General features: G+C 39.7%; 1 protein-coding gene across 1 annotated transcript; it reads right to left on the bottom strand.

The window, feature by feature from the left end:
• Nucleotides 1-11,975: 11,975 nt before the first annotated feature.
• Nucleotides 11,976-70,333, bottom strand: PLOD2 (procollagen-lysine,2-oxoglutarate 5-dioxygenase 2; the record flags this gene model as incomplete). Its single annotated transcript, XM_080623816.1, is given in 20 exon segments — nt 11,976-12,131; nt 13,198-13,323; nt 13,559-13,705; nt 15,738-15,842; nt 16,779-16,844; nt 17,246-17,359; nt 18,732-18,794; nt 19,968-20,109; nt 21,258-21,383; nt 22,736-22,840; nt 28,999-29,120; nt 29,888-30,013; nt 38,288-38,389; nt 42,824-42,921; nt 43,619-43,682; nt 45,693-45,803; nt 47,049-47,217; nt 52,091-52,227; nt 53,690-53,781; nt 70,213-70,333. Coding segments are annotated over 20 exon segments (2,277 nt in total). The 5' UTR covers nt 70,319-70,333.
• Nucleotides 70,334-72,089: the final 1,756 nt, after the last annotated feature.

Genomic DNA, 72,089 nt, shown 5'->3' with positions numbered 1-72,089 from the left:
AAGGCAAAGTATTTTTTCTTTCCACTGTCTCCATCTGCTCATACTTTTATTAACTATGTCAAATACTTTAACCTCCCCACCAAATTACAGAAGAGAGTTTATAGAACAGACATATCAAAAAATTAAACTGAGAAAGGCCATTTCCAAGGCTCAAGTCAGATGTGCAGAAATTCAGCGATCTGCAGGCATGGCCCTAGAATAGATCTCACAATTTTATTGTTCATACATAGCGCTATTTTAATTATGCTATAAGTAATGTTAGCTCTATTTTATTTAACAGTTTTAAAAATCATTCTTGCAAGCAGCCTTAAGTAACCACCAAACAAATTAAATTATGTTGTTGTCATATATCTAGTCAATACACATCCAAGATAGCAGAATAAATGACCTGAAGCTTAGCAGACAGAAGGTTATTGTGGGACTACCCAAAATTCACTCCTAAATTACAAGCTTTTTTTTCCTCCTGTTATTTTTCTTGGTTTAAGTTCAGTGAATTTGGAATTCTTAACAGATTCTTAACAGCCTTCTGTCCCAGCTTCTAGAGAAAATGAGTACAGAAAGAACCATTAAATACTGTAGAGGGACTTCTTTTAGCTTTATGCGTTATCATTTAACCAAACCATAATGCACTCCAATTTGTAGAGGGCAGCGGTACAGTTCATAGAGTTCTAATGCTCCTTCAAATAATTTCCTGAGCAATACGTAAGTACAAGATTGACACTGTGCAAATTCATTAGTTCACTACCTATGCAAGTCTTTACACTGTCCTGAATCTATTAGAATTCTAAAAAGGAGAGGACAGTTTTTCTCTTGTATTTGGTTTCAGTATATTTATTTCTGAACTGAAAGAGGGATGGAGACAAAGAGTGGAACTGGAGCTTGAAGAAGCGTATCATGAAGAAAACACGTTCCACATTTAAGTAGCATTTATATTGCCAATGGTACTGGCTGTGCTGTTGGAGTGTTTTCTGTTTTCCCACAACACTCTATTATAAAGAAAAACATTCATAATTCAAAACTTAGGAGTAGGTTGGAAAGCTAGCTGAAAAGGATGAATATCCTCTTTATCAAGGTTCATTTTACACAGAGGGCTACCTACCAACATGCTGAACTAAAGCCAGGTGGGAACACAGAGAGAAGCTCTGTATCTAGAACCAATTTCCAGGAATCCAAGAGGAGAAGTGAAATGTTTAATAAAGTGGTAAGGAAGGACTGCAGGCATCTCTGTAATCGCTTTACCAGTGGACCACAGGCATTTAGGAAAATACTGGATTCAAGAAAGAAGTTGGCAAAAAGCATGGATAAATGCCATGTCTGAGTATGCTGCTTGTACCATGAGACATTCCACCAAGAAACACATATAGAAGGCAGCACTGTAAAGTCAGAAAATAACAAAAGTTATCTAAAAGCTGATGACAAGAAAACATAAAATGTAAGCTTAAGTTGGGGGTAGGAGGAACCTAGGAGTTCCTATCAGTTGCCTTTCAAATAATCCTGTGTTTTGTGTGGCCAAATGTGACAAATGACAGCAGAGATGTCTGTTGGGACTCATAGAATCATAGAACAGTTAGGGTTGGAAAGGACCTTAAGATCATCTAGTTCCAACCCCCCTGCCATGGGCAGGGGCACCTCACACTAAACCATGTCATCCAAGGCCTCATCCAACCTGGCCTTGAACACCGCCAGGGATGGAGCATTCACAACTTCCCTGGGCAACCCATTCCAGTGCCTCACCACCCTTACAGTAAAGAATTTCTTCCTTATATCCAATCTAAACTTTCCCTGTTTAAGTTTTAACCCATTACCCCTTGTCCTGTCACTACAGTCCCTAATGAATAGTCCATCCCCAGCATCCTTATAGCCCTCCTTCAGATACTGGAAGGCTGCTACGAGTCTCTTAGAGCAGAAAATAAAAGACAGCAATATATCTGATCACTTCTAACATGATCAGTATATTTCATTGTCCATTATGGCTTGGCAATGGGATTGAAAAAAGACACTACACTTAATGCTATTTTTATCATGAATCGTAGACCATAATATGTAATGTTGTCACTAGCTTACTCAATTCCACTGCCTTGCACTTCTTCTAAATTGTTACCTATACATGAAGATTTAAACTTTATTTTGTATACAATCACTTAGGTTCATTATGGGGAAAAAAGTTTTACTTCTTTATGAAAAGCAAAATTGAATCCCAAACCAGTTTTCTTTGGTAGTTTTTTTCAGATCTGCAAACTTCATTTGCAGAATGAAAAATGAAAACATGATTAGCAATAAATACTCTTTATCTCTTCTTAGATATTTAAAAAAGATAAAAATCCAGTAAAGTTTGCTGTAAGTTTTTATCCTGAGCAAATACGCTGTGGAAGACATTCAGTCTGGAAGAGCTTCCTTAGCTTGTCTTCGAAGAAAGAAGTAGCATTTTAACTCAGCATGCTCCACGTAAAATCTTCAAACTGAAAGAACAGAAGTATTTTTACATACAGGAAAGATAAAAAACAACCCCCATTTATAAAATAAAACTAACTGTACAGTAGCGGTCTTTATGTATGAGTTACTTGAAATAAATATGAGGGTATCCTTCTCTAAAGTTTCTTTGTGAAGTAAGGAAATATTTTTCAGCCTTGTGAGACCAATTCCTTTTGCATTAGCAAAGAGCTACAGTTTTATTTTGTGCACACTTAGCTCCATTATTCAAAGAAATTTTTTTTTTTTTTTCTGGAAATTTCCTTACAGAATTAATTTTGCTTACTGCAGACCTCCAATACAGGAAATTTACATTGGACCACTCAGATCATGTATTTTATCTATTTCCCTGAAAGAAAGAAATGCCCACTTCTCATGTATTAACACATTTCTGTAATTCTATTAATTTACATTGCTCAAGAACTGTATTAGCTTTCTTCATTCCCCAAGTTAAAAACAAAGGAAAAAAATAGAAAGGGTGTGGTAGAACACTGCAGATCAATGCTGTGGAAGAACCACACAGAATACGTTATCAGCCTCCTCTCTCCCAGGGGCTTTGGTCCATATCAGTGCCTCTACTTGGATGTGCATCAAGCCTACGGCTATTCTACAGCTGCTAGGCAGCTCCTACACAGAAACAGATGATGTTTCTGTGCATCAGAAACAGAGCGCTCCCACCGGATTTCTAAAATACTAAGACAAAAAAAGCTTTAGTCTCGCCCATAGGCAAGGAGGATGTCTTGAATTCCAAACTGTAAGAGCCAGGTGGTATGTCAGCATCCTTTGGGATAAGTCTTTCATTCAACAACTGTCTTATTTGAAATGTGGAGCTTGTCCAGGAAAAAGAAGAGAAAATTATGGTGGACATATCTCCTCTCAATCCTTGGCCTCAGTGGTTTCAACATAAAATTGCGAGACCTGCTTTGAAGGAAGGAGATAAATTAGCTCTTTAGGTGCAAATATTCTGCAAATTTGCTATTAGCTCTCAGGCATGTGCAAGTAAAAGATACTCAGAAGTCATACACACATTCTCATTCCAGCTGAAATTAATACTTACATCAGTAACTTCCATTCACAAATGCAGTAAGTTTCAATTCCTACATGAAATCTGTCAAAAAACTACCCCTCCATATACTTGTTTCTTTCCTGTTAACTTCCACAACTTAGTTGCCATATAGTTTTAATGCCAAGCATAAGACTTGGTAGGCATTAGAGCTACATGCAGTATTGCATGCTGGGGGCCCTCTCAGCTAATGATGACTAGGTTGGAAGTTTGGCCTTTTTTCTGAATATATACGCTTTAATGTTACCTTGCATTTTTGACTGTACATGAAGAAAAGACCCTTCAGGAACAAAGTCTGCAACTAGGAGCTCTTGCCATTTGTTTCTTTTTTTAGTATTAAGGAAAGTTAAATGTGTATTGAAATTAAAACAGGTCTTTAGGCTGTGGTATTTTGAAGACATTCCTCAAGTGCCTCTTTGGGGTTCTGGTCATAAAATACTTCATGTAGGGAGTAGTTTTGTTGTCTTAATGGCTGCAAAGTTTTTCTCTCCTCTGCAACATAATCTCCATTTATTTTCATTTTTTTATGAGCTTCTGATTCGCAGCATTTGAATGCTGCTATAGCTTTATAATGTGATTTTGATCCCTTCAGACTAAAAGTAAATAAGAATGAGAACAACTTGCCAAAAAATGGATCCATTTATTTGCTCAACCAGTATTTCAAGAACACCTGCACAGCTATTTTGGAAACACACTGGTATCTTCATTCAGCCTTTTACGTTTGTCTCATCCAACTTCAGGCAGATTATGCCTACCTAATGATGAAAAATGCACAGTGTTTCCTATATCCCTATCTTCAGCTAAAGAACATCTCATTTTCCTACTTTTGCCATCTGAATGACTTATATGGATCAATTCAATTCATGGAAAGTTCACATTCCCTTTGTGTCAATGATATTTAGAGAAAAATCAAGACTTGTCTGTATATTTTTCCATACACCATTATTTTCAGAATAAGGGAAACACTTTTTTTCAAGTGAGTAGCTCAATGAAAAACATCCTTTGTAGAGCAAGGCCAAGATACAGACAGGTTATGAAAAAGATCAAGCAGGAGTTTATGTTTCTAAACATACACACACACACAAACACATACATGTAATGATGAAGGCTAAAAAGCTCACAACAGTGAAACATTGCAGCAGTCACCTGCTCCAAAAGCCACCAGCGATGCCACAGATTGGGCTGAAAGACTCACCTGTGGGATCTGAGAAGCTGCACTCACCAGTGGCCCTCTATCTCCATCTCAGACCATTGGCTGTATAAACTACAAGAAAAAAATTTAATTGGGAAACACAATCTGTGCTTTTTTAAAGAGCATAACTAGTTGTACTTGATATACAACAGCTCCCTAGTTCTGATCCTAAGGCATCTCTCATTACCACTGTAGCTTAAAATTTACACTTCAAGAACACTTTAAAATAAAGTTCCCTTGTCTCTGCCTTCCCTGCTCCTGTCTGCATTTATGCAAATGCCATTGGCCATCTATGCCCGGTTGGTGGTTTTTTTTGGCTTTTTTTCGTCCCTGCTGGAAAGATGACATTTTGCAAACACGAGATGTGAAGGGAGCACAGTTTGGATGGAAACTGACATGCATGTGTATGCCTGAGTGATGGGGGCATGGGCAAGGAGTCTAGGAGAATAAAAAGTTCATACCTCATATGGCCAAAATGCTCTCATGCAGATTAACATATGTGACTGAAGTACAAGAACTGAGAATTTCCTCTTTTTGCAAGCAATGCGAAGATTCTTTGCAATGCTGTCAAGATCTCCATTCTACAATTCACGACTGCACAGTGAAGACAAGTCTGAGACAGTCAAATCTGGAAATTTTAAGGCAAAGCACTATTCTATATACCAGGACCTGTCCTACTTTACATGGCACATGTTTTAAAGAAGGACCAAACACTTGAAATAGCTCCCTGGTGAATCAGTTTGCAAAAGTGATTCAGAGATGACAAGTCTCTAAATTTGGATGTGCCAGAATTTCGTTGTTGCATTGTGTACCTGCCCGCCTCCTACACTCACCCAGTACTTCCAAAGATTAAAAACTAGCTTTTAGCAGCTTATACATAATACTTTTTGCCTCAGCTTCTCATACATCGTGTTTCCGTTATGCTAGAGAACGTTCCTTAAAATGATGCAATGTCCTTGTGCTTCTGGGACTTGAAACTCATTAAGGGACACCAAATCTTACAGAAATGCCTTCAGTTACCACCATGCCCAAGTTAAAACTCCTTCGGGGCGGTGAGGGGAGGAGGGAAGGGGTAGTTGAATCCCTCCAAATCCTCATCTCCTGTAAGCTAAGAAACTTGCTAGAATTCAGGAGCTAAAATACCAGAAGAGTTCATCATTACAAAGCACACTCCATCTTCTCCAAGCTCTTAACACACATCCTGGAAGCAAAAAGTTGGATCCAACTACAGCAAACCCCAAATTTCTCTGTAATCAGTGTGGTGAGTGCAACCTGGGACTGGAGCAGGATACAGCTGGCCCTCTCAGGTATCCTCACTAACTCCATCTCTCCATCCTCACTGCTGCCACAAGAGGATGGACAAAGACCTATCATTCTCATATTAACAGCAGCAGTTGGACACACCTTCCCCTTGCAATAGAGTAACTGTTATCAGCCACCAAGTTACTCTAAGGAACAAAGACCAGAGCAGTTATTGTGCTAGTACTATTGCTATTACACACTGAGAAGACAATTTACTTTATATGCATGGAGGAATATCCTTTAATTGAAAATTGGAAATTACTACTTTAAAAACAAAGTGGAAAACAGTGAGGTTGCAAGCCCTTTCACACACCGCCAGTGGATGACTGCATGTTGTGAGAGATTAGCAACGCAAGCCTGAAAAAGCTTAAAGCCTTAAGTATTAGTCAAACACACTCTGAAGGGTAGGTCATGATATCTTAAGGTATTAAGGATGGTAAACCATCTCAAAAGCGTAAAGTATTGCTCAAATTAACTGCATTCCAAATAAGACTCTGAAAATGCTATGTTTTCATGCCCTGTCTGTACTACAGATTTTGAAGTAAGAGGCTTATACTAAATTTATTTTGCTACCTTCCTCCTCTCTACTCCTCACTCCCAAAAGAGTGCAGAAACAAAATGGTGTAAAGCAATTAGTAGCTGAGCAACTCCTTCCACAAGTAAGCAAAATTCTTGGAAATCGAAGAATTCTAGTTTCAAGCCAAAAGACTAGATCCTGAATAAATCTGTCACTATGCAGCTATGCACCTTCCTTGCCAACTTCAGGCACCCTGAGACATTCAACAGCTGTAAACCAGTAGTAAGTAGTGCAGGCAAGCGCAAAGGGAACAACATTCAGAACCCAAAACACAAGGGAATTTTTTTTTTTTCCCAAGAAAATGAAGTTTTCTTAACTGCGAACGTGCCATAGCATCACTCAAAGCCCTGCCTACAATATGGCAAATATCCTCCACGCTGGCCAGGCTCTCAGCTTTGCTACTTCTGAAGTTGCACTGATGCCAATAAAGGCTGTAGCCATGCTGACTGAAATCCTACTTTTGAACTGTTGCCTTACTCTATGAAATATCTTAAGACAAAAATGCTTTTATCAGATCGCTGACCTTGTATTTGATTCATGTGCAAAATAATCCCAAGAGGCATAGCTTTAAACACTGCCAAAACAGCTTTTCTGAAGGGAAGCTTTAACAGCTCAGTGTCCACGTGGAGTCCAGCAATGTGCGGTGTCCCTCAGGGGTCAGTGTTGGAACCAATCCTGTTCAACATCTTTGTAGGTGACATGGACAGTGCGATGAATTGTTGAAGTAAAGTTCAAGGTCTTACATCTGGGTTGGAGCAATCCCAAGCACAGTTACAGGTTGGGCAGAGAAGAGATTCAGAGCAGCCCTGTGGAGAAGGACTTGGGGGTGTTGGTCGATGAAAAAATGAACATGAGCCGGCAGTGTGCGCTTGCAGGCCAGAAAGCCAACTGTATCCTGGGCTGCATTAAAAGGAGCGCGACCAGCAGGTCGAAGGAGGTGATCCTGCCCCTCTACTCTGCTCTTGTGAGACCTCACTTGGAGTATTGTGTGCAGTTCTGGTGTCCTCAACATAAAAAGGACATGGAACTGTTGGAACAAGTCCAGAGGAGGGCCACAAGGACGATTAGGGGGCTGGAGCACCTCCTGTATGAAGACAGGCTGAGAAAGTTGGGGCTTTTCAGCCTGGAGAAGAGAAGGCTGCGTGGAGACCTCATAGCAGCCTTCCAGTATCTGAAGGGGGCCTATAAGGACCCTGGGGAGGGACTCTTCATTAGGGACTGTAGTGACAGGACAAGGGGTAATGGGTTAAAACTTAAACAGGGAAAGTTTAGATTGGATATAAGGAAGAAATTCTTTACTGTGAGGGTGGTGAGGCACTGGAACGGGTTGCCCAGGGAAGTTGTGAATGCTCCATCCCTGGTGGTGTTCAAGGCCAGGTTGGACGGAGTCTTGGGTGACATAGTTTAGTGTGAGGTGCCCCTGCCTATGGCAGGGGGGTTGGAACTAGATGATCTTAAGGTAATTTCCAACACTAGCTATTCTATGATTCTATGATTCTACTGTTAGGGTGGTGAGGCACTGAAACAGGTTGCCTAAAAAAGTGCAAATGCTCCATCCCTGGCAGCGTTCAAGGCCAGGCTGGACAGAGCCTTGTGTGTCATGGTCTAGTGTGAGGCATCTCTGCCCATGCCAGGGGGGCTGGAACCAGATGATTTTAAGGTCCTCTGCAATCCTAACCCTATGGTGCTATGACTCCTGGCTCAATCCGGCTCCCAAACCCTCCTGAGCTTTGACACAGTCCCTCCTCATTTCACCCTCTCCCTTCAGCCATGAAATGCATTAAAAGACAGCCATCATCCTGTAAGTGGGATGTATTTCTACAGATCTTAAAAGCTATGCCAAATGGGAAGATAATTACAGAAAGAAAAAAAATAAAACTAGCAAATATAATGTTTAGCTGAAGATAGAAGCATCTCTTTCCAGTTGTGTTTAAAGATTGAATAGTACACAAGAACAAGGTTGTTCAGTACTGCTGAGCAAGACTATCTGCTTCATCAGATTCAGAATAACTTTTTATATTAAAACAAAGAAACTACTTGGGAAGCCATGTTGGAAAGTCATTTGTAGTGACACTTCTACCATATGGGTACAACAAAATCCTGCACCATCAGTTCTCATTTCAGTTTTAGTGTTGGCTGGAAACTAACTTTCTGTCAGAGACCATCTTTCTTGGCACAAGCTAGAGGGAATAAACAGATCAACTGTGACTTTCTGGCAGTCATAAATCAATTCCTTATTTATGCAACCCTACTGTTAACTCTACTAGTGCAAATCTCATCTCTTAGAACTGCTAATATCAATTCTACAAATTTATTTTTATTTATTGTTTTATAAGGGCTCTGCCCTCTAATTCATGTTCTGGTATGGAATACAAACAAAGCCATAATTAAAAAAAAGAAGAGTAGTCAAGTAATTTATCTGACACATTAGTCACAGGGAGCTGCTGAGACAGGCACTGTCTTCCCTTTCACTCACAAAAAGAGCAGTCTACTCTGCCATGCAAGAAAGTGAGGATTCAAGGGAAGTGAAGATTCAAAAAATACTTACTTCTTTCAGAACTGAATCCACTGAAGACCACATCAGAAACAAATCAAAGGAAACTGAAATGCATATATTCTTTAAAAAGCTCATTACGGTAGCTGAAAAGAAAAATCTGAACAAATCCTTTTAAGCAGAATAACAAAATAAAACTAGTACTTGCACATGGGAGGAAGGAATTATGAGGGTCCTTTCTAGACTTTTCCATCTCTTTAAATGTCTTTGTCTCCTTATGGCTTTCATGCTGTAAAACAGAAACTGTTGTGGAGGTCTTGCATTCAATTAACGTTTATTTAACAAATACAGTAGATGTAAGGGGAAATCCATTACAAAAGAAAAAGGCATAATCAAACACATTTCATTATTATTGCCTTACTGAAAATTCTTCTTGGGATTGTCATAGTTTTATTTGAAATTAAGTGACAAATATATATTGGAATTATTTGTTGCACAGTGATGTTAAAGAAGATTAAATGTGTAAAATCTACCAAATGCCCTGAACATTGTTTAATAGTAGAGTTGGAATGGTTCATGGATAAGAAATAAAACTGAGCTACACTCAGTCTCCTTTTGGTAAAAACTATTAAGAAATCTTTTGCCCGTATACTGCTCTTCCGCCTCTTATCCATACCACAGCCTCTTCAAGTTCTTAACAGTGAATAATAAAGCTAGATGAAGGTGGAACAAATCAAATACTTTAAAAACATCTCATCTGTTGTAAAGCACCTTTATGGCCTTGTACTCCCGAGGTTTCTCAATACACTGCTGGAATTAAGGCTGCTGCTTTCTTCCTGAAGCAGATATCTTCATCAGGAAGGTATCGATGGCAGGGGGAGGGGGGAAACAATCTGCAAAAGAACTTCCCATGCGCTACAGGATTGTGTTCTTGTGGAGTTTTTCCTCAAGAAGCCTCCTCATAACAGTAAACTGAAATATTATTCTGTTCCGAGTTAGGCTAAGAGATCAAAGGCAAATGCTCAGAAAAAGGAGATTAACAAAGGTCACATTCATTCTGAAGGCCTGAAGATCTGTAAATTTTACCTAAGCATAGGCAGTATAGAGAGAGACATCTACTAAGACAGAGATGTTCTATATCTGCAAAGACAAGGGATATCAATCTCCAAATATTAGCCTGAAACAGAGAAAAGCTGACAGTATGAACAAAAATTAAAACAAAGCAACTTCCCGTGAAAAGCCAATCCTTTTCAAGCCAGCCCATTTTAGTACATTATTGAAGTTACTGCATTTTGGCGCATTTACTTCAGCATAATTTCAAGTATAATTATAACCCATTCCTCAAAACAGCATAACAGGGATATTTGCAGACACTTATTTATGGTAAAAGAATAGTATTTGAACTCTGCTCCCAATCCTTCCAGCTCCAAATAAAGCTTCTTTTTAGGGGATGTGATACGAAGCTTCTTCAACTATTAGCAGGTAAAAAGTGAATTACTGTACTAATCATCAAAAAGCCTCTAGGTAAAAAAGCAAGGTTGGTATAAAAAACAAGAAGCATTCATCCTGCTGAAATCATTTTGAAAGTGTAATGCAAGGTTTGGCATGCAGGCACAAACTCACGTAAGAAAAAAATTCAAGTAACACAGCAAATAAACCAAAAACTGACACTTAGAGAAACCTCCAATTTAAATGTATCAACACCGCCTTAAAAAATATTCATCAGTAAATATTATTTCTGTAACAATGGCAATATTCAAAGAAACTACCTAATACAGCAAAATAATAAAAAATACCTAATAAAGCAAAAGCTGTTATATTAATTTTAAATTACCCTTTATTTTTCACAAGTTTTTTCAACACGCTGTGCCTTTTGGCACAGTAGACTTTGAGACAGTCAGCTTCAAGTTTCTTTAAATTACAAACAGCAGATACAGTAGGAATATTTTAAACCAATTTCTTTAAAATAAATGGCAAGTTAAGACCCTTAGCTTTAAAAGAGAGAAACTGCAACCATTTCATTTTCCTGATAGAAAATTCAAGTAATTTTAAGTAAGAGTAGAAAATTATCTTTATAAAACATCCTATTACTAAAATTTAAGCAACGTTCTTAAAATAAGTATCAAATTTCAGTATCAGTTGGGTGCAATTACAACTTTAGAAAAATAACTCATTTTAAATGAAGGTCACTTGGTGAAGATAAGTAAATTTCCAACATGATGAGTACTCAAACCAAAAGATAAACCATGTTTTCTTAGCTAAATTGTTTAATCCTTGCTCCCCCTACGCAATTAATTTATTTTTTCATGTAAAGGTATTAATTTCAGTATTGAAAATGAATTAAGAAAATGGGCTTACTGACATTTTCCCTCCAGCATGTATCAGCATATGACATTACTGCTTATCCCCAACAACTGCATACAAGATTCACTTGATTTTGGTTTTATGACGTAGGTTTTAATTGGTTGGTACCAAACATATACACCACAAAAACTTTAGCTGTATTACTTACTGAATGAAAACCACAATAATTTTTTTTCAGATAATTTTGTATCTACAGTTTATAGGGGTTTTTAAACAAAGAAATGGATTTGTTATAAAATGTTTTTCCATTTTCCCTCCTTACCTACTCTTTAAGACAGCAGAATGGAAAACCAAGCAGGACATGTTTACTTTGTGACTCAAGGCTCAGAGCAGATATTAACAGATCTTCAAAACAGTTTGGAACACTTTCTTTTTTTTCATTCTTTTAGCCCAAAGTAACTTTGTTGTCTTGGAACAGAAACAGTTTCTTTTATCACCATCTTCCAGAAGAAATCTATAAATAAATGTTTATGTAAAGAATCAAACACTGCCATTGAAGAGGGCAAAAAAAAAATTAAGGATCAATAAATGATACTGCAATGTATCTTGTGCCATTCAAGATCGGAAGTCCTTCATGTAAATGAGTAAGTCTTCCTGGATGCATGAAACTCCATCCTTTCCTGGGAGACTCAATGGAGCAGTTGTACCTAAGAAATTTACATCCACCTCCCTGTAGTAAAAAGAGAAACAAACCCCAAACATTTACTTTGTGTTTTAATAAAGTTCCTTTTTATTTATCCACAACTTGAAACATTTTGCTATTATTAACAGGCTGCTAACAATTTTATGTTTTTTTTAACTATCCCTACTAACAAGGTTGTTAAATGACACCATCTTCAGAGCAATACATAACAGACACGCATTTAAAATCGATTTCCCTTGCTTTGTTTTAGCATTCTCTGGATGACAACTTCTGCAAGCAGGACCTCTGGCAAACAGATCTTTAATAACTTTACTGTAGATGATACCAGAAACAAGCAAATCATATTCACAGGCCTTGTTCCAGGACTGCAATCCTATCCTGGAGAGCATTTAAACAAATCTTAAATAAATTAATCTGGCTATTGCATTCAAACTGAAGGTGTGTTTTCTAAAGTAATGTTTGACAAACACATTTATCGGCGTTAAGTAGGACTGTGAATAATACAGGTTTATAAACAAAACAGGTTAAGTTTCTCTACTAGTCAAAGCTAGATATTAATGTCATTGCCTTGCCTTTCTCCATCCTCTGAGGACTGTTTACTTGAATCAGAGTAGAAAATAATTTATATCTCAGGAAAAAACCTCAAACAAACAAAAAACAGGAACAACAGATGAAAATTTTCATTATGTGGCTTATCTTAAAATAAGAATCATTTAAAAAAAGTTGTAAAGAAAAGCTATTTGAGTCATTTTGGGACTAAAGTGTTTTGAAAAATTAGTTTTCACTGTACAGAAGCATGTCAGAAATGTTAAAAATGAAACGGCTAACATCTCCAAAGTTTTTCTTTAAACCCCTTCTCCTTCACCATCTGAAATAATTTTGACCAATTCAGCCCGACTGCATCAACAGTTCTGGATCCTGCAATTGAGCAAATTTAGTACTTATCAAAAAACACCAAGGAATATCTCAATTTGTGATACACATCTTTTCCTTTTCAACTTGGTCTTTAAGTATATCCATTTGGGCTCTAGTTTTGAAATTACATTAAACACTCAAAAGACATCTTTTTTAAGTCAGTAAGTTGCCAACTTACTTGGAAGTCCTCGCCTACTTTGTTGAGAGCGATGTTGATTGTGAATGTAGATGAGTCATGATGAGGTCTGAGTGACCGCTGTCTGTCAGGGCTATATTTCACGACAAAGTTCAGTAAAGCAAACCCCTGAAACAAAACAGAGTCAGACTTCAACATGTGAACTTCCACACCACATAGAGGGTTGTTGGGTTTGGTTTTGGGTTTTTTTGTTTAAAACTGAGTTTATAACACAACATTCATTCTATAACTACTGCTTCATCATGCATGAACTCCCCAACCAAACCAAATAGCACATATTCAATAATATACTAGAATCAGTCTTGCCATGCAGTAATTACCTATGTAAGTTTTAAACCCATACCTTGGTATAATAGCCAGCAAACACTTTCAGGGTTACAGGTGCAATGAACTCTCTTATGAAATGCAGCCATTCATTATCCAGTCCAATTTGCTTCATATGAATATCATCAGTTGGGACATTTTCATAACCTCCAGAAATACGGCTGTCCTAATGAAAACACCATAAATAACCTTGAAATATGGAAATGGAATGCTTCCGGTACTTCCACAAAATTTATTTGAAAACTGCAACAAAGCAATGCTTTAGCTGGCATATGTGAGCTTGCTGTACAGTAATTTAACAGCTAACAACTGTGGAAAAAAAATGCTGAGCTATGAATGAACAAAAACTGAAAGTTTTTTTAAAAGGTGAGTCAATATTGGGATATGTTGCCTGTAAATAAGGGCCTCCTGAGGTAATGATTTTATTTATTGAGATGTAGATGTCTTGATCTCTGATATAACTGAATAAATAACTGAAGTTATATCAGAGATCAAGACAGTACAGGCCTTAACTTGACAGTGTAATAAATAATTTGAAGATAAAAGTATGTTAAAATGCTTTCTGGAGGCTCCTCTGTGCAGTAAAATAAGGAATGTAATTTGTCTCATTTCCAAGGTACCACATTTGTGAATATGACAAACATTCCTCCAATTTCAGCCATAGTTAATGAGTACCTTGAACTTTCTGCAAACACAAACACAATAGCTTGTAACATCTGTGAGTAACTACCCACGGGGACAACTGTGACAAACTAGTATTTAAGAGGGAAACAAGTAAAACTTTTCTGGACATCTATCCAAGATCAGCCTTGGATAACTGTCAGATAACTACTACAGCAAACACACAATCAGTGTCTGAATTTGGTCTGTACTGGGTTTTTTGACCTAAGGTCTGTATTGGGTTTGCATGCCAAAGTTTTGGCAGCAGGGGAGGACTATAGCAGTGGCTTCTGTGTGAATCTGCTAGAAGCTTCCCCTATGTCCAACAGACACAAAGCCAACTGGCTTCAGGAAGGACCTGCCGTTAGCCAAGATCAAGCCCATCAGAGACTAATAGCACCTCAGGTTAGGTTGGGAAGTAACATGACAGTGCAACAGCAACCACAGCTGAGGAAAGAAGAATGTGAAAGAAACAGCTCTGCAGACACCAAGTCAGTGAAGGAGGGGAGGTGATCCAGGAGTCAGGCAGAGCTTGCCTGCAGCCCGTGGTGAGGCAGGCTGTTCCCCTGCAGCCCATGCGGATCCATGGCAGAGCAAATATTCACCTGCAGCTCATGGAGAACCCCACATTGGAGCAGCGGGATGCCCAAAGGAGTCTGTGACTCCGTATGAAGCCTGCACTGGAGCAGGCTCCTGCCAGGACCTGTGCCCCTGTGGAGAGAGGAGCCCACGGTGGAGCATATTTGCTGCAGAACTTGTGACTCCGCAGAGGATCCATGGTGGAGCAGTCTGCTCCTGAAGGATGTGCCCCATGGAAGGGACCCATGGTGGAGCAGTTCATGAAGAACTGCAGCCTGTGGGAAGAACACACACTGGAGAAGTTCATGGAGGACTGTCTGCTGTGGGAGGGACCCCACGCTGGAGCAGGTGAAGGGTGTGAGGAGTCCTTCCCAGAGGAGGAAGCAGCAACAGAGATCATGACGGACTGACCACAACCCCCATTCCCTGTCCCCCTGCACCACTGGCAGGGAGGAGGCAGAGAACACAGGAGTAAAGTTAAGCCTAGGAAGATGGGAGGGGTGGGGGAAAGGTGTTTTTAAGATTTGGTTTTATTTCTCATTATCCTACTCTGATTACATGGGTAATAAATTAAACTGACTTCCTCAAGTCAAGTCTGTTCTGCTTGCGACAGTATCTAGTGAATGATCTCTCCCTGCCCTTATCTTGACCCATGAGACTTTTGTTGTATTTTCTCTCCCCTGTCCCCCTGAGGAATGGAGTGACAGAGCAGCTTTGTGGGGCACCTGATGTCCAGCCAGGGTCAACCCACCACACAGTTCATTGAGGAATGTCTCTAAATCTACTGAACAAGCAGCTACCTGGTAAACTAAAATACACACTGTACATCATGAAGGAGATGTTTCGGGTTATTGGCAATTCTTGTAATGCTTGTTTGCTGCAGTACGCTGTGAACTGTAAACTTATTATTATAAAGGTATTCACTAATTAGGGTCATGTTTATATAGGCTGACACTTACTTGGTGTCTTCCACCAGACCATTGTCCAAAATGTTCCATTTCTTCCACCAATTCATCACAGGCAGTGTCAGAAAATATAGGAAACCAAAACACATCTGGACACGGCTACAAAGGAAAAAAAATTTATTTTTTTTTAATTACATTCATATTTTCAGTGGAGTTAAGCTTTAACAGCTTTTATTTTTTAGCTGCTAAAAAAAATGACATCTTCACTTTTCTTGTTCCTTAGAGAACGTCAGCTGTTCTCATTCAAACTATAATTGAGATACATTTAAATAATTCAATTTTGCCTTGATCCACAAACACATTCTCACAGAATGAATCAAAAATTATGACCTAACTTGTAAGCCATGGTCCAATATTAACAGCTCTATCAGTGTATTCACATATTCTGTGCCTTGGTTGCCCGAAATAACAACATTGATCTACATTTACAAGCTATTAAGAAAAAGTTTAAAACTTAACATTGCTTTAAACACAAAACCGATTTATCGCAGCTTTTTAAGAAAACAAAATTCATTAAATCACCTAATTGACACAGACAGATCATCCAGCATCGGTACAACAATTACCATCTTAGAAGAGCTCTGTCCAGATCAGTTGCATGAAAACAAGAAACAAGCAGCCAAGAGAGTAAAAAAAAAAAAAAACCCAGCAAAAGGCTTTACCTTATATTCCTGGTTGTCAGACCTTAGAAATCCATAGGGAAAGGCAAACGCCAAGGAAAGAGTCTAGATGAACTTTTCTTTACCAGACACCAGAAAACACAGCTACGTGCTACAGAAGTTTTTATTAGGCCTTCTGCTAGTTCAAATAAGGAAGCTAAGCATATCTGTATTTTGGAGAAGGCACTTACTTCGACTTACTACCAATTATTTTTTGGACTAGCCTCATCTAATTTTCAAAATGGCAAAAGCTACATTCCAATACAAAAAGCTGTTCAGCTACAAGACCAAAAAAGAATCTACATGGAAATAGTTACTGAATGCCAATTCACTATCAGTCAGGCCCACAAATTTTAAGAAAACTATTTATACCCACCTGTTCTACTATATTATCGGTGAATATCTTTGAGTAGTTGGGATTTATATAGGTTTCCTTCCAGTCCTAAAACACATGATTTTAAAACATTAAAAACAGAATAGATGAATTCATAAATGGCAAAAACAAATTCATATTCTATTAATTTGCTCTACTGAAATCATTCAAAACAATTAAACAATTTCTTACAGCCATAAATGAACCGGTTCTCATCATGTCAAAAATCATGAAATTATCAGAGCCATATCTCCAACTCCTTACACTTATCATCAGTTGGCTTGTTCATATGGTATATTGTCATTTGCTTAAATGGGTGGTAAAGAACACCTTTCAGTACACAACCAATATTCAATGCATAAGAAACAAATATTCCCCATGTAGTCTTTAAATCCCAAGACCTTTATAATACACAAACTTCACAATTTTTTCAAACAAAATAACTGTTTCATCTATGATAAGATGCGTACCACAGGATTTTCAAATATCTGCCAAAGGTCATTGTTGTAGTGGGAAGTATTGTAATTGGCTGTCGAAATAAGTCTTCCAAATTCATGTCTGTTGGTAATGTACATGAAAACACCCTACCAAGTAGAGAAAATGTCATTAGCAAAACTGTCCATCTTGCCACAAATGATGTTTTAAAAAAGTTTGCTTATGACTGCACTTTCATGAACTCTATCACACACCTGTACATGCACATTATACACATACTGTTCATTTATTATCTTTAATTTTCAAATGGTTAATTATAATCACCAACTAATGCTCATAATTTCTTCTTTACAAGCATCTGAATTTATTTTGTAAGCACATTAAACCAAAACATATATTGTTCGTACCATAAACCTACACACAGTTATAGAAAGGAAAAAAGAGAGAAGTGATGAGATGATTTGTTTTCCAGAAAACCTATGCAGACACACTGGAGGCACCTGTTCTCAAACTGAAAATACTCACACAAGAAAAACAACATCTAGGGTTTAGTTTCTGATCAAAACCTGAAAGAATAAGCTAACAATAAAAGGGCTAATGGAAGTCAGAACAAGAAATTTACTTCAGAGTGTTCACTACACAATCCTTCTCGTGAACTGGCCTGAAATAAAAAGATAATTGGCAAACACACCATATAAGAAAATCCAGATCGGAGTACAAAACAGCTGAGCACTTCCAAGTATGAGCACCTAAGAAAACAGTGCAAAGTATTTGCAAGATATCAAATATGGTAAGATACATATTTATTATCAAGCTATTAAGAGAAAATACTAAGAAAACTATCTTGATTAGAAATAGTAGCAGGAAATAGTCTTTTTTTAGAAGAAACTTAGGTTTGGGGGTGTTTTTTTTAGTTTACTGTTTTTCAGACTAACACTTCATATCTGAAGTGTTTGTGACTTTTGGATTTGCAGCAGATGAAGACATTACCATTTGGATACTTTGGTATTCCTGTCTATGTTTTCATCTGAAAAACAGTTAAACTGTTAGAAAGATAATTATTATGTTAAACACATGCCCAGTTTTGGGCACTTACTTACAAAATCATAAAATAGCTGCAGCAGCAGGGAGAATAAGGAGGGTCTGGGTCAAGAAAAACAGCTTAAAGTGACTGTGCAGTCACTGGACTGTAAAGGACAGAGAGAGCCTAGCAGAACTGCTAGTGTTTTGAGCTTTAATTCTTCCTAGGAATACTAAATCAATTTTAGCTACGGAAGCACAGCTTTGGCACACCTTGAGCTTAGGAGCACTGAGAAACCTCTGTGAGGAAAGAACAAGCCTGTCCTAAGATGCTTTGAGCTGGTCATGAAGAACCTGTCCGCAAAAACTTGAATCTTAGAAGACTGAAGAGAAAGCTATAGCAGTATTTCGTTAAAGTAAGTGGACAGAGGAGAAGTATCTTCCTGTGGTAGGATAATACTGCACATAATAGTAACTAATGAATAAAAAATAAAGCAACACCTTTGGGGGTCTGAGCATATGGAATGTTTCCGAAGAAGGGGAGTCTTTTTCCCTTTGTAAACTCTAAAATGAAGGAGAATCATCACATCAGTTTTCCGTTACATAATCTCTCTCTTTTTCCGACTACTATTAAGTTTCCACAGTTACATTAGGGAAATAGCAGCCTTTGATCTAAAGCTGATACGCCTTTACAGACAACATGCATCTCCAAGCAAAGCTCATAATCCACATGTCAAAGCTGTTTCCACCAGCCCCTTCTTATCTGCTGCAATACAAAAACAAGCACATACCAGACCATCTTGCAGCACAGACTAGAGAAGGAGGAAAAGAGAAAGCAATATTCTGATGAGCCAGTCAGATTAGTTTAACAAGCGCATGGGAGGCACAGGTTTGCAATAACTGATGCTGAAAAGGTTTGAATACAACAGAATTGGATGAGGATGTTCTGAAGAATCAGTACAAACAAAGGAGATCATGCCTTGTTATGAGGGAATAAAAAAATTAATACTTGCCAACTTTTCTCGTTCAACTCAGCAAAATTATTTTTCAATGCTATAGTGTCTGGAAATAGGTCTGGTTTAGGTCTTAAATTTGTTTCTGTGCTGAAACTAGTGTAAATATCGGTAGAATATGAACATGTAAATTCACGTATTTTACAATACAAGTAAGTTTTCTCTCATTACTTACAGCTTAATGCAAGTAACAAATTTCCAATACAGTTTTAATCTATCTGGGAAAAGTAATGAGCAATTCATGCTCCCCAAGAAGATTCCTAACCATTTCTTAAATCAGCTAAAGCTTTTAATATCAGCACTGCCCATCATTAGTTTAAATATGTATCTACTTAAACATAAAATTGCAAAACATTCCAACTTCAGTCTGCTAGAAGTTTCACACTGTATAAAAACATGCATAATAGAGATGCTCTAACTGCACTGATAAGTTTGAAGTCATCTGTTGAGGTTGTGCCAATGAGGAAAATATTTTAACCTCAACAGGAATTTCCAGTGAATTTAACTAAAACCCACTATGCAGCCAGTGCACTGGCCTTGCAAAAAGCCTATATTCTCAACAATTTAAAAGAAACACACCCAGAGTGTTCTATGTCACAAAAATTGGCTAGTACTTTGAATTAGAAGTAAATATATAATATTCAAGATCAATCAACTGAAGCAGTCAAACAGCAGCAGGACACAAAGAAGTCTGTGTGTATTTAAATGCATAGATACACCTTACCATTTCCCTGGCATTCCTGCAGAGAGCCATATCAGGATCCAACTTATCACGCATAAAGTAGTTCTTTTCTTTCATCTCCAATCTGAGAGTTTGTCCCTTAATTAAGTATATATTAGCCATATATGGAATATTCCACACTCCTCTTAAAAAAAAAAAAAAAAGGCAAATAGTTTAAAGCCATGAAAACTGATTTATTGCCTATTTATCAAATCAGCATCTCTGTATTTTCTAAGAATAAGCAAGTTTCAATGAAATGAAGCTGAAAGGTTCCCCAGACATTTGAGAAACTACAGCTGGACATTGTGAACATCTCAAACATAGGCATAATTCAACTTTTATGAAGTACTGCTATAAAAAATAGAAAGCTCAAATTCTCTAGAGAGTTTTAACTAAAAAATATACTTCATGTTTCCTAAGTTAAGGCAATTAGTCAAAAACTCTTTTATAATATTATTCTACATGACTAGATGGAGAAAGCAATTCGAAAACAGATTTTTAAATGAGTTTAAAGACTTCATTGAGGCTTCACACAGCTGGTCTGACCTCCTCACACAAATACTCACAGACCACAGCAGGCCACGTACTTATGTGAGTTGAGCCAATAATAACAAAAAAGCATTGCTGTCATGATGCTTATTCTGCATATTTCTTCCCACCCAGCGCCACAAGCACATCTTTCAGCACAATTGAAAATGAACTAGTTCTATTCAAGCACTCAATCTGTGTCAGACCTTTTGTTCTTCCAGGGCAATGAAGAGGCATCACCAAATGGGAAAGGCAAGCTTAGAACAACTTAAATCACATTGGTTCAGGGGAAGGACAAACCCAAAAGGCTATGTGACAAAAGTATTTCTCACAAACATCTTGGTTTCTAACAGAATATACAGGAAGAAACATGAAGAAATTCTAGCTGTTGATCAAACGTTTGTCCCAAAGAGATGAAGAAGTCATCTGACGAATGCAACTATCATAGCTTTTGACTGAGGTTCCTGGGATATAGTGTTTTGGATTTGCTATCTGTCTTGTCACTTTCTGTATTACGCACTGCTAGAGTATCCAGACAGAATCAGACAGGTACCAGCAATGACTATGGCTAGCTTAAATACTGCTTTTTTATTCAAATTATGAATGGGAAAAAACAAATGGGAAAACCTGCCTATGGAATAGAAAAAACTAAATATAACTAACCTAAGCTCTTCAGGAATATCACAGTGCATGAAAACATACAAATATGTTGCTAATAACCGTACTAGGTGCCTTAACTCTAAAAATCAGCTTACAGTTACTTACACTCTGTTCCCTTGGACAATATCAACATAATCTTCTGATCGAGCATAATAGCCATCTGGGCTCAAAGCACCCCAGAAATTGGACCAAAGCTTCCCATGACGAGTTACAAGTGGAGCAATTATCTTTCTGTGAAGCAACATATTGAATAAGAAAATATGAACTGTTACACACAGACTAACATCAAAATATACCGCTTTTACTCAGTTCGGAGTACAGTGTAGTTAAAACACCAATGACTGTCAAATTTTGCAAAAGCTATTCTGAACTAAAGCTGGAAGTAACAGCATCCAAGCACCCACTGCCTGGAGACAACATTATGCAACAAAACCGAAGATCCCTATAAATGTGAGATGGCTTGGTTTGTTACTCAACAAAAAAACACTGCCCATACCATAATGTCAAAATGCATCCCAAAGTCAGACACATGTTAAAAAAAAAAAAAAAAAAAAAATGGGCAGAAGAAACATGACAAAAAAAATACCAAACCAAACCAAAAAACAAAAACTACAAAGAAACCACCCACTCTGCTTACCCAAAACTTTGTAAGAGTAAAAAGGGGAAATCTAAGTTGACCAAAATAAAAAGAATAAAATTGCACTTTGTTTCAGAGGATGCCTACTGGTAGATACATTTTTCCAAAGCTTATGTTTCTTCCACCTAGTGTACCTGACTTTTAGCCTTTTTCTGTAACAGTAAATATTACAAGGAATATAATGTAAATTATTGGCAGCCAGATCTTTACTTAAGTTTCAGCCCTTGTCACTAGTAGATTGAAACAGACATTGATCATTTATCTTCCTGTGATGGACTTGAGATGCCCAGATGCATTATGAACAGGTAAACACCACCTACCTACCTCAAATGTGAATTTAAAAATTGGCAGGAGTAAAGTGTACAGCATTCACAGTGGGCCCAGTCCACCGAAAGCTATTGATGATAAAGTCACAGCTTTGTGTACACCTTAAGTGGTCATATTAATACAAGATGAAACTGGTCATTATACCTGCTTCATTTCCAACACATTTCCACTATTTTATTGCATCTATGCTTTAAAAAAGAAAATAATAACACTGTAATACCAGAGTAGCAAACTCTAGGAGGTTTTGTTTTGGAGTGTTCTTGTTGCTGTTGTTTGGGGTTGGTTTGGGTTTTGGATTTTTTTTTTGTTATCCTTTTGTGGGTGATCGAACCATTAGTCAGTGAAATCATAACTCATTTCATAAAACCTGCTTACACCATACCATTCTCTTTAGAGGAACTTTGAAGCATCTGAAATTCAGGAATTGCTGTTTGACAAGAACAAAATGCTTTGCGAATTGTTGGCCTCTGAGCCAGTTATGGAATACAGTAATCAAATACCACGGGTAAACAAAGAGGACCAAACTGCAAGAACAGACATGATCTTACTTTTTCTGTACGGCCCCAGAAAATCCTTTCAAGATACAGAAAATTCTGTAAAATCAAGAGATATACTACACCTGTTCTGTTCCATCAGTATTCTTAAAGTTTTCGGGTTTGTCAGCACAACATCTGCATCTATGCTGAAGTAATATTCACATGCTTTATCCTGGCGACAAAGGTCCCTAAAAAGACAAAAAAGAATGGCTAACTTGCACATGTCTAGAAAAAATTCACAAATCACAAAGCAAAAACCTCACAAAACCCAAATCATAACCAAGTGCTCTACTCATACATTGCATTAAAAGCCCTCTGCAGTGTAGTATTGTAAAAGAAAGGTGCCTTTAGATCATAGCAGTGTGATAAACTAAAAGATTATTTAAGAACATGGATCAGATGCCTTATTTATTAAAAAAAAAAAAAAAAAAAAGGAAAAAAAAAAGAAGTGATCCCTCTTCACCAAGTTTAGTTAGAGCTACTATGCACTATGTTTTGGTCCAAGTCATAGTCATTCAGTAATATATTCAATAACCTGAGAACTCTTTGAAAGCATTAGTGCTTTCAATTCTGATTTTAACCTCTGTAATGAAGAATATTAAATATATAAAATATATATAACACAATATGCATAAATAACATATACACACATATTAAATATGTGTTCATATATTGTGTATATATATGCGTGTGTGTATACAGATACAAAAAGAAGAAATCAAGGCTACTATTCTGACGGTACTTGGACTCATTTTTTTTCCGTATTTCTTGCTACATAGCATTGAAGACTAGACCAAACTGCAAAACTACGTTTGAAGCATAATTCTCTATGCGTTTACAGACACAAGTCACAATGTCAAACGTGAAGTTTTGTCCTTACATTTTAAGTCACTAACAAAAACCTCTACAACATCTTCATGTTTCAGATATACAGAAAGAGTTGCAACAGTTTCTGTCAAAAGTAACAAAGCAAGCCTACTCTTAAGAAATTCATGCATTTTCTCTTTTAGGCTTTGAAAGTTGCCAAGTAGCTTACCCAAGGAAATAGAAGTAATCCTGGGTATTCCCATGCTTTAAAGTATTACCACCTTCTTACAGTGTGTGCTGACCTCGCCAGATGCAGAAATACTGGATTACATATGAAACTATTATGTATATCCAAGTTGCAGCAAGGAACAAGTGGAAAGTGCTTTCTAGCAATACTCATATGTATAGTAACATACTTCCTAATCTAAACCGAGTGGCTAAAACCTTTCATCTACTTGCTTTACACTCCACCTGCTTATACACTAAGATCAAATGAGGAAAAGAAAGCCATTTTGGTGGCTTTCCTAACAAAAATTTAGAAGACAACCAGGTTTTTTTGTTGGAAATGTGAAGCTCAGCAGATCAGTTTAAAGTATTCTGCAATCAGAGCAACGTTTAACCTTGCTTACAAACCACAAGCCCATCTAGAATAGTGACTTCATCTGAAAATGGAAATGTCACTGCTCTTCATCAAACTTTCCACTTAGGTATTCCAAGGGTCTAGTTGCTTATAGTAGTAAGACATATGGTCTATCCTTAAGTCACTTACATTTTTATATTTTAGACATAGTTTTAATTTGCAATTAATGCATTTATCATTTTTATACCCCTCACAGTTTGAAAATACAATTCTAAATGTGGACTATGAGCCCAAAGAGAAAGCACTTACTCTACCTGACAGACCTCTGAAAGAAGAGGTGACCCAGATACAAGTCTGCAACACTCACTCAAAGACTGGGTGATATGGCCTGCTGTTTAGGGCTACATTTTGCATCTTTCCAGATGGCCGCAACACTATAAAGAAACTCTTACCAACAATCACTAAAAACAAACAGATGTAGCCACAAAAACAGATAAAGCACTAATGTTTAGTTTTGCATCTTGGGCTTAAGTATTGTTACCACAGTTACCACAGCTGCAAGCTACTGAAATCCGATATGGGTGGGAAAGTTGTTTTTCTTCTGCAACACTCAGAGTTCAAAATATTCCTCCTCCACCTGAGGCTGAAACCTTAAACTGCTCAGGTGTTCAGGAGAAGAAGCTCCAGAAAATCCAAGACTCCCAACAGAAATCACTTGACATCTGGGAGACAGAGATTTAACCTCTGACCTTCCTTCAACCATAGCCAAGATACTTACCTTACTCAAGGGACTGAAACCAGTCCTTTGAGTAAGGCAAGTCTGAGAGCTCAGAGACAATGATTTAACAACCGCTTTCACAGAACACGTAAGAGATCCCAAATTCAGCTCAAAATTTAACAGTGAGGTCAATGAACTCTATAACTGATTCTGATCTCGCTACTATTCTTTCTGAAACCTCTGAAAGCTTTCAATGGAAAATTTCATTAAAATATGTGCATTCTCACTAAAAGTTCAGGTAACTGTCATTTTTTAAAAAGTCCAGGAAAATTCCTAACTAGTTCTATTAGTAAGAAAAAAAACCAACACCCTCCACCCTTTCCCCAACAAAACCGAACAAACCCACCCTGAAGTCTGCAAGTACCAGGGGAAAAAAGATTAAAGAAAACTCACAAATTCTGTTTTTTTAAACAAAAAAGAACGAACAGTAAGAACTCTAATACAGTCCTTGTAGACAAGCTGGGGAGGGAGGGAACATGACATGGAAATGCTATTTTAGGGTTTCAAGTGATGTGCAAGCAGAGAAAATACTCACACAAAATGCAACTAAACCTTCCTTCTCTTTACACTGCTTTACTTTCATTCATTTTTATTATGTTTCAACCCACAGTGACAAAAACATTGCACTCCTGTTTGCCAGTATTATTGAATTGTAAGCTAAAATGCTAAGTCGGTAAATTAAAATCACTATGTTAACGGTAAGCGGAAACGTTAGGTTGTAAATTGGGACCACTCTGCTGAGAGCAAAACAGTATGGCCTTGGGGTACATATAAAACAAGGGTAGCCTCTGAAGATAGTGACTAAGACAGATAGGACCAGTTCTTCAAGACAGAAAAAAAAATCAGAACAAACTGACCTAAAACATGGACACAGTTGTTAAGTAATTCTTAAGCGTCTTTTGCACATGCGCAAGCAGAGGTCAATCAGCGGATACAGTGAGGGAGACTATCCTTGACCACCAGAGACCCATCAAGACAACACTTGGCAAGGAAGTGCATGTGTAATTAAAATGCAGTATTATAATTAGTTCTAGGAAATCTAATGAATATGTAAAGCATCTCCCGGAAAGGTTGTAAGTATGTGTAAGTTGCTGGATATATGGATGCTGCTTGTAGACTCCAAGTGGCTCACTTTTGTGAAATTATTTCCATGTGTGCCCAGCACTGCAATAAGGAATGCCTGCTTTCTAAAACTCCTTTCTAAAAATCAAGTCTTAGACAGTTTCTCTGACCATCTTTTGTGGTAACAGAATCATAAGTTTTTGTTGACTGCACAATTTTGGGTCTTTTCCAATGCCTATCCAACTTTCACAAGTGCAGGAGTTTTCCATGTCAAGGCAAAGGAAGAAAGTAAATGCTTCAATTATTCTTTGTGTGAATGAGAAAAGTAGACAGAGGCTTGCTGCATGGCTATGGTGAAATTGAAAAAAAAAGTTATTTTGTCACATTTATACTGACATCAAAGAGTTTCATTTACTGAGAACCTCACTGTGATTTGTCACTGCTTTTTACTGAGCCAAAATGAAGGGGGACAGGGAGGAAAGAGGTAAGAAGAAAGAAAACTGACCCAATACCATTACGTACTCAGAAGTATTCTGCTGGAAATAAAACAGATCTTCAATGCCTAAGGGTTGGGTTTTGGTTTTTTTTAATCTCTCAGCCTGTTTTGCTGCTTCAGATAAATGAACTTTTTGTGCAAAATGTGCAAGTAGACAAATTAATTCTAACTCTACTGCAAATTAACAGAGAGATGCTAAAATCAGCTAATTTGGAAAAAGAAGGAAAGCAAGTGTTTGAGGCAGATGGAATAAAACTATCAGTCAGTAATGCAGATAGAGGCAGGAGAAAATTAATCAGAAGACTGAATATATCAATCTTTGTAAATCAAACCACTAAACAGCTTTGAAGAATCACTCTTTACAAGTTGTTCCAATCACAGTATTAGTGAGAAACAAATTAGGTTATTACATTGGAAGCAAGCTGAAGGGTTGAAAGCAGGTCATTTTTTATAGTAACTGCCTTTGCCATGAATATCGTGTACTTCTGTTACAGAGAAGTTTGCAATGTTCACAAAAGTAGCCAAGCACACCAGTAGTGCAAAGGAAACAGCAGATGAACTCAACCTGCTTCAGTCAAATTGAAAGTAGCTATCAATCTATATCCACATTGTTCACATCAAAGATCCTACTACTAACACTCATACTTTCTAGATGAATCAGTATTCTGGCAAGATCTGATTCCACATGTGTCATACATAATGTATAAAGAAAATGAGGTATCTCTTTAAGACAGGATCTTTATTAAAGATTCCTTTTAAAGCAGGAGCAGTACAGGTCAAATTATACCCAAACAATGGATAGCAGATCACAGCGTAGTGTATCCAGTGGAACACAACACAAGTGTGATTATCTCCTGCCTTATGAAACAGAATTTGAAATTATGTTGTGCAAATACACATTTAAATTACTAATTTTTATCCACAGCTCAAAGATATAACATATCAAAACCTGTCATGTCTTAAAATCAGTAGGCTCTATCAAAATATGACAGGTTTAAAGATCTTTGGGTGACATTTAGTAACAGTATAGAAATTAATTACACTAAAGACTATGCCTTAATGCTGTCTATATAACAAAGAGGAAAAGGCAATTCCAGAAATTCCACCTTAGTTACATGTAACATACACTACTACAAAAAGTTTGCAAACATGGTACATTTGCTCTAGAGATTATTAGAAACAAAGAAAGAATGATTTATAAATATGTGAATGGCTGCCTACACTAACACTGGACATCTGTAATATTTCCTAGAAAAGCTAAGGGAGAGGCTTGGACCTCAGCCAAATATAAGTTTCCCAGTGGCTTCAGCACAACAAAACCCCATTCAAATGAATTTCCATGAACACCATGGGGAATCAGGACTAGACCTTCGTTTTTTTGACTGATGCCATGAACAGCCTATGCTATGCTATTAACCTCTTAATATAAACGAAAAAGGTCTTTTGAAATTAAATTCTTCACTCTGACACTCATGGTGCATTTGGGAGAAAAGAGAGTGGAAGAATTATGTTAGAATGAAGCCTGATCAAAAGTCACAAGCAAGGTCTTCATGGTCTGTAAAACTCCATAGTCCGATGGATATTCTGGAAGAGCCATGATCAACTCCAGCAGTAGCCAGCCCTGCAGCCACTAAAGAGACCCTTCAGACAGGCAATCTGACACAGGCTACATACTCGTATGTTCTGATTAAGCCTGGCGAGCATAAGGTGTAAAAGATAAAGCAAGCAAGACTAAAGGTAAGATCAAGTCAGTTGCAAGTCCTTTCTTCCCCCCTCCTCCAGAAAGCAGAAACTTCTGCTAGAGGACTTCGAAAGGATATTCCTGTCTCCTTGAGCTGCAGAAAGAAATACAGTTCTCTCCTGTACATTCAGATCAAGCTTTAACCATGTTTTTACTTAAATGTAGTATCATTACAAAAATCCCAAAGTGAAAACAAAAACAAAAACAAAAAAAAAAAAAAAAGGAAGGACTAGGACAACAACTGTGCAATTGTTAAATGCATGTTCAATGCAAGAGGTACTTCTGTGAAATCACTCTGTGAGAGAAGTTAATTTGAAAAGGTTTTGGATAAAAAAAATAAAACCCGATACAACACTTTTTTCAGAAGATACATTGCAATTAGGATTTCTATTTACATTTGCACCTGCTTACACATTCTTTTTTAAATTACTGCTACATACAATTTTCTGCACAAACCTCTTATAAAAGTTTATTGTATTGTACCATCTATTTAATTTCAACAGCATTCTTAAAAAAAACTTGACAGTTTATGCTCGTATTTTAATATCCATGTTTAACTATAATGTAAAAATAACCTGACATACCTTATTTCTTTGTAGTCTACTATTGTCTATGCCTTCATTAAAAGACAAATGACAGACTATTGAAGTAGTCCAAACCAGAGATGTTTTCACAATGGCCAACAGCTTTTTATGTTAGACAGAAACCATAAAATACTCAACAGTTCATATCTTGTATCTAGATCTTGTTCTACCACGAAAGCTCCTACTTTTGTATCTTAAGATGTAAAGTTGTTAGTGCTTAAGAGGCAAACAACATATATGAGATGGAAAAGACGTTAAGGTATGCATCATTATAACTGATGTATGAATTAGTATTTACATTCCCATGTTCCGGGCTTCTGCTTGACTGAGATTTTCTTCAGGTCCAACAATTTTTATATTTTTGATGATGTTCTTGGCTTTTTCCCAGAATTTCTTGATGTGCTTTTCATGGTAAACCTCCTGAAATCATGTTAACATTGTTTATAGTGAAAAGTAGAAGTTGCTGTGAAATCATAAGCATAGCGTCCAAGAGCACATTGCATTCTATCCTAAACAAACAGATGGCAAACAGTATTTGAAGATATTCCAATGTATGTCATTAAAATGAAGCTCGTGTCCAAAATTTTAGCAAAATAACCCAACACATCAGCAATGTAAATCAAAGCTGTACTTCCAGACCAATGATGCAAGATTCACAGGCTGTTTATACAATATTTTTTCAAGACACTTATTTTACAATCTTCAAAACCTATCCTACAACCTCAGTGGCACACAGGAGGTTTTTATGCCACTTCAGAATGCACAGGGGCATCAATAAGCAAATCCAATGTCAATTACTGGATAACAGTCATTAGTAATATGCTATGTAACTTTTGGTCAGTCCTGAAGTGGGCAGGCAGCTGACCTAGATGACCTTTGTAGGTCCCTTCCAATTGGAACTATCTTATTCTTATCCTATCCTACTTGGTTTGCGTCAATCAGTACTTCTCCCAGAAGCAGGACATTTTTAAAAACAATCTTTTTCATTAGTAAAACAGAAAGAATCTATGCAGTTTTTTTAAATAGATTTCAGCAAGCACTGCTGGAATTTGTGTATTTTTTCCACTTCTGCATAGTAAACTCTGAAAGATCCTCTCTTCCTATGCAGTTTATATTTCTTCACACATTTTCATTTATACCATAATTTCCAAAATTGAAGCTTTGCATAATGGTAACATCATACTTACATTATTATGAATGAAGATACTGAGTACCTCCTTTGGGTAATCCAGAGTCAACAGTCTGTCTAAAAATTTAGGTAGGAAAGGAGTGGGTTGTTCAATGAAAACACCAATTTTTACTCTTGGATAGTCCTTAAAAAAAAAAAAGAAAAAGAAAAAATTTGACACAACCTGTAAGACTTGCCTCCTTTCTATGATTAGTCATAATAAAAAGTAATTAATGTCATGTTGTAGTAACTTAGGCCACACAGCTTTGAAACAGTTAAAACCAACTAGCTCAAAAATGCTATGCCTTTTGTTTAGTTTTACTGTCTTCAGTAAATAAGCAAATTGATTCATTATTGCTACAAAACTCTGAACTCCAGTAACAGAAACTAGAAGATAGAGTATAATGTTTTTAAAATTCTTACATTAAAAAATATTAAAATGGCAAAAAAATGTATTTAAGTAAATATGCCTAGAACTGCATGGCAGATTAATTTTTTGAAATTATTCCTATATTTTCTTGTAAATGTAACATACATACCTAAGACCACGTTTTTAAAAATAGTTTGAGGATAAATACCACAAAATACTTTGTTGTTCAACCTGGAGAAGAGAAAGCTCCAGGGAGACCATATCCTTTGGCACCTAAAGGGGGCCTAGACGCAAGCTGGAAACGGAATTTTTACGAAGACAAGTAGGGCTAGGACAAGGAGGAATGGCTTTAAACTGGAAGAAACTAGATTTAGATTAGATATAAGGAAGAAGTTCCTTACTATGAGGGTGGTGAGACACTGGCACAGGTTGCCCAGAGCAGCTGTGGCTGCCCTATCCCTGGCAGTGTTCAAGGCCAGGCTGGAAGGGGCTCTGAGCAATCTGATGTTCTGAGAGATGTCCCTGTTCATGGCAGGAAGGTTGGAACTAGATGTTCCGTAAGATCCCTTTCAACCTGAACCATTCTATGATTCAACACTTTAAGCCAAAGACCACAATACATTTCTGTACACTTACATTCATTATTTCCCCCTGACCGTTACAAGTGGTCTCTGAGTAAATTCCCGACTCACTGATTTTAATCAAGACCTTTGATAAATTAACTAGAGCTTCTTTCTTTGCATCCAAGGATACTGAAGTTTTATCCATTTTAATGTGAATTCACATGTTTTGAAAAGTGGTATTAATTCACTGCTTGATATAGTGATCATGACCACTAAAACAAACCTAGACAGCACTTCTGTTTATTCTTAACGGTATTACATTATGACAAAGAAATTTAAACTTCAAAGGCTTCACTCCTACAAAAAGAAATGCACTGCTTGAACGAAAACATTTTCCACTTCTAAAACACTTAGTATAAATGTCTAACCCACTACAAAACTCAGAGAGAAATATGAGTATAAAAGGCTGCAAGTTAGCTTCCCTTAAGCAAGCCAACAGCCACTTGAAAAGTGTCTGGATAAACCATCAGAGTTTGTTGAGTCACTGTCTACATTGGAAATCCAGAAACATACTGGCAAGTGCACCAGATCAGAAACATTAGGCACCATTGTTTACCCTGACTACCTGCGATTCACAACTTCATTTGCGAAACTAATATGTACTCATGCAGACAGCCCAATAACTTCAAAATAGCTGATAAAGACAAGTACACTGATGTGTCTTGGAAAAAAAAGCAACTGCAATATTCTCTGGCAACCATTCCAGTGAGGCCGGTGTCATGGTAACTGGTACCACTGATTCCGGGCAATGAGAAAAGCAACGCATGCAATTGGGCTTACTGAGCTGAACATGCACACAGGCTACCAATACTAAAACTGCTGCAATAATTTATTTTGCATATTTCTATAATTCTAAGCCATTTTGCCCTTATTCTCTAGGACAAAGAGAGGCAAGTTCAGGCTGGATCTGCAAAGGTTATACGGACAATCAGGGATTAGTATCACTCCTTCAGTACACCAAAATGTGAACCACTTCGCTCTACACTAAAAAATCAGAACGTCTTAGCCCTCTTCAGCCCACTTTAGTCCAGTTTAGCATAGCTCAGCACAGTTTAGACCAGTTCAGCCTAGTTTAGCCAAATTCACGTCTCTCTAGACCACTTTAGCAAAGTTAAGCCCAATTTAGACCACTCCAGACCGCTTTAGCCCAATGCAGCCCAGCACAGTACAATACAGTCCAGTTTAGCCCTTCCCAGCCCAATGTAGCACACTTGAGGCCAGCTCAGTCCAGCCCAGTTTAGCTCAGTCCAGCCTATCCTAGGTCCAATTTAACTCAGTTCAGCCCATTTTACAGCCCAGCCCAGCCCACTCCAGCTCAGCCCACACAAGTTTAGAACAATTAGGCCAGGTTTAGCACAATTCAGACTGGTTCAGCTCAGCCAAGCCCAGCCAAGACCTGTTTAGCTGATTCAAGCACACTTTAGACCAGTTCACCCAACTCACCCCAGTTTAGCCCAGTTCAGCCTAGACCAGCAAAATTTAGTCCAATTCAGCCCAGTCCAGCACCATTTAAACAAGTTCAGATCTGTCCAGCCCAGTTCAGACCAGTTTACCCCACTTTCTCCCAGTCCAGCCCAGTTCAGTCCACTCCAGCCCAGTTTAGACCAGTTCAGCCCAGTTTAGCCCACTTCAGCCCAGTTCAACACATTTTACCCCAGTTGGGTCCACTTCAGCCCACTCTGGCCCAGCTCAGCCCACTCTAGCTCAGTTTAGCTCAGTTCAGCCCAGTTTATATGGATTCAGCCCAGTCAAGACCAGTTTAGCCCTTCCGAGACCAACCCAGCCCATTTTAGCCATGCCCAGTCCATCTTAGCTCAGCCAAGTTTAGCCAATTCAGCACAGTTTAGCCTGGTTCAGACCACTTTAGCCTAGTTCAGCCCCGTTTAGACCAGTTTAACCCAGTTTACCCCACTTCAGCCCGGTCCAGACCAGTTTAGCCCTCCTGAGCAAAGCCCAGCTCAGTTTAACCCAGTTCAGACCACTTTAGCCCTCTTCAGACCACTCCAACCCAGTTTAGCCATGTTCAGCCAAGCCCAGCTCAGCCCAGCCCAATTTAGCCCACTTCAGCACAGTTTAGCCTTTTCCTGCCCAGTTTAGCCTGGTATAGCCCATCCCAGCCTCCATTAGCCCCATGAAGCCTAGTTTGGCCCAATTCAGACCAGACCAGCCCAGTTGAGCTTACTTAAGGACAGTCCATTTAGCCCAGAGAAGTTTAGCCCAGTTCAGCTCATTTTAGACTTGTCCTGCCAGGCTCAGACAGGACCAGCCCACTTTAGCCCAATGGAGCCAAGGTCAGCCCAGTTTAGCTTAGCCCATCCCAGCTTAGTCCAGTCCAGCCCAATTTAAACCAGCACAGCTCAGTTTAGCACAATGTAGCCCACCCCAGTTTACCTTAGTCCAGCCCAGCTCACAACAGTCCAAGACGTTTTACTCCTGCCCAGCCTAGTTTACACCAGCCCAGCCCAGCTTAGCCCAGCCCAGTTTACACCAGCCCAGCCCACTTTAGCTCACTGCACACCACTACAACCCACTTTATCTCAGTTCAGATACTTTACCCCACTTCAGCCCAGCCTACTTTAGCCCGGTCCATACAATTCCAGCTCATCCCAGCCCGTTTAGCCCAGCTTAGCCCAGCGCAGCCAACTGTAGCACAGTCCATTCCAGTTTAGCCCAGCCCACTTTAGCCCAATTCAGCCCACTTTAGCCCTGTCCAGACCAATTTAGCCCAGCCCAGTTCTGCCCAGTTCAGCCAAGTTCAGACCAAGTCAGACCTGTCCAGACCAATTTAGCACAGTTCAGCAGGCTTTAGCCCAATTCAAGCTCAAGAGGCATGACAGATACAAAAAATTAAGAGTAAAAATTCCTCCAAACTGCACCTCCTCAAAGCAGAAATTTCACTGCTGCATCTCCCATCTCTGCTTCATCCTTGCAGGGATATGCCTCTGATGCATCTCCCACTGCATTTCCTTGAAGCAGAGGAATCAAAAAATCATCAATCTAGACCCTGGTTCACCAGACTATAAAAAGTTGTCACTGCGTAGTCTGAAACTAGGTCACAATGAACAATTTTAATAACCAGCAGTTTGAGTATATGAAATCAGAAGTTTTGGTTCTTCCCAAAACACTTTAGAAATACTCAGTTTGCACCAGGATGTTATTTTTCTCCAACAGATTTTCTCATTTTCACTAAGGTCATACATTTGCGTTTTCAAGTTTACTTTTTCACAAGCAGTAGTTAAACATACAACAATCTTTGGAAGAAATACAGGACAATGTCTCAGTACAACTACAAAGAGCAAAGTCCAGGAACTTTTGGCACAAGAGTTGCCAGTGAAGCAAGAAGACGAGCAAGGCCATCCTTTCCAGCCACACCAGAAAACCTCCACATCAGTAACCAGCATTAGGATTTAAGACATGCCTCTTGGGAGATTAAGTCAAATTTAATTTAGGGTTTTTTCAAACAAACAAACAAAAAAAAAGGGAAAAAAAAACCCAAAACAAACCAAAAACCAAAAGACACAAACCCAAAAAAGAAACACCTTAAGTAATAAAAATTTACACTTATTGAGTCAATGTGAATTCCTCAACTTATTTTTCATTACCATATTTTGACCTGGACACATAGCTAATCTGGGGGTGGCACAGGCTACAGACATTAGCACAAGACAACAGTTACTGGGCATTTCCACACCTCAGCCGTGTCCTGTTTCTGTAGACAGGACAAGGACTGAGCAAAAGACTGCGTACATAGCACTCTGCTCCTTCACAGGTAACCCTGTGAAATGCTTAGCTTTTCACAAGCCATGATCCCAGCATCTCACAGTGATTCAGGTTGTGCTTTGGGCTCTTCTGCTCATCCATCACAAACCAGCCTACATAATCCACGGCAATGGTTCCACCCATCTCTGCCTTGCATGCACCTACCCCTGACCTTCACAGAAGGAAGGATATCCCTATGCCTATGATGCAAAGTAGTATTATTTTAGCTCCATGTTCTACAGTACAGCTTATCTGTTTTCTACTGGCTCAAGTCAAGGTGTATAGGTAAGCCCAGCCCGAAACATTTACTCTGCAGCACCTAAGATAAAGACAACGACCAATTTATACAAGCATTCAACAAAAGGGACTCAAAGCCAAAAAAAAAAAAAAAAGGTATCAACTAATCTGATTCTCTACTTGCTTATGAAAAGAATAAGCAAAACCCTAAGATATAGAATCATAAAATTATAGTTAACCCCTTGTCCTGTCACTACAGTCCCTAATGAAGAGTCCCTCCCCAGGGTCCTTATAGGCCCCCTTCAGATACTGGAAGGCTGCTATGAGGTCTCCACGCAGCCTTCTCTTCTCCAGGATGAAAAGCCCCAACTTCCTCAGCCTGTCTTCATACAGGAGGTGCTTCAGTCCCTGATCATCCCTGTGGCCCTCCTCTAGACTTGTTCCAACAGTTCCATGTCCTTTTTATGTTGAGGACACCAGAACTGCACACAATACTCCAAGTGAGGTCTCATGAGAGCAGAGTAGAGGGGCAGGATCACCTCCTTCGATCTCCTGCTGGTCACCTTTCTTTTGATGCAGCCCATGATACAGTTGGCTTTCTGGGCTGCAAGCTTTCTGGGCTGCCAGCTCAAGTTCAGATTCTCATCGACCAACACCCCCAAGTTCCCTGCAGGGCTGCTCCGGATCTCTTCTTTGCCCAACCTATAGTTGTGCCTGGGATTGCTCTGACCCAGGTGTAGGACCTTGCACTTGGCATGGTTAAACTTCATCAGGTTGGCATCAGCCCACCTCACAAGTGTGTTGAGGTCCCTCTGGATGGCATTCCTTCCCTCTGGCGTATCAACCGAACCACACAGCTTGGTGTCATCGGCAAACTTGCTGAGGGCGCACTCAATCCCACTGTCCATGTCACCGACAAAGATGTTGAACAAGACCGCTTCCACCCGAGGGACATCACTTGTTACCGGTCTCCAGCTGGACATGGAGCCATTGACCACAACTCTTTGCATGTGGCCATTCAGCCAGTTCTGCATGCACTGCGTGGTCCATCCATCAAATTGATGTTTTTCCAATTTAAAGACATGGGTGTCTTGCGGGATAGCGTCAAATGCTTTGTACAAGTCCAGGTAGATGACGTCAACTGTTTTGCCCCTATCAATCAGTCCTGTAGCCCCATCATAAAAGGCCACCAAATTGCTCAGACAGGATTTCCCCTTAGTGAAGCCATGCTGGCTGTCACCAACCACCTTGTTGCTTTTTATGTGCCTCAGCATGCTTTCCAGGAGAATCTGCTCCAAGATTTTGCCAGGCACAGAGGTGAGACTGACTGGTCTGTAATTCCCTGGGTCATCCATTTTCCACTTCTTAAACAAGGGGGTTATATTTCCTTTTTTCCAGTCATCAGGAACTTCACCTGACTGCCATGATTTTTCAAATATGATGGGTGCCTCAGTGCCTTTCAAAGCAGAGTCACCCACTACTATGATCCGCTGCTTTCTCCTGGAAGCACTAGTAGTAATCGTCTTTACTGGTGCTGGTGAACAACTCTGCTGGTTGTTCATTTGGTGCAGTGGGTGCTCCCTCATTAAGCCCTCCACAGAACTGCAAAGTGGTTCTGAGTGGGGACGCTGGATTTTGGAGTAAGTCCCTTGCCTCTCTCTCTCTCTCCCGTCGCGGCGCTCTCTAGGGTGAGTTTTACCCGCTCAGGGCGGTGCGGTCCCTCCTGTCACCGCCCCCTGTGAGTCCCTGCTCGCCTCAGCTGAGCTGCTGGCTCCTGGGCAAGGCCTGGCGAGGGCTTGAGGCTCCCTCGGTGGCTCGGGCCCCTCAGAACTGAGGCTCCTGGATGCAAGGTCTCCCTTTGCTCCGGTGTTGAAGGCTCCTCTCTGGAGATACCTCGGCAAATGAGGTGTACCAACGCAGATATGGGTGTATCAATGCAGAAAATTAAACAAAACAATATGGTAATAATTATTAGAGGCACAGAGCTAGTATTGCTCTTCTCACTGAAGGTTTCTTGTTAAGTAAGAACTACCCAGGCCTGAACAGAATGCGCGTTCAGAAAATTAAATACTGCTTGTACTTAAAAATGCATGAAGTAAACATTTCCACTGAGGCCAAGAAAAAGTCTTGTTATTTCTGATGGCAGAGGGAGTGAGGCATGAAGTTCAAGGAATGAATTACTGTAAGGAACACACTGTTTCCAAGTAGATGTACATAAAGTATAGGAAGCTACCCAGTAAATCATTGCAAGTTACTCCCTATTACCAGCTTTAATATTTAACTGCTCCCCAATCATGTTTTAATTACCGCCACCATGAGGAAAAACTGAGTTTGTTTTCCTCAGGTAAATTTTATGCTGGGAGTGCAAACATTATTTCAGTACAACAGTATGAATACTGTATGTTCAAAGCAAAATTAAAAACAAATAATAATCTGAAAGTTATTACAATTCCAGCAATAACTTTCCAAATTTATGTTCTAGTCCATAACCTACTTACTGTCCAGAAATTCTTTCACGTTGTCCTTTCATTATGAAGATAAGCTATTACTCATTTCATGCTATCCTGAACTCTACCTTAAGACCTGTTCGCATTCAGATCTTCAATGTAGAACAGAAATGAAAGAGCTGCTAGAAACAGCCTATTAAGAGTAATCAGTATTCTTTTAAGTACAAGTCTTACATTTACACATGGTTATTTACTCTGTCTAATATTTACTGCGTACAAGCTGAAATATTCATAAAGACACTAAGGACATCATGCTTAGTGCCAAAGAACTGAAGTTCCCAAATACACACACACCATGTGTACATGTATGTTTGTCCTGTAAGAATTCTGAAGGCTGAACAAATATACAATCTTAAATGCATCAATTTTATTCTACATAAATACATTTGTATATACAATACAAATATCTGTACCATTCCTTATGAAGAAAAGTAGATCTTTTAGAAAATAGTAACTTCAGCCATGTTACAGTTAACTATTAACTTCTATTTGTAAAAAAATTGTTAAACCGATGCATATGATGCATATCAAGTTTTTTGTAGGTCTACAGTTAAAAATCTGAAATATCTAAAAAGTTTTCCTACCTCCCAAAAAATTCTAATTACTCACTTAAATCTTGCACCATTCAAAAAGTTATTCATTTACCCCCAGTGAACAGAGGTAAGGATCTGGAGGCTTTTGGGGATGGGATCATCATCCATTATACTGGGGAAGCCCATATCAAAGTGCATGAATAAAATAATTTCTAAAAGTACTGGTATTTCCAGTACATTAAAATTCCATCTTTATAGTTTCATATACCAGTAAAAATATTCTGATGAGTTGGAAAAACATAATACTGCATACTGAAGCCACTTTGCCTCGGAAATCACTATACACCTATCAACTGCATTCAAAAGGGTTTTTGTTTTAGTTATTCTTACCGTTACTGTTGACAGGTCTAGTAAGTCTAAATCACAAATACCGCAACCAGTTTCCCGTGTCCAAGCATTAGGAATATAGTTTCCCAAATAATTCAAGTGAATCTGGTAAATAAATGAAAAATTCAGATCAATTAAAGGTGCATGCAAATGGTGATTTATTAAAAGAGTTCAGGCCTACTCATTGAATCTCTTATACATAAAAGCAATTGATTGTTTTGGCTTATGAAATTTAAGATAAAAAGAAAAAAACAAACCAAAACCAAACAACCCTAGAAAAACCACCAAGCAAGCAAACAAAATTAGCTGCTAGAAGACCTTCTTCTTCTATTTACAAAACTATATTCTCCTAGCATCTAAATTTATTGCTTCAGTTAAACCAGAAATTTGTTAAAAGTATAACTACTACTAACCTAAACGCGTGTATGACTTCCAAGACACAGACTACAGATCATTCAGCTCTCGAAAGCCGCTAGGCATAATTTCAAGGAGAAATTCTTTTCCCAAAGCTGAGAATCATCAACACTTTACACAAAACACAGACATATGAAAAACACATAGAAAAATGTAGAAGATAGATGCCCAGATGACGCATTTTTGACAAGCCATGCCAAGATTCAGAAGCCAACCAAGGGTATACATTTTAAAGCAGCATCTAGCTTTTTCACACAATTTGATTTGGCACTGAACAAAGTATGTACTTTTTCTGTCGATGGGCTGCCTGGGCTGCCCTGTCCTCCTGGATTCCATAGAAAGTTTGTGCAGAACTTCACTCCTTTCTACTGCCATTTGCAATGTTAAAGGATCTCTTAGGCTAGGGAAAGGCTGTCTGAGGGAAGGCTGCTATTCATTCCTGCTCTACTGCCCTCAAAAAAATGGAAGGATAAAGTACAGTTTTGCATAGAAAAAACATTCCAGTCCAGTACTCAATTTGCATTTTATCGTAGTCTGGGTGCTCGCTCACACATACTGAAAATCACTCTAGACAGATTATAAATAGAATTGCTTGAACTTAATTTCATAAACTCCATAAAAATAAGTATTTTACAAAAAAGCCATCGCACTTGAGGAAAAAGAAAAGAATAAAAATATTGCATGTTGGGATAGTTTAGTATCCATTTCAACGAAATGTCTCTGACCAATGCTATTTAGTAACCTGCAAATTGAAGATAGTGAATACAAAAGAGAAAGTTCTTATAAACAAAAAACTTGGAGTTTATTTTGGGAATTACTTTAATGCTACTTTATTTACCAACTAGTGAAAACTTTTTCCAATCCTATTATACTATTTTCCTCTTAATTCTATGTTTAAAACAGAAGAATCTAATCATGATGACAAAGTGATATATATATATATATAGCAAGAGTTCCCTCTTTGTTTTTAAAACATGAACATATGCAGAAATGGAATTTTGTTTAATGCAGCATAATCATGGAATAGTATAAGGAGTTCTAACCTAAACTGCTTGCCCGGCTATAAAATACAGTACCTTTCTTTTCACTGGCAAAGTGTCAGCAAAGCCAGTGATGATAGATCATTTGAGGATTTAATTGAGCCAAAAATAACTACAGCAACATGGAAGAAACTGATCATACATTTCACCACTACTAAGTAGTTGTAAGCCAAACAGATAATGGCATCATTATATTCTCTAGTTCCAGAGATGAAATAAAGTGCAAAAAAAAATATGAAGCAGCAGTCGTTGGGATATTAATAAGTTTTAAATTTTATTTCATTCTCCTGGATAAGAAGAGCTTTTCTTTCTGAAAATAAGGAGCTACACTAAGGAACATGTATTCAGAAGAAGTCAGGAAGTACCCATTCCCAATAATTCAGCCAACAGAGGCTATTACAAATGATACATCTTTACACTTCTTTGCCATATAATAACTGTGCCAGTTGCTCTGGACCACTGAATCCGTATACATGCACAGAATCATAGAATCATAGAATAGTTAGGGTTGGAAAGGACCTTAAGATCATCTAGTTCCAACCCCTCTGCCATGGGCAGGGACACCCCACACTAACCCATGTCACCCAAGGCCTCATCCAACCTGGACTTGAACACCACCAAGGATGGAGCATTCACAACCTCCCTGGGCAACCCATCCCAGTGCCTCACCACGCTCACAGTAAAGAATTTCTTCCTTATATCCAATCTAAACTTCCCCTGTTTAAGTTTGAACCTGTTACCCTTTGTCCTGTCACTACAGTCCCTGATGAATAGTCCCTCCCCAGCATCCTTATAGGCCCCCTTCAGATACTGGAAGGCTGCTATGAGGTCTCCACGCAGCCTTCTCTTCTCCAGGATGAAAAGCCCCAACTTTTTCAACCTGTCTCCATGCGGGAGGTGCTCCAGTCCCCTGAGCATCCTCGTGGCTCTCCTCTGGACTTGTTTCAACAGTTCCATGTCCTTTTTATGTTGAGGACATCAGAACTGCACACAATACTCCAAGTGAGGTCTCACAAGAGCAGAGTAGAGGGGCAGGATCACCTCCTTCAACCTGCTGGTCACGCTCCTTTTAATGCAGCCCAGGATACAGTTGGCTTTCTGGCCTGCAAGCGCACACTGCCGGCTCATGTTCATTTTTTCATCGACCAACACCCCCAAGTCCTTCTCTGCAGGGCTGCTCTGAATCTCTTCTTTGCCCAACCTATAGTTGTGCCTGGGATTGCTCTGACCCAGGTGTAGGACCTTGCACTTGGCATGGTTAAACTTCATAAGGTTGGCATCAGCCCACCTCACAAGCGTGTTGAGGTCCCTCTGGATGGCATCCCTTCCCTCCGGCGTATCAACCGAACCACACAGCTTGGTGTCATCGGCAAACTTGCTGAGGGCGCACTCAATCCCACTGTCCATGTCACCGACAAAGATGTTGAACAAGATCAGTCCCAACACCGATCCCTGAGGGACACCACTCGTTACCGGTCTCCAGCCAGACATTGAGCCATTGACCACAACTCTCTGAGTGCGGCCATCCAGCCAGTTCTTTATCCACCGAGTGGTCCACCTATCAAATTGATGTCTCTCCAATTTAGAGACAATGATGTCATGTGGGACAGTGAATCTGTCAGAACAGCTACTTCACAGGGCAGATAGTGCTCTACCATGAAACCAAAGTTCATGAGTCATGAGTCTATTGTGAGCAGTGATCAATGACGCTGAAGATGCAAAAAGCAAGCCATGGATGTGTATATACATTATACTTTCTTTTTACACTTTTTTTTTCCTACATATATTTTCTAAATATGTGTATACAAACCCACACCAAGGTCTGTGGTAGGATCAGATGTGCTACTGTTTCATGCCCCAGCCTGTTACTCTTGGTTAGATTTTTCTCCCCCTAAAAACCTATTCTTCCGATTACCGTTTAATAACCAGATAAACATTCTTCACTAGCTTCAAAAAATGTTTTGTGATAGTGAACATGTTAACATAGGCTTACTCTTTTCTAATATTCCATGCTACAATGAATTTGGGAGCAGAATGAGTTGTTTCAGCATGATATCAAGTTACAACACAACATCCTTGTCTCTAAACTGGAGAGACAAGGATCTGATAGATACACCACTCACTGGATAAGAAACTGGCTAGATGGTTGCACTCAAAGAGTTGTGGTTAATGGCCTTATGTCTGGGTGGGAATAAGCGATGAGTGGCATTCCTCAGGGGTCAGTACTGGGACCAGCACAGTTCAACATCTTTGTCCATGACATGGACAGTGGGATTGAGTGCACCCTCAGCAAAGCTGCTGATGACAGCAAGCTGTGTGGTGCTGTCAACATGCTGGAGGGAAGGGATGCTATCCAAAGATCCAAAGGGACCTTGACATGCTTGAGAAATGAGCAAGTACAAACCTCATGAAGTTCAACAAAGCCAAATGCAAGGTCCTGCATGTGGGCCGGAATAATCCCAAGCAAAAATACAGGCTGGGTGGAGAATGAACTGAGAGCTGCCCTGCAGAGAAGGACTTGGGGTGTTGGTCAGTGAGAAGCTCAACATGACCTGGCAATGTGCACTTGCATCCCAGAAAGCCAACCATATGTTGGGCTGCATTAAAAGAAGCATGACCAGCAGGGCAAGAGAAGCGATTCTCCTCCTCTACTCTACTCTTGTGAGACCCCATCTGGAGTCCTGCGTTCAGCTCTGAGGCCCCAACACAAGAGGAACACAGACTGGTTGGAGCAAATCCAGAGGAGGGCAACACACACGATCAGAAAGCTGGAGCATCTTTTCTATACACACAGGCTGAGATAGTTGGGCTCGTTCAGCATAGAGAAGAGACAGCTCTGGGGAGACTTTAGAGCAGCCTTCCAGTACCTAAAGGGGACCTACAAGATGCAGAATGATACAGTGACAGCAGAATAACATGATGGAGAAAGCTATCAGAATGGAGGTTTACCCTTGAAATTCTTATTGACATCAATTGGAAATAAGCAGTGGTGGTGTGCTATGATTGTTTCAGACTCTTTCATTGTTATTTATTCCTCTATTAAAGTTGCCATCTTTGCACAGAAGTAAAACAAACTGTCACTCACTTTAGTTGGACCATTTCCATGAATAGTGACTGGTAATGTGTCGTACACTGAATTCCTTGCTCTTACTTTTCCTTCTTCAAACTTCAAAAGGACTTCATCTGCAAATCACAGATCGTACGGTAATAACAGTTTATAAATAAAAGCTATAGTTTCAGAGTTCTTTAAGTTCTTGATGATACAATATACTTTGGTGTTGTTATCATTGTCAATGTTATTTATTTGGAAGCTTTTGTTCATTTTTTTTAACTAGATCTTTAAGCTAACTAACTTTGGGCAAATAATATAGAGAAATCATAGTTATTATCATAGTTATTTCAGGTATGGTCTTTTTTTTATTTTTAGAGTTTAAATGTAAGAAAGGAAGTTTGCACAGATGCCATCTTCAGTTTAAATTCATGACAGCTGAATAAAGGAAATCCTGCATTATTCCACATTCCATGTCATTACGCATAGTCATTTGTTTTAGAACACCTAAAACGCAATTTTCATTACTAATCTTACTCCTGTAATTAAGTTTGTGAAAGGCAAAAGGAAAAATAGCTCTTAACTTTGTGTTTTTACTGCTAACTTCAGTTATTGAAAACTTTTTTTCTGTTTTTAAACCAAGTATTTTATCAGTGGGAGAAAGCAATTAATATTAAACTCAAATGACCTGTAACTGATCTGGTAATCAGGTTTACCGATCCAAATATTTCATTAAAACAAGCATATGCTTAGGGAATTATAAATACTGATAAGCAAATGAAGTGTTAATAACATTTAATACAACACACAACATGCAAATCACACACTTACCAACAGCTCCATTTAGGGTCTGGAAAATTGCACATTTGTGGTCCAAAGTAATGTTAAAACGTTCCTGAAATAAAGTTCACAGTTACTGAAGCATTCTAAAAGCCAGTGTTTTTTACAGTAATGTTGCAGTTACATTGCAGTGGCAGCAAGTAACCAGGCAAAACTACTCTACATATTCAGCTCTCAGATATAATTATTAGTTTTATACTGTTAAGTTTTTCTGTATTTCTGAGTTGTGTAACTGTATAGCAGCCAGTTTTATAAATGCAAAAAATTTATCTATACTTAAGGGATAGAGGTCATAACTCTCCAAAGAAACTACAATTTGGCAATATAAGCCAAAGAAAATTTGTGTTTTATCCTAAAAAATAACTAAATTAGCAAGTCTAGTCTTACCCAAGCAACAAAACATACTATGTTTCATAGTCCCAAAAATATAAAAGCCAAATCTAAGTATCATGTCAGAATAGAAAACACCAGTGGTTTTAGAACATGTTCCTAATACTGTATTATTAATCCCACCTAGATTCTTCTTTAAAGTACCATGTTTTTAAGTTTTAACACGTTGATCAACAAGTATATAACCTTTAAAACACACTTAAAAACCCTTACATATGTAACATTCTGGTTTGGTCTTCCAAAATTTGTTACAGCATTGGACAATACTGTACAGAGAATTGGTGCTAATGTATAGTGCAGCATCCTGAGCTAAGCACCACGGAGGCATTTTGAATCACAGTGCAATAGTGCACTGTGAAGTACACATTTTTTTTTGTCTAGAAGACAATCTATTTAGACAGGTAATCATATTACTTTTGATTCTGGTCAGCTTTAATGTCTCTACACCCTGCCCTTTCAATTGCATACATAGCATCTGACTTAACTTGCATAAAATCAATTTAAACATTAAGGACTGAAACAAATGTCCTACGAGGAGCAGCTAAGGACTTTGGGTTTATCTGGTTTGAAGAAAAAGGTGCTGAGGGGTGACCTCACTGCTCTCTACGATTTCCTGAGAAGGCGAAGTGGAGAGAGGTGCTGATCTCTTCTCCCTGGGATCCAGGGATAGGACACATGAGAATGGTTCAGATCTGCATCAGGGGAGGTTTAGACTTCATCTCAAGAAGCATTTCTTTACCGAGAGGGTGGTCAAACACTGGAACTGGCTTCCTAGAGAGGTGGTCAATGCCCCAAGCATCAGAATCAAGTTTTTAAGGGACAGTGCCCTTCATAATGTGCTTTAACTTTTGGTCAGCCCCATACCGGCCAGGCATTTGGACTAGATCATCACTGTAGGTCCTTTCCACCTAAAATGTTCTGCTTTATTTCTGCACTTGTATCTAAACATGCCTGATGTTTCAGGCATAACTTAGTGGAAAAACATATATGTGATTCAGAAACTTCACATCTGCCTTAAGCTTATAAATGCTCAAAATCAACCTCAAATACTGCAGTATCAGCTTCTAAAGGTTTTTCTGCATCAATACATGGTTAACTTTCCTTTTTCCAGCATCAGGGCCATAGCTCTGACATCTATCATGCTTTAATGCTCCTACTCAGCAGAGAACTTTGTTAAGCTAGGGGACAGAGAGGTCTTCACCAAAAATTTATGACGCAGCTTTATTGAACCTATCTGCACAAAAAGCTGAAGAGTCAGAGACAGCTGCAGGCAGGAGCTGAAATGGCAGCAAGCCAAAATATAAAACACTGGATCAGCAAGTAGTTCAGTGACACCCTGAAAAAACGCCACATTCTCCGGCTGTCAAACTGCCAAGTACATGGGACCCTCATTGAGATGAATGTGCCTGCTCATATACCTCAGAGCTATTATTTCTAACAACGAAGCACAACCTGCCTGGATCTGCAGACAGCCTGAATAATATATCAAGTCATGACCCTTTGGAAGCCTGTTCATCACTCCGACAGGAGGAACCTCCGGAGGACAAACACAACTGTCAATATGGCACTCAGGAATAAAGAGAAAGCATTCCTTTTATTTTTGTCTCCTGATTTTTTATGAGGAGCAGCATGTTATTTCAAGCGGAAAGAAATGAGAAAGCCAGTCACTACCTACCCTTGCCAATGGGTCAACATAGATTTTAGTGTAAAACAGCTGGTCATCATCATTATCCTGCAGATTCCATTGCTGCACGATACGATTTATATATGGAGCATAACCAATAAATCCTGCAATATCACACACACATAAGTTATTTCCATAAAAAAGCACCATTCTGCCAATGCTGCCTGCCAGTCAGGAACTTCATTCTTACTGTTTGGTGCTAGCAAAGGAGAAGTATGAAATTCATACAACTTGGCTCAAAATCCAGTTTTCTTCCTGTCATATGTACCACTTCTGTTTTAGAGAATTCACAACTAAGGCTTATCTTTACACAAATGCTATTTTAAGGGAAAAACTAGGGAACAGATATCTGTTTTGGATGGCCCCGAGAACACCAAAGCATTAGATTACCATTATCCCCAAGACCCCATAGGTGGAAAAAAAGTTTCATTTTCATCAGTCACTTCTTGCTGGCAGAGGAACCTAAATCTAATACTGCCAGAACTACAAAGAGAATTCACTTCAAAACCAATATACGTTATGTTTAAGCCAAAACAGCAACAACAACAAAAAAAACAAACACACAAAAAGAAAAAAAACACGCAACAACAAAACCAAACAAAAAAACAATATGCAGATAGGTGAGATAAAGAAGGGAGGGAAAGAAACGGGGACATTCCCAGGTCCGCAACCTGTCCATGTACCTAGGAAGTGACATACGCTATGCTCTGCAGCAGTTAAACAGTATCAGTGTTAGTGCCTGTACTAATCAACTGCAAAATTATTACCAAAGCTCCCATTTAAGTTAAGGAGGATTCCAGAATTAACACATCACTGAGGTTAACAGGAGTAACTAGCATTTCTTTTGGAAGAAACTGCCTTAGCCATGCTGATGGGCCAGGCAGAGCTACCAGCACATCTATAACGTATGCAGAGATCACCAGGAACAAGGTAGCCAGGTCAGGAAACTGTGATGCAGCTAAACTGTGCCTATAAATGCCATGTACTGCTTTGACTGCACTTGCACACTGGATTGTTTCTGAAGTAGATTCAGTCAGTGGCAGTTGGGTCACCCCTGTACAGCACTTCATAGCAAGACACAGTTGCTTGCTCGGCCATCACTTTATTTACCTGCTTTTTACAAGTTATCGACAGCAAATACTATGTAAGTTTGAATGAAAACTGTTCTTGAGCACAGAAGAGAAGCTATCTGACTGGCAAGGAAGACAGCAAAGAGGAGGACAGCAAAACTAGTCCTCAATTTTACACTTCGGGAATTCAGGAACAGTTTCCCATGCAAATATATAAAACAGTTGACAGAAACAAGTCATGTTCAAGTTCAACGACTCATTATATTCAAGAATCACACTTGCCTCCTGAGTTCAGGAATCGTTTTCCACTCCGGACAACAGGATACTTGTCAGCTAGCCTTTTATCCGGCCAAATTAGCCCATCTGCTGCAAACACCACTTTATGATTAGTTTCCTGAAATTTCTTTAACAGTTCTTCAGGACCCCCCGCAAAAATAACATCATAACTGAAAATAAAGAAAAGATACCCATTACACTAGTTTAATCTTAATACTTCTGTATTCACAGTAACAAGTGGTTAGACTATTCATGTTTTTTAAATCATACAAACAGCCCTCTGATTCTGAAAAATTACATTAATCATGTTTTACCACCATGTATTTTTAAACCTTACATATTCTGGACATTCTTTCTTCTTCAGATTTAGGCAACCCAAAATCAATTTTCACATATCATGTATTTCAATTAAAAAAAAAAATACATTATTTTTTCCTTTGGAAAACTTTTTATGTGTTCATGAACAACTACGAAAAAATAAAAGAAAAAATATCAAAATTTAGCAGATGAAATACAGTTGGACTGAAAGATAATTTAGGTATCTGTCACTCAGAGACTCTAGATGAACTTGTTCCAAAACACAACAGTACTTTCTTCTGAAAAGTCTTATCAAGAATGTACCTAGGTATTTCTTAATGAAGTCTAGTTGCCCATAAACTTAAACTGAGTTATATCCTGTCAATATACAGCTTTCTCCTTCAATCTCTCTAATGTGCTGAAGTCTTCAGGAGGCTTTAAACTTTACAACTATTTATAAAAAACTCCACCTGCTTTTATGTGTTTGTCAGATTTGACTCCCACCTCCAATTGAGGACAAAGACCTAAAGTTGGAGGGCTCATCTATAAAAAAAGAAGTTACCCATAACCAAAGGTCAACATCACCCCAAAACAGAAACAAACATGCATGGGTTTGGCTAAGGTCATTTAAGAACGCAGTATCACAAGCCTTGTGGTTTCTTCTTGTTGAAACATCTAAATCAATGGGTCTTGAGGGATGGAAGACTGGAGAGATAACACAAAACCTCAAAGTATGCATAAATTATTAAATTATTCAGAGTATAAAAAGTTCTTTCTTTGTGCTTAAGATCTACATATAACGGCATTAATGTGAAAACCACTTCAAGGTTCATTTTACACAACATAAAACCATGACAAGTAATGTTGGAATCATGTCCCAGATTAGACTCTGGCTGAGGAAGCAGAATGGCAGCATCTCAGCCCCACAGCTTCCTCATCTGAATGCAGGTATATTCATCTTACTCCACACATCTACCTTTATGAACTTAAAATCATAAGCCCTGACAGAGGGCAAAGGAATGGTACAGCAACCAATAATCAAAAGATCTAACCTTGACCAAGATTTTGTCCTTGCAAAGTCTTTCAGCTGGGCTAAGGAAGACAGCAATACCTTCACCTGCAGTACACAGAACTTTCTGCGCTGCGATTTATTAGCCCGCAATAGTGCCAACAGACCAACTATTACTGACTTCTGGTACTTCTTTATTACAGTTTTGAAATTATTTAAAATGCCTTTTCTTCAAAGGATATTTCATGCAATTGGCCTAAGAGAACTCAACAACACCTGACTTACAAATGCAAAAGAGAGCATTGCCACTGCAGAGAAAAGAATGAATCCTGGAGAGGAAGTGTGTTATGTAGTCTATATAAAGTAAGTGGGTTTCTGAAAACTCACTGTTATGTTTTTCTGTAACTTTGGCAGAAGAATGTATGAAAAAAATATTGTACATTTTGAAGCTTCCCCAGTTTTGCAAAAACTGCCTGTTTCTGCCCAAATATACAGGAATACACTTCCCTCCCTTTTTCCATTCAATTGGTCTAACCTGATTCAAAGCCAGAATGAGCCTGAAGAACAAGCAAGAAACAGGAGACAAGTCAAAAATAGACAAAACCAGAAATCTGTCTGAGGCTTTAACTTAATAGCTTATGGCAGGCTGTGCTTTTCCTCTTTGATCAGGTTAGTGCTGCTGCTGCAATGACTTACAGCTGTAATATTGCTTCCAAGGACTGTCATTCTGTAAAAGAAAGCCAAAGTTGAGCAAAGTCCTGGGCTAGCCACAGGATCTGCTTGTAAAAGGGACACACTACTTAATACAGCACAGTCTATAATGGAAACACAGTACAGAGCTATTAAACTGCATTACCAATTATTGTAAACTTTACACACTAATGGATATTATGCAGGAGTAAGAATCCTGCACGGATGCAGGTCTACACCATTAAACCCACCACAAAACGGGTTCTGGGACTATCCTTGACAGTTTATACTGTTACTATGAGTGATCCACAAAGAATCACAGAATCAGCTAGGTTGGAAAAGACCTCTGATATCACAAGTCCAACTGTTACCTCAGGACTGCCAAGGCGACCACTAAACCGTGTCATTAAGGGCCTTGTTCAAAACACGGGTTTTGAACACTTCCAAGGACAGTGATTCCATCACTTTCCTGGGCAGCCTGTTCCAATGCCTGACTAATCCAGGTAATTTACTTCACACCATCTTAAACTGTAAATATTTTAGCTACACTCAAAGGGAAAAAGAGTATACCAGGTAAGACACACAAGATGATGAACTTGCTATAGATCAGTTCTCTTCAACATGACTTACTTTACACAGGGCTTCAAAATTTGACAGGGAAGAAAAAATGTGGATTTTTCCATGAAAATGCAAACTGCCTTGGCAAGCTGGAAAAGCTCAGACAATCTTTTATTTAGTCTTCATAAATCCTTCTGATTAAGTTGAAAGCAAGAAGAAGAAAGATGGGGGGGGGGAGGGGGGGAGGAGAAAAAAGAAAACAAAGTTTCCACAACTCCAGTACCATTTCCTGAAGCTCCCAGATGGCAGATGTTTGGGGCTAGAATCCACCCATCCCTCCTCCTCTTGCAGCAGCAAAGCATCCCAGCTACACACCCAACAACACAAGGAAATGTCAAAGATGGCTTAGGTCCTCTGGAATTGTAAACGCAGTTTTTTCACCCACAACTTTTGTAACAAGAACTTGTTACTACTGGGGCTGCAGGTTAAGAGCTCAAAATACAAGTGAGAGGGATTACTAGTAACCAGAAATTCAGGTCCTATATCTCATCTTATTTAACTGGACTATTCAGCCACACAGCCATTCTGTCATCTATACTGTATCCCCACTGGCATGACATCTTAACCACTTTGAGATATGTATAAAATGTAATTATCCCTTACTTTCTGAAAGATATTTAAGGGGAGAGGAAGGAATCAAAAAAAAAAAGGTCAAAACAAAACAAAGGCTTCAAAAATCTTCCAGAACACAAACAGACGGCTGTGAGAGTTCTGGATGAACAGTCAAAGCATCAACCATTTTATCCAGTCTACACTGGCCATTAGCCAGTTCAACCTGAAATGGTCCAAAGTAAACCAGTAGTTAGCTCTTGCAAAAACAAGCCTAATTTAAATAGCATTCCATCTGCAGGCAAAGCATTTTGCTATCTGCACCTAGACACAAGCTATCCACAGAAGTTGTACAAAATTTGTCCAGAATTGTGAGCCATGAAAAAATTGCTCAAAAAAAAAAAAAAAAAAAAAAAAGGCAAGAACCCAAGTTTAAGGAAACAGCTCACTAGGATTTACTTGCCTAGTTACAGTAAGTAAACCAGACATTTCCTCTCCCTGCCCCCAAGATTAATATTCCAAATGCTTCACCATGAATGTAACAAAAAACACGTGAAAAATAAAGGAAGTTCACTGTATTTGTCTTTTCCAAAGTTACAAACACATTGATCAACATTTAAAAATTGCAAACTAGGATTCTTAGAAATTAAAGAGCTCATGAGAATAAAAATATAAGGCTAGAATCAGCAAACTATTTTTTTTCTATCTGGAATCAATTCCACCAACTTTAAATCAATATGTACTTGGGATTATAGACCTCAAGAACTTGGGTGGCCTTAAATCCTGTGATTCTTCATGACAAAATAGATTATGGCATCTGCACTTCAACACACACGGTCCTCTGTATTCTCTCATCCATGCCAGCAGACAGCCTGCCTCTCAAGAGAATAAACTATGTTGGAGAAGAATTTGAGCTGTACTCAAATTTGATTAAAAAACTTGCACATTTCACCATATAGGAAGAAAACAGTGATGAATCAGGATAATAAATTAAAAACCAAAGACATTCAATGTAAGTAGCAAATACCTGATTCATCTGAGCATTTAATAAAGAACAAAATTATCTCCCAAATTAATTTAAAAAGTGCATGACCAGTTAGACCACACTGTGAACAAACATGCAATATTTACTTTTAGAAAGATAATTTTTCCACTTACCAATTAGGAGGTGGAGGGAAAGGGGAAGCAGAGGAAAGCAATGGAAAAAGTAGGATTTGAACACGTTTGAGCTCCCTGTTCTCTGTGACAGGGAGAAACCTATCTAGTCTCCAGTGAGGATGTTTAAGCATAGCTGTTCTATGAGCTATAATCTGGCACCTGCAGCAGCACTGTCTCCTCATCTTTCCATCATGCAGGCAGTGGGGTATATATCTGGCACCATACCTCTTGTTTCAGTCCTCTAACATGTAAAAGAAGCTTTCCTGTTAAATGCTTTCCTCAGAGGCCCATTTTCAAGCTTCCTCCATATCACTGTTACTTCATGGAACAAGATCATGCTTTGGTCCCTACTAGCCACTTTATTTCTGGAGCTGCTTTTGCTCCCCTCCTCCATTCCACACTCCTAGCCTGCAGCCACGTCTAGCTCTCACTGCAGCAGAGAGGACAAAGGCTTGCCTAAAAGCCTGTCAGCTCCCAAAAACTAGTCTTTCAGCCCCTCAAGACAGCAGACCTGTGAACAACTCTTACATCTGTAAATCTGTTTAAAAAGTAATGATTGCTCTTTGAGCAGCCTATTTTTATAAAAGGAGAAAAACGGAAGCAAACTCTCTCAAGCAAACAGTAAGGGGGAAAAGCAGCATGCAACTTTCAGCATGTCAGGCATCGACTTTTGCATGCCTGCTCAGACTAAAATGTAAAGACAAAAAGCCAGGCTTGCTCACCATTCAACAAACATTACAACCAAGTCCTCCTGATCAGCATAGCTTTCTATGCCTTCTTTCAGTAACCGAACTTTCTGCCCTCCACCAATAGAATTAGGCAGCTCCCCACCTTTCCACTCTTCACCTTTTCCAAGTACCTGGAAGAAGGAAAAAAAAAGCTTTTTTGCTAGTATCCAAAAATAAGCAGGATCTTATTGAAAACAGATGTTAAAGCAGAAGCAACATATTAAAGCATAACAAGCCAGCACTTCCAGCATCATAAGTTTTCCATGTCTGAAGCAGCATTCAGCACAATGACATCACTGCAAAAACATGAGACATTTCTTAAGCAAGCACGAATTGAGCAATTGCCTGCTACCACCGTTTATTCAAATTAGTCTCCTTCAGACGGGGGAAAAAAAAAAAACCAGCCCACAACAAACACTAATAATTGTTTCAAAAGTTGTATTAAAAACAGTGAGTGAGACCTTTAAAAGTCAATGCAATCACTTTGGGAACAGGAAGCTTAAGAGAGCTTGGTGGATCAGGGTATTACTAACTCAAATCACAAGCTCCAATCTTTCTCAGATCCCTCCAGAACACTTTCTGTACGGAAAGGATAGGTTCCCCTATCTGGTGGTTGCCAAAATCAGCTAAACAAAACTCCTCCCCAGCCAAGCACTATGGCAAATTACAGCTCAAAAAATAACAAAAACACTTAAACTTTTTGTGGGTTTTGAACATAATGTTTTTGGAACTCAAAACCTGGAAGAACTGCACTGCATGAAGCTTTGGACAAATCTGCAAAGTAAATAGATATGCCCAGAGCTCAGGCTTCCTGGGTGCCTTAGTACAGCCTTATCATATCAGGAAAAGTTCTCTCAGTCTCCCAAGTTCAGTGGTTCAAGTCAAACTTCAAAGAGTCAAATAATTTCCTATTTATGGTGGAGACACTGTCATAAGTAAGCAGAAAAAATTCGTAACACCAGCAATTCCTGGATTTTCTCTTGCAGAGCAATTTGTGGGGAAAGTTTAGAAGAGGTTTAGTGCCTCCCATTTTCCCAAGGTTATGCAGAGGCCAATCTCAGAATGTGACGTGGAGATATGGAGCAAGAATGATAGAAACATTTTGTCCTCTCAGAGAATTACAGGTTCCTGGAAAATACAGAGAAACCTTCAGTTGTGGTCCTCCTTCCCCACAGCAGAGATCTGGCTTTGTTTAAGGAGGAAGGAGACAATCAAAGCCCTTTGAGCACAGTACTGCTTCCAGAAGTATTAATTCAAACAAAATCAGACACACTGAAGAGCAAGGCTGTATGACAAATCATGACAGAATCTTTTAGTCACTGAGGACACTGATCACAATAGCTACTGATCTTTAAAATAGTTCCTCAGGCAGTGAAAGAAGCACTCTCTCATGGCTGTTCAGATGGGAACCAACAGGTAAGCAACAGGGAGAGCAGCATGGCCACATGCAAGTGCTCTACCTGCCCCTGAGCTGTGTAGTTGTTTTATTTTGCTGCAGCATGCAAGGAAGCTAATGCAATTTCAGTTGCTATTGCACTGTTAGTGTCTTAAAGGCTGTGTAGTATGAATATCTGGTATGAAAACATACAATACCTTTACTGTGTAGTTGAAGTGCTTTGCAGTTTGCATGAAACGGTGAAAGCCATCAGGTTCTTTAGTTGCTACAGTAAAAACTAGTAGTTTATCTAAGGGAGAAAAACACGGAACGTGTATTAGTATGTTCTCAGGCCACAGTTTATAACAAAAAAATGCACTGGACAGCACTGGATCAGGGGACTTGCATCTCATTCCAAGTCAGGAGGCAAATACATGGTCATATTATAGGCTTGAGACATTATCAAACAAGTACTACTATTGACAAGGGTGCTGTATCTAAAATTATCCCCAGGAAGAGGAAGCAAAGAAAGCTATCTACTCTTGTAAACAACTAACTCAAGACATGAAAATGAAGCTAGTATGACTACTGGACAGGAAGGAATCTTCAAAACAAAAATAACTTGTTACTTTTCAGTCTGAGCTAATCCTGTGATCTCTTATCACAGGACTGAATGATACCAGAGAAATTACCCAGCCTTGGTAATTCCCCTGAAAGAAAGTGTTCATATTCTTCATAAAAACAGGGGGGAAAAAAAACCCAAAACCAAAAAACAACAACTATGGAAACCAGTCCCTCAACAGGCAGCATTTAATGCTTTTAAGTCCTTGGGCAACAGAAAAGAGCAAGGGTTTTGTTTTTTTTTTTTATTCAGAGCCTCTGTAAATTACAGCAGTGCCCTCTTACTGCACGCAGGCAAATGACTGCAACCAATTTCCTTTTCATATCCCAGGGCTTTTGACATAGTTCAAATGATGCCATGCATTCCCACTAACCAGCTTCCCCATTAAACTACTGAACAACATTCAGCACCCTGTGTAATATACTGCATAATCAAAGCACGTAATTCAAAGCTGTAAGAAAGACAGTACCACTATCCAACATCAGGTATTTAATCAGACCAGCCTGGATCCCAGAGCACACTGCAGTTCCCCAATTTAGTCTGAGTTCAAGCAACAGCTGCCCTCTAAACAGAGCCCATGAGATCAGTCCTTACAAGAAAGTAAAATTTATCGCCTCTAATGAACATTCCAGATACAGTGCCTGTTGTTGCCTCACTTTCCCAAAAAACATCCTCTGGGTTTATCTTCATCAGCACAGTTAACGCATGCTAAAAGTGGTTGCCATGAAAAACATTTCATTAACCCTTCAGCCTTGTCCACCACCACAGATGTAGCAGGCTAAGAATTCTGGTAAGACAGTTTTAGAAGATTAATTGCTCCATCTTTTTCTCACTTAAGTGGCAGTAGTCTTTTGCAGGCAAGAATCAGAAGGAAATCCCTTGAGTACATCTCAGGAGGGTAGGAGGACCTCCACAGAGGATTCCAGTGCAATACGTTCACAGACACACTGACTAACGGACAGACTTAAGAAATCCCTTGAGTACATCTCAGGAGGGTAGGAGGACCTCCACAGAAGATTCCGGTGCAATGTGTCCACAGACACACTGACTAACGGACAGACTTAAACACAGCAATAATGGTTCAGTACCTTCAAAATCATTTATTCGAAAGGTCATGTAGTTTAAAGTAATTCTACAGGAGTCACCACAGAATGAATAAAGAACATCATATCTTAGACTGACTAAAACAGAAGTGAAGGCAGAGGACGGGATTCTTCTCTATGGAACAGGTTAAGTTATTAATTTTTTGCCAAGCACTGCATTTTCAAATTACAGGGAGCAGGAAAGATCTGATCATATCAGACTGTATCACCAAGCCAAGTGAATCCATTATTGAAAGTCTGCATGATGAGAGACTGAAAAGTCCTTGATCTGAATGACCAACCAGTCAAGCACTGACTATAACCATGGAATTTGGTTTGGAGTAGATATTTCACACCTACACCTTCCTGAGGAATGCTAACAGCAAGGATTTCAAAACTGTACTTTACAACATAATGCAAATGACAAAACATGGGCTGCATCAGATTCCTCCTATAGCCATTAAGTCAAAAAAAGTATTAAATCAATGTGCAATTACAGTTTGGTAAGCAAAAAATAATCTACAGTTCTTTACAGGATATTGTCATTCTCTTTTCATGGCATCCAAATTCCACCTACACAAGTATTTCAGGATTCACTATGAATCCTGGTATGTTACTTGAGTTTCGTGGAATAAGATGAAAGATAATGATGTGCCAAATCATAAGTATTTGCATCCTGAGCTATATAAATGGACAAGGATGAGCAGACTAATAACATCCTTTATATTGACATGAAACTGCAGAAGAACCTGTATTACACTCACAGCCAATGAAGCAATCTAAGTAGGCTGCCTCAGTTACGTCTGCAGACAGTCACAAAACAAGAAGCTATTTTTATAAATGTATGATTCACATTGGAAATGTTTCCTTTGAACACACTTGCCAATTGTCTATTTTTTAAAATTACAGATGAAGAGGCTGGGCTACATCAAGAGGAGCGTGACCAGCAGGTCGAAGGAGGTGATCCTGCCCCTCTACTCTGCTCTCGTGAGACCTCACTTGGAGTATTGTGTGCAGTTCTGGTGTCCTCAACATAAGAAGGACATGGAACTGTTGGAGCCAGTCCAGAGGAGGGCCATGAAGATGATCAAGGGGACTGGAGCATCTGCTGTATGAAGACAGGTTGAAAAAGTTGGGGCTGTTCAGCCTGGAGAAGAGAAGGCTGCATGGAGACCTCATAGCAGCCTCTGACTGGATGACGAGAGGGACTCTTCATCAGGGATTGTAGTGATAGGGCAAGTGGTAATGAGTTTAAACTTAAACAGGTGAAGTTTAGATTAGATATAAGGAAGAAGTTCTCTACTGTGAGAGTGGTGAGGCACTGGAACAGGCTGCCCAAGGAAGTAGTCAATGCTCCATCCCTAGCAGTGTTCTAGGCCAGGTTGGACAGAGGCTTGGGTGACATGGTCTAGCATGTGTGGTGTCCCTGCCCATGGCAGGCAGGTTGGAACTAGGTGATCTTAAAAGTCCTTTCCTACCCTAACCATTCAATGATTCTATTTCCATGTCTCTGCTGCACCACAGAATTTTAGGTGCATGTGACACTTAAAAATTATTTAAGTGCAGCAGAACTACAATTATAGCATTTAGAATGCATGTAGAATTAGATTTCCTTTGTAGACTACTAAGTCTTTGTTGAGGTTTTTCGGGGAGGTAGTGGGGTTGGTTGTTCAGTTTGATTTTGTGGTTGGGTTTTTTGGGGTTTTGGTTGGGTTTTTTCGTTTGTTTGCTTTTATTAATCTGTGTCTGACCAAAGAGCACAAAAAACATACTTTTTACTTTGTCTGTAGTGAGTATGGACAGACAATGCAAAGTGTATTAAACTATGGTTACCTTGGAACATTACAGAGGGCATTATTAACTAAATGAGGAAAGAGCATTGTAGTCTTCTAGCTAGTAAGACATTACAAAAATATTAATGTAATTCCTGTAGGCTCCGGTGACTTTATTTAGATGCAAGTGACAACTTGCACCAGTTTTACTGGCAGAGTTCCATCAAGCATAGCATGGGAGATAAGTGTTTCTTCTGGGCTAAGTGAGGGAGGAGAATGCTTCTGCCCACCAAATACTTCTGCTTATTTCTTTTTAACCTTTTAATTTTATGTACTTTGAAATATCTGTGCTTTGTTTTCTACATTTAGGTACAACAACCTCTTAGAACACTTGTCCCAGTTGTGTCTCGTAACATAAATCCGAAGTGACTTTCACGAACTCACAGGGGTGTCAACGTGCAAGTACAACACAGATCCCAGGGGAATAAGTTCATCCAAGTGCCATTTCCATTTCAGGATGTGCTCAGCTACATCTATTTTCGCTGCAGCCACCCACAGTGTCCCTGCTGCGCGAAGCAGGTTCGATCACACAAAGAGCCTCGCTGGTGCAGATGTTCAGTGCAGCACAAGAGCCCTTACCACAGGATGAGTTGCATGCATATGTTGCTCTAACTGGCTGAGTGACAGGTCCAGAGCCCCCAGCAGCATCACTGTGCCAGCTTCAGGGCTCCAGCTGTGCAATGAAGATCTAGGCCTAGCAGCAGAAAGCTGTCTGCAATTACTCAGACCCCAAGTTATCACTGTGGCCCAGTACCCCCAAGGGAGCGAGCCACAAAACTGTTTGCAAAAACCCCACAAGGAATTCTAGCTGCAGCTAGAAACTGTTCCTGTTTCACCACCCTCTTTGGCAAAAATCCCTGCCCCAACCTCCATGTAGGTGTCTACCCTAAGGAGCTGTGCTGCATGGTGTTACATGTAGACTTGAGCTATCTTTAAGTCTGCCTATCCCCTCACGAGAGGACAAATGCACACTTTTAGTAATATTTTTCAACAAACAGTAACAGCATCCTCAAAATGCAAACTTAACATGAAACAAACAACACAGCAGGCGGTCACAGCCCTCCACACTTGCAAGGCACTGGGATGCCACAGAGGGTACAGACTGCCTGGCAGGACTAGGCTCTTCAAGCACGCAGCCCGCCAGAGGCATCTTGGCAGGCACTAGGGGGGATTACCAAGCTTGGCATTTATTTCCACACGTAAAGTCAGTTTGTGTAAAAAGGAAATGCAAACCTTATACTGAAGTTCAACAGGAAGGCATGAAAAACATCTCTGAAGAGCTTCATGCCAGGTGTGAGTATGCTGAAGTTACTAGAGTGCAATTATTCCAGACAGCTTTCCGATAGTTACAGCCACAAAACAGCTGTTCCGTTTTGAAAACAAGCCTGAAAGAGCATGCATTTGGCCAAGAAAAGTATATCCAGTGACAAAAGAATTCATTTTTACATGCAAATTAGGAAACCCTTTAGCACTCAAGTTGTGAAAGACAACACTACATAGAGAGCATATGCAACTTACTAGGAAATCCAGTGAAGGGTTATCAGAACATCTCACTCTTATTCAGTCTTTTGTGCTGCTACCATGAGGGATCTGACCGAATCATAAATATTTATTTCCACATATAAGAACTATAAACCAATGCCTTTGTCGTCAGTGAATTGCCTGGCAAGGCCTCAGCCAGGAATTGACATGGCAAGATTGCTTTAAGTAGCAGTAACCCCTCTCCTTGTATTTTGGCAAAGAAGTAAGCAAAGAACTGCAGTCATTCCTCACACACCCACATGGTTCTTATTTATCTTGAATGAACACTGACAGAGATTATTATATAATTTCTAACAGGGGTTGTGGGCACTAGTACAGTAGATTCAGAGCAGCCAGAACTGAGGATGTTGCTCACAGCTGCATGGGAGCTGACATTTAGTCCTTGGATTCAAGCACCACGGACTTCTCTGGAGTAGGAGTAAGCTGTAAGATCATAGGACATCTATGCATGGTACTACATTATGCCATTAAAATTTATTTCTACCTTTAAAACTAGTGGTTTATAATGGTAAACAAATACAGTTTAAAGTTCTAGTATCTATATAAAGCAATCTACTTTCCTCTTTGCAGATTACATCACTGTCAGAACTGCTCAATGGAGTAACAACTGTGCATCAAACTCTCCTTGAAATGAGCAAAGAGGTACACAACTGCAAAACAATTCACCAAAGGTTTCCAGCAAGCAAATAAATAAACTGCTAGAGAGCGTGGAAAAACCTAGGAAGTGGAAGTATACTGGGAATATCTTTGTGGCTTTAAAAAAAAGAAACAAACCACAAACCCATACATGCACACTGTCAAAGGAAGGTCAGGCAGTAACTTTGGCAGTGATCTGCATGACCTTAAAGCATAGTCTGGGCGCATACCTGGAAGAGAAGATGGAAGAGATTGATACCTGGAAGAGGCACATGAATGTATTCAAGCCCATTAATTAAGCAATGCAATTGTGCCTGTTATTATGTCTTTCACACCTCCAGAGATGTGGCAGACCAACAGGTTACACACACACCCCCAAAAAGGGAAAAAAAAAAAAAAAACAAACAAAAAAACGACCAACCCAACCCATAGACTGGATTTAGCTTGTCTTTACACCACACAGGAGCATCCTTCTCCATCACTGGAAAGGCACACTAACACACAATACAACTGAAAGTGTTTTCAGCCTGGATTCCTCCCGTTATGCTTCAACAGCAAAGTAATGAGGACTGTTCAAGAGTAAGCGGAACCGAGAGTAGATGTCAGAGTGCAAATTAAAGTTCTCATATGGCTGTTTACTTTCAAGGCAGGCAACCTACCCATGTATAATTATCTCAAACTTAAGAGTCCTGACTTGGCCATGACACCTTCCCTTCCAACTTTGTACCGAGCCAGTAACCAGAAAATGAACTAGAGGAATTGCCCTCAACAAGTTCTATTTTCCTTCCTTACGCAGCTCATCTAAAGCACATGCTCCATCAAGAAAACTCACATTGAGAGACTTTTACAGTAATCTCATCAGAAACAAAATGTAATTAGGAGTTTCCCTGACTTCCCCATCCACTGTATTCACCTGAAAGGAGAATATTCTTGTGCCTAGAGGAGAAATCACAGCCCTCAGCTCTGCCCTCAGCCTAGCTGCTTGCACACCAGAAGCTCCTGGTGGGTGCTTTCTGGCATGTCACCAGCCCTGTTTGGAGAACATGCCATTTTAATATTACTGCCCTGATAAGCATACTGAGTTAGTGCAGTTTGAGCTGTGTGTGGGTCAGCTTACAGTATGAGAAGGCACTGACAAGTAACAGGCATGCAATATCTAGTTTCTCATATCCTCATGATAAAACTGATAAATTTTGAAAGAATAAAACTTTAAAAACTATTTAAGAATACAGTGTTGCTATACAACTAACCTCCTGTAATTTCTCTAACAGATGAGTTGTATTTCTGGAAGATATCCTGGAAAATGTAGGATACTCTACAGTATCTTCTGAACAAGATGAAGCTTACCAAGATCCAAAAAAAATGTCTGATATAAAGCTTGTTGGAAAATGTATTTATAGAAGCAATTGCTGCTTCCTCCATAAAACTGAATAACATAACAGTCCGAGTTCCCAATTAATTGAAAAACTGTGAAGAGCTTTTAAAGAGAATACAGCGTAAGATATAAGCCACCAATAGTAAAGAAAACATTAAAAAAACTGACACAGACCATTGGGCTACACAACACTATATGGAGTCAATACAGTCCTGATAGCCAATTCTCTATCCATGCAAGTTTTGATGACTTACTAAAAACAATTTTTCCATATGCTTGCAAGCTATGCTGAAACTCTGCAGATAGCTAGAGGATCACCGACGGTGGCAACAGCAGCTTCCCTATTTACATGGACTCAGGGTGTATGCTCAAAACCCAAAGAACTGTTAAATCAACTAAAATGTTTAAATATCAAACAGCACTTTAAAAATCCAAATTTTTAGAACATGATCTTCCACTTATCACTCAAGAAGACAATACTAGACTCCTCAAAAAGTAGATTTTTCTTTCCCCTATAAATAGGAGTTATAGCCTAAACTTCTATATCAAATAAAACTTGAAAATTCACACACTCTGCAAAGATGTCAAACAGCTGGAAACAGAAGAAACCCATCATATGCAGTGTAACCATGACTGTAAGTTATACATACATATACTTGGTTAACGCAATCCAGCAGAATACAAAAATGATCTTAAGAACATAACCTGAAAAAGACAAACCTTAAACATATATATCTACCCACTGTCAGTTTCTATGACATGCATATGGTCAAAGAAAGTAGTAAGCCAACAGAAGAATCTGTGGTCAAATAAAACTTTTGGCATAGAGAGGGAAAACACAGAACTATCCAACAGTTGTTTATTTCTCCCCAGGATTCTTTAGAAACATGACAATGCGCTGAAATAGCAAACATGGTCATCTTCTTTTCTCAGGAAAGAAATGTGCATTACACTGCAGGAGGGGGAAAGATGACTGGAGCATAAAGAGTACTACTTCATATTTGGAAGATCTGAGGTTTTTTTAATCTGATTTTTGTATTATACAGTCAACTTCTGTTCTGCACACTTTGCTGCACACCTCCACTCATGCCACATCTAACTGCTTCTCAGAAAGGCAAACTGATTTCAAAGTCCCATTAAGAACTTCAGGAAAACTAAGCCCCTGACAGAATTAAATCTGGCCAGGGATGTTAAGGGTGACAAGAAAAGCTTCTATAGGCAAAACAGGGATAAAAGTAAGATGAAGGGAAAGGTGGGCCTGCTCCAGAAAAACATGGGAGACTTGGTTACCCAGGACATGAAGAACTGCCTGCTGTAAGACAAGAGCAGATTTGAAACCACCTAAGCAACCTGAAGATTCACAAGTCCATGGGATCTGGTGAGATGCATCTGCAGGTCCTGAGGGAACTGGAGGATGAACTGGCTAAGCCACTGTCCATCATATTTGAGAAGTTGTGGCAGGCCAGTGAAGTTCTCACTGACTGGAAACAGGGAAATATGACCCCTATTTTCAAAAGGGAAAAAAGGTAGAATCGGAGAACTACAGGCCAGTCAGTCTCACCTCAGTGCCCAGCAAGAACATGGAGGAGATCCTCCTGGAAACTATGCTAAAGCACATGGAAAATAAGGAGGTGACTGTGACAACCAAATGCCTTCACAAAGGTCAAATCATGCCTGACAAATCTGATGGCTTCCTATGACAGCATGACAGCACTGGTGAATAAGGGAAGAGCAACTGACATCATCTACCTGGATCTGTGTAAAGCTTTTGACACTGTTCTGCAGGACATCTGTGTGTCTTAACATGGATTTGACAGATGGACCACTCGGGTGGATAAAGAATTGGCTATATGGTTGCAGTTTCAGTTACTTTTGAGTAACTGGTATTGTTGCAACTTCCCCAGCTGGAGTTGTGACCTGTCACAGGGTTCTCCCTCTTCCCATGTGCTTTAGGGGAACAAAGAAACTGGGTTAGCAGAAATGCATGATTATATTAAGCAAGAGATGCTCTGAATTTTCTCGTAATACAGAAATTTACCCTATATTAGTACTTCCTAACACACAGCCACTGGACAGGATGCTAAGTATCCCCTCCTCTTCCCCAGCTTCCCACCCTTTTCTACTAACTGAATCCAAACTAAAGTTTTCCGAGACTTTCAAAGAGACTTATCACTCAAGAGTCCCATTATTGTCAAACGTCCTCTGCAATCTAAATCCATTTATGAAGAGGTGAACAGTGCATTTCAGAATCTAAAGTTTGTTAGGAAAATACCAAAGATTTCTCACACACAAAAAATCTCTTATGCTTTAATTCACAGCCCACAGGGACGTAAACAGGCATTACCTTCTTCCATGCGTACTGACTCAAACGGCAATTGCGCTGCTGCTTTCTGCCTTTTATCACATCATTTCTGATATCACACAGATACAATATCTAAAATGTTAACATGGAAATGATCAACTGTTGAATAAAGCCAGTTCTAAAAAAATAAACAGCCTCCCACATACCGTATCTCTGTAACTATATTTCTGTATATACATTCACATGCTTTCAAAGATGTTACTGCCAACATTAATACACAACTGATTTCAGAAAACATTTGAAAGCTGATTCTGTCTCAGCTCTCAATTTACTCTTTTCATTTAGTACTACTGAATATACAGTCAACAAGAGCTCATTAAGACTGGTATGTGCACTCATCAATCACCCATGTCAGTCCTGGGTGAAGCATTGAGCAGTGCTCAGGCCCACATCTATTCTAATGCAAAATTTCTTCCTTTTGATAGCTGAACAAAACCAGATACAAGCAGCAGCAGTCAGACCCTGTTTACTGAATCAGTTATTCTGTAGTAAAGCAAAGACAAGACACTTTCCTTAGTTCCCAAATAAGAAAAAAATTAAAGTCAGCTGTTTGTAAATGACATTGCCATGCATGAAGCAACTCTTCCAACAAGAGCTGCCTAACTTCCTGACAAGCCGGGAACAGATCAGGTTACAGCTGTTTATTAGTATACAGATAGCAATCAAACCACAAAAATCTTCTTGAGAGTGGAAGTGGATGGAGTTATGGCACAGGCTGGGTCTTGCTTGAATGCACAGACTGGATGGCCCTGCTATAAACTGTGATGGGGGCCATGCAGCTGAGAGCAGGACACAATTACATCAGCTGTCTAAGTGAGAAAGTTTAGTCAGCTTCTGCCTTTTCGCAGCCTTGCCCTCTCTCTCTCTCTCAAATTTATATCTAGAGAAAAGCATGTTGTTCTTAAGCTGCTGTTTAGCAACTCCAGCTGTTTAATGCAAAGTGGTCAGACACAGCACTAGGCATTGTTAAAGTCCATTTTCTGACAGCTAATCAATCCATCTGTAATTCAGCAGGTAACAACTGCAATAACAGACTAGTCTAGTGTCTAATAACACTTAGATAATAATAATAGCGTCTAATAACACTAGTGTCTAATAACACTTAGACTAGACTTTGTTTTAAAAAAGAGAAAGAGAGAAAGTGAAGCTGGAACTGGGAACTGGAGCCATCCCGAAGATGTGTAACTGTCCATGCCTGCACCATGGTTCCTGCTGTCAGCAGATGCTACCACCCCGATTAGTCAGTTCATTTGAAAAAGCTGCCCTGCAGCTTCACATCTGGCCCTATGTCCAGATACTACTCATGTAAAATTCTCTAAACACAAACACAGACCACACAACCCTGGAAAAGGAAAAAAACATCCTTTTCAAAGATCCCTCTTCTGTCTGAACAAGTGACTTAAACTCCACACTTGAGATATGTGTAGCGCCCTGACTTTAACTACTCAGTCCTTCAAATCATGCAATAGCACCAAGAACTTCAGTCCTACTTGTGACACGAGACACCATGACATGGATGCATATTTAAAGATGCTTTTAACATCAAACACTTGACCCAGCAACTTCAGTTGCTTAAGTTTATGGGCCTGGTTCTGATCTAATGTGTACAACTGCTTTACAGTGATGTAAAATAGAATTGGTAAATCGCTTACAGAATAGCCTAAGGCAACACATTGCTGTATTAGTTTCATGTGAACTACAAAACTAATAAAAAAAAATCCAATTCTATCAGATACTGATTATTTTATGCACAGCTGATTTCATCAAGAATCCCTAATGGACTCATTCAGTACATTAACACTTAGACCCACGGTTACATGAGCAGCTGTCAGAGGAATGGCATTTAAATGCCAAACCTATTTTTGTTTCACATTTTTCCGCTTTTTCCTCTTACGGTTTGCCTTAATTACAAATATGCCTATGTCAGCTTTAACAAACATGCCTGCAGTAACACTGCAAAAATCAGTACTATCATCACAAAGAAATACCCACACCCTTGCCTTTTTTTTTTCCCCCCCTGTGTCTATAAAGAAATCCACAGTGGATTGATAGACTTGCCACTTGTCTAAGAAGAAACCCTGGAATATCTTCAACATGCAGATCATAAAAGCTGGTGAGTCAACAACTAAAATAAAGAGGGTTTCTTCAGAACTGACCTATACATTCCAATGGAATGTTTTAAGCCAAGGAAGAGTTGTACTGTTTAACCTTAAGCTATTAAGGAAATTGGTCTGTAATTAGTACTCCATTACAAAAATAGTAATGCATTTTAAAAGAAATTATACAGTAATCCACAATATATTTAATTTTGGTTCAAGCTGAAGCAGAATGAAATAATCAAATATGCCAACTGTATAATCTGCCAATAACTTCAATATTTCAATAATTAGTAGGCACCTAAGCTTCTGCAGTCTCAGTGCTGAGTTGGTACCATTACCATTAAAATACTATATTAAAAAAGGCACACAGGCATGCACACACACTGAGAACATGAAGACAGATTATGCTGATCATCAAATTAAAGATTTCTTGTTTCCTTAGAGGATTTCTCATTTCTTTTTCATTTGTTTGTTTTTCCCCTCTACAAAACGTAAATTAAACTCTAGCTCCCAATTTAAAAAAAGAAACAAAAAAAAAAAAAGTGGAATGAATCCACCTTGACGAAATACTCCAGCAGCAGTTCCATTAAACCACCTAAAGCCACTTGTGAAATTCAGCAGTGCTTGCAAGCACGTACTCCTTGATGATTAACTGTCATTTATTCTCTAGAGCTACAACATTCCCACACACACAGACACACATTCCTGCTACTCATCTGTTTAGTCAAGTTGTGTTTTGTGCAGGAAAGAAATACTCTCTATGTATAAATTAAGAGGGAACAAAAATACTCTTCACTTTCAAACTTCTCTGACCTTGCAAGTGGTTCCTCAAAAACTAAGAAAAACTGACATCATAAATGAAAACAAAAATGCCTTTATTACGACCATATTTATTCTTCTTGACAAAGGAATTCACTTGAGCAGTGTGTCAAGTAATTTGTATTTTGGACTAGCAGCTCTACACAAATGGAAAGATACTGGTTTTGATTACACAATGTAATAGTGTTAATTCAACAAACAAAACACTTGTCCATGAAAGGACTAAGTCACCTCTGCTTAAGTAAGCAACAGTGAGGGAAAAAGCCAAGAACTTGCACATAAATCACAACTTTCCAGAATATGGCATCAACATTAAGAAAACTTTGAGAAATTAATCTGTTGGTTTAGATCAGGAATGTGTTTCACACAAAACCTCCGGGCCTCAGACAACCGTGGTGGTCATTCCACTGTACCTTTACACTGCAATTTACAGCATCAAATGCTGATGATAAAGGTCACAACTGGTTTACCTTTTCTGGTTTTTAATTAGAAATACATCGTAGAGTCAAAGTCACCGTGATCTTATCCAACCCCACCGCATTATCTCAGAGAGAAGCAATGTCACATCCACCACTGTGGTCTACCTCGACAGCCTAATTATTCTGTCCACCTAAGGAAAGAAAGAAAGAAGAGCCTGGCCAAAAAAAAAAAAAAAAAAAACCAAAAACAAACACCACAAACAAAACCTTTTTTTTATTATTATTATTATTTTGCAACAGAGATTGGCATTGTGCAGCCTCTAAATCAGATGCTATGAAGAACTCAGACCGCCAACTCCAGTTGTCTTCAAAGATGTGCATTTTCAAAGGAAAAATTACGGAAGAAAAACTGTGCTGTTTTGCACCTCCAAGCCACATTTGATTACTTTTAACAGATTTCCAAACACACATATAGCCCACCACACACTGTTTTGTTTGTTATTCACCATTTATTTCAAAGGTGGACACTAAAAGTATCTACACAAGTGATACCCTCTGAAGGGATGTACCCTGATGCTACATGCATTCCAAAAGAGCCCCCAGGGAGTCAGGCTGATGATGCACCAAAACACAGCCCAAATGCTATCTCCTGCTGTGTTGGGTCCTGGGCACATCAGTCTGCCTTTACTCTTCACCTGCAAGAGCAGGTGGCAGCTACTTTGTACAGCCCTCACATAATGGGCACGAAACTCCCAAGTGTTCTAGAGAAGGTTTTTCCCCAACACAGGTTTATGTAGCAGCTTTAGATACTGCAGTGACAAGATAGGACAAAAGTTGCATCAGAGAAGAAGTATGAAAATTGGGCAGAGAAACAGAAGCAGGCATACAGTGTTGTATTTATGGCCTCTCCTCCACCAAGCAGGCCAAGTCTTTTAGTACTTCTAATAAGTATGTTGAGATGGTTGAATGACCAAATTCCCTTCTCTGCACAGAGGTGCCTCAAAAGGAAAGGCCTATCAATCACTGTCACTCACAGCAACCATTTTGGCTGAGTCCAAAGAAGTCAACAGAAATGGCTGTATGTGCTGTATCTCCAGGTCCTTGCACAGCTAGACCGGTCAGCAATTACTTCCTAAAGCGCTTGTGACCAGCATCTGAGAGATACCAGGGTGGAGGAAAGCCTGCTGTTCCCACTGCCTGCCGCGCTAGCTCTGGACAGCCACCTATGCTGTCTGGCCCTTCATGACAAACCCTTTCCCAACTCATCCTCCCCACTCTCACATTTTGGAATCACAGAGACAGCAATGAACCACAGAGCCCACCTCAAAACCTGCCCATTTGCTACCGTTACAACCTGTGGCCCCAACGCCTCAGTGCAGCCATGATCCAGCTGGCCCAGTCCCCACAGCCGCTCTGGGGAACAGACTCAAAAGCAGTGAAGCCATTTCCCGTGCCAACAGCTGATTAATAAAACATTTTAGGTGGGAACATCATTCGCATCTGTTGCCAAGAGCAGTGTCTGCTTCTAGCACAATGACAAATGTCTTTTCTGCTTGCTCTCTTGCACGTCCCGGACTACATACATGATAAGCAACATGCGTGCAGCAAGTACAGTGCAACAGAAAGATTTTAACACTGTTCTTTTAACACAGAAGCTTTTGTGTCTTCATCATACAGGAGTCAGTGTTTCGAAGCTCAGTGACGCTCTTCTCTGTGACTGCTTGAAACACAAACCTGCAGAAAAGGAGCACAGGAGGGATTTCGGCAAATAGTTTGCCACAGGGCCCCTCTGGCCGCTCACTGTTCAAGTAACCACTGCTGTTCAACAGCTCATTCTCTTGCTCTAACTTTTCCAAGCCTTTCTACGTAAGCAGCAAAGCCTTATTCAGAAATATAGATGCAGCTTGGCAGTTGGTTTCAGATACTGTTGTTACAACTTATTTCTGAAGCAAGCAGTAACATTAACAGACCACTTTAAAACCTGACATGTAAATTATGCCTTTGCCTGCTGCTTTACATCAAGTTGCACAAAGTATCAAGAGACTAGAAATTAAAACCCAGATTTCTAGAACTGGAAGCAAACTAAGTTCTGCCCTTCTTCAAGTAACACAGCACAGACTCAGGGAAAACATTTAAGGGTTAAAACTGGAAAAAAAAAACAAGTAACACAGCAGGCAGTGTCTGGGGTCACGAAACTACTCAAGGAGTGGTTTCAACTCAGAGCCTTCTACAATTCAGGCTTCTCATGTTTAAATTAAGAAGATCTAAGATCTTCCTGTGTGAACATCTATATATAAATGTACCAGTGCTCCCTAGCATCATAATTTGTGTAGCATATTTATTATTTATACAGATGTAGCAGTCTATTTTGGGTCTGCTGAATCATACAGTGCTGTCTGGACTACACACTATACTTTTCACACCTTTGAACACCAGCAGGGTTAAAGAAAAATCCTTACCATGCTAGCTATTAGTCGTATGAGCTTGAGATCCTGCATCTCAAGTATGAGGTTGAAAAAGATGCATTATTTTAATAGATACGTTTAAGAAATCTTAACTGTGATCTCAGTAACTGATTTCCAAAGGAGGCTGACTTGCAATACCACTGCCCTGATGACAGAAGCTCAATTATTTACCTAAAACTGTCCCCCTAGGCTGCACCACCAAGGGACAGTGGTAGATCAGAAACGCTCACACTCCCCTAACAGACCACGAACTGCAGCACATACCACAACCTTCAGAGAAATCTTCTGAATGACGAAAAGCAGCAAAACATTCAGAAAACTGGAAATAAGAAATTCATTGAGTGGAGTCTGGTCTCCATCAGCACTTTTTTTTATTTATTTATTTAATTATTTTTTTTTACACTAGTTATCAACCAACTCAGCACTTTTTCTACCAAAATGAGAACTTGCTTTCCTCAAAAAAAAAAAAAAAAAAAAAAAAAGAGAGAAGGTTCCTCTTGCACACCAGAAGAAAATTAATCTCCGTATTAAAAATAACTTGATTACACTCTTGAGTAAACAAGCCAAGAAATTAAACTATTTTGAATTTCATGTGGTAATAATCTAGAGGGATGAAATACCTTTGTATGAAATACAGACTCTAAAACAGCACCAGAGCAAGAAATATGTTCTGGTATATAGTCGGGCATATATGCTCTTGGACACCTCTCTGAGGGAATTTCCTGTATACATTCTTTTATTTACATGCTGAAGATAAAATTTCCCTCTGTCTTTTGAATCCTTGAAGTTAAAGTGACTACAAAACACAACAAGCCAACAAGCCTCTACGGAACAGAAAGCGCACTGAAGCCTCCAGCTGACTTTTGCATGAAGTAGGAAACTTTAACAGCGTTTGCTACAGTTCAGAGAAGAACCGACTGACGCTATGCTTCTCCCTGCCTCGGAAAAATATATTCATCAACACCTGGTCTCAAGGAAAGGGAAAAAAAGGGGGAGGGGGGAGAGCAGGACGGGGAAGAAGGAAAAAGTCACGGACATTCACTTCCCATTGTTTTATTTATTTTCTTCCCCAAGAAGCGTTATGCACCTACCAACCACCTCAGCAGTTAAATCACCTTCAGCCAAGCGGTTCCTCCCGACAGCAGCCGGGAACCCCTGCTCCCGCCGGCGCCGCAGCCCCTCCCGCATCGCCGGGCCCGCTCCCGCGCAGCATTTTTAAGTGCGGGGTGGAGGAAGCGATCGGGGTTAAAAATAACTAACCGGGAAACCGTCGGCTCCAAGCCACCGCACCCGAGACGGGAGTGTTTTCCCTTCCTGGCGGATGTTACCGACGCGGGAGGCACAAAACCGCTGGTACCGCCAGGCAGCGCATCCTCGCCGCCACCAACCTCACTGCGCCCGAACACACCTCCCACAAGCGGCCGGTTCGCGGGGAACCGCGCCGCGGTACTCCACCACCGCAACCCCGACCCCTGCACCGCGCCTCACCTGCGGGGCCGAAGCCCTGCCCGGGGTGCCTCTCCGCCGTCGCCAGCAGCGCCAGGGCCAGCAGCAGCAGGAGGAGGCGCGGCGACCGGGCGCCGCTCCACGCCATCTTCCCCCTCCGCACCCGCCTGCCTGCCGCCGCTCCCGGCGCCGCCACCCCCCGAGACGAGGGGGTGGGAAAGGAGGCGGGGAATGGAAAACGGGGGGGAAGACCCGGTGCCTGGGTAGCCCTCACTCGCGCTGCCGCTCCTCCTCCGCAGCGGGCAGGAGCGAAGGGCGCTGCCGCCCGCCCCAGGCTTTATACGGCGGTGGGAGGACCCGGGCAGCGAGGGCACCCGGCGGCGCAACAGGAGCTCCTTGTGGCGCCGCTCCCGGTACACGCTGCGGCTGTGGCTGCCGCTGGGGGTGGGACCAGCGGCCAAACCCCGCCCCGGCCTCTGTCGCTCGGGACGCAGCGTAGGTGCGCGGCGCTGCACGCGCTCCCGCACCTCCGCGGGGATGGAGCGGAGTGGGTCAGAGCCCAGTCGTGGGGCGGGGCGGGGCGGGTCTGGCCCGGCCCAGAGCGGTGCTTCTGCGTTCCGTACCTGTGGGGGCGAGGTGGCTTTTCCGACCCGCTGCTGGAAACGCTCCCGACGTGCTGGCTATGTGGGGAATATTTGCCTCCTCTGCACGCGTTTTGTCAGTGGTTCCGATGCCCACCATTGTGTCCCGATAAACATATTCCTGAAAAATGTTGCTCGGGAGATTGGGCAGCTGAAGCCATTAGTCCATTCTATGATTCTATGGGCCAGCAAAAACAACCTGACCGTTTCGAGTATGGGGGTAGCACTGTTGGTGTCGGGACCACACTATGCATCCACAGTGCTTGTGGACAACGTGCCTGTCAAACACTCCTCATTTGGCAAATTTCCATAAAAGAAACAGTTCGTTTGCCTAATCTCAACACACAAAGCTGCTACACTTTTATCATTAAAGAAACACCCAATGAATCACCAAATTACTGAAGACGAGCCCTAAGATATTGATGATGAAGGAGGTGTACTGGCCCACCTCCACTCTTTGTCTTACTGCAATACAACGTATATTCAAAATAAAAAATACCATAAACCATAGCTTAGATGCTTAGAAGGCATATAAAATTATAAAAGCAGATGGCAGGTTATTGGAATCTGTGTGGATTTACACCTTGGAAATATTATTTGAGGACCAAGGGCATAATCCAAAACAAAAATTAGTGCTGAAAGCAGGATTCATGTATTTGAGATCCACCTATATAATCGTCAAATAGACACCTCATTTTTTATCCTAAATGTCTCTATGGGCCTAACAGATGTGCTTTTTTGGAGTCACAGAGGAAAGAAAAAAGGGGAAAAGAAGGCAAAATTTGACCTTGGCTACTGCAACCATAAGAACACCATGCTCTTCTTTGGAACCCAGAGTAGAAATCAGAGCCTGCCTTATATGCCCACATGCTTTTACAGCTAACTGAGAAAGCTCATTCTTTCTAGACCAAGCAGCATGCACAGCAGGGATGAAGGTAAAGCAAACCAAAGAAAAGGACTGAGTCCTCAGTCCGAAGGAGCTCCTACAACCGAGAAGGACTGTGAAAGCAGCAGTTGGGAAATACTGAAAATGTAATTGTGCAATGATGAGGCTGCAGTTGCTAACTATAAGAGAAACAGAAAAGACCCTCCAGTTCTTGCATAGTTACTCATGACTTACTTTCTCCTGCCCCCTCTGTCGGGTGTGCAGGGATTCACCAGAGAAGAAATCTTTTTTGATCATGGACAGTATGACCACATTTATGCACACATCCATGAACAGCCTCTGCTCACTCTTCCAAGAACCAGCACTACTGCTGCTGATCAACTTACATAGGT

Source organism: Psittacula echo (genome assembly GCF_963264785.1).
Source record: "Psittacula echo genome assembly, chromosome: 7".
Lineage (NCBI taxonomy): Eukaryota > Metazoa > Chordata > Aves > Psittaciformes > Psittacidae > Psittacula > Psittacula echo.
The sequence above is the reverse complement of the archived record's forward strand: the minus strand, read 5'-3'. Positions and strand labels throughout refer to the sequence as shown.